Below are 72,089 nucleotides of genomic sequence, written 5' to 3' on the forward strand. Positions count from 1 at the left end.
AATGTTTGGTAAAATTCACATGTGAAGACATCTAGTCCTGGACTTGAGTTGGGAGTTTTTTGATTATGGCTTCAATCTCATTGTTGGTAAGATGTCTGGTCAAATTTTCCATTTTTTTCTAATTCAGTTTTGAGAGGTTTTATGTCTTTCCAGGAATTTATCTATTTCTTCTAGGCTGTCCAGTTTGTTGGCATGCAATTTTTGGTAATATTCTCTTATAATTCTTTGTATTTCTGTGGTATTAGCTGTTATTTCTCTTCTTTCATTTCTGATTTTGCTTATTAAAGTCCTCTCTCTCTTTCTATCTTTTTGATGAGTCTGGCTAAATGTTTATCAAGTTTGTTGATCTTTTCAAAAAACGAGCTCCTGGTTTCATTGATCTGTTCTATTGTTGTTGTTTTTTTTTTCCAATTTATTTATTTTCAGAAAAACAGTATTCATTATTTTTTCACCACACCCAGTGCTCCATACAAGCCGTGCCCTCTATAATACCCACCACCTGGTACCCCAACCTCCCACCCCACCCCCCCCCGCCACTTCAAACCCCTCAGACTGTTTTTCAGAGTCCATAGTCTCTCATGGTTCACCTCCCCTTCCAATTTACCCAAATCTATTGTTGTTTTGTTTTAATTTCTGTTTTGTTTTTGCTCTAATCTTTATTATTTCCTTCATTCACTGGTTTTGGGTTTGGTTTGTTCTTCTTTTTCTAGCTTCTTGAGGTGTAAGGTTAAGTTGTTTATTTGAGATTTTTCTTGCTCCTTAAGTAGACCTGTATTGCTATGAACTTCCCTCTGACAACACTTCTGCTACATCCTAAGGACTGTGGAACATTGTGTTTTCATTTTTTCCGTGCATTTTTTGATTTCCTCTTTGATTTCTTGTTTGGCCCATTAATTGTTTAGTAACATATTATTTAATCTCCATGTATTTGTGCTCATTCCAGATTTTTCTTGTGGATAATTTTTAGTTTCATTTTGTGTGTTCAGAAAAAATGCATGGTGATTACTTCAGTCTTTTTGAATTTGTTGAGACTTATTTCGTGGTCTAATATGTGACCTATTCTGGAAAATATTCCATGTGCACTTAAAAGAAGGTGTACTCTGCTGTTTTAAGATGGAATATTCTGAATATATCTGTTAAATCCATCTGGTCCAATGTATCATTCAAAGCCCCTGTTTCCTTGATGATTTCCTGTTTGGATCATCTCTCATTGATGTAAGTGGGGTGTTAAAGCTCCCTATTATTATTGTATTACTATTGATTAATTCCTTTATGTTTGTTATTAACTACTTTATGTATTTGGGTGCTCCCATGCTGGGTGCATAAATATTTACAATTGTTATATCTTATTATCGGATTTTCCCTTTATGATTATACAGTGTACTTCTTTGTCTCTTGTTACAGTCTGTTTTTGTTGTTGTTGTTGTTTTAAGTAGGCTCCATGCCCAGTGTAGAGTCCAACATAAGGTTTTAATGCACAATTCGAGATCAAGACCCGAGCTGAAATCAGGAGTCAGATACTTAACTCCGATGCCTCTACAGCCTTTGTTTTAAAGTCTATTTTGTCCAGTATAAGTATTGCAAACCCAGGTTTCTTTCACATCCATTTGCATGATAAATGCTTTTCCATTCCTTTACTTTCAATCTGCATGTGTCTAAAGAGGTCTCAAATGAGTCTCTTGTAGACAACATATTGATGGATTGTGCTTTGCTATCCATTCCCTAACTTTATGTCTTTTGATTGGAGCAGTTATTCCATTTAGTAATTATTATTTTTTATTAACATATAATGTATTATTTGCTGCAGGGATACAGTCTGTGAATCATTGTCTTACACAATCACAGCACTCACCATAGCACATACACTTCTCAATGTCCATAACCCATACAACCTATCCCCCTCACAACCCTCAGTTTGGGTCCTGAGATTAAGAATCTCTTATGGTTTGTCTCCCCTCCCAGTCCCATCTTATTTCATTTTTTTCCCTCCCTACCCTTTACAAACACCTACCCTACCTCTCAAATTCCTCATATCAGAGAGATTGTATAATTGCCTTTCTCTGATTGACTTATTTTGCTTAGCATAATACCCACTAGTTTCATCTATGTCATGGAAAATGGCAAAGTTTCATGTTTTTTTTGTTTTGTTTTTTTTTGATGGCTCACAGTGTTCCATTGTGTGTGTGTGTGTGTACCACATCTTATTTTTTTTTAAAGATTTTATTTATTTATTTGAAAAAGAGAGAGATCATAAGTAGGCAGAGGGCAGGCAGAGAGAGGGGGAAACAGGCTCCCTGCTGAGCAGAGAGCCCGAAGCAGAGCTCAATTTCACGACACTGAGACCATGACCTAAGCCGAAGGCAGAGACTTAACCCACTGAGCCACCCAGGCGCCCCTATACAACATCTTCTTTATCCATTTACCTGTTGATGAACATCTAACATCTAATATCAAACATAGTTTGACTATTGTAGACATTGCTACTATAAACATTCGGGTGCACATGCCCTTTCAGATCACTACATTTGTATCTTTAGGGTAAATACCCAATAGTGCAAATGCTGGGATTTAGGGTGGCTCTATTATCAACTCTTTGAGGAACTTCCATACTATTTTCCAGAGTGGCTACACTACCTTCCATTCACACCAACAGTGTAGGAGGGCTCCCTTTTCTCGACATCCTTGCCAACATCTGTCATTTCCTGATTTGTTAATTTTAGCCATTCTGACTGATGTGAGCTAGTATCTCACTGCGGTTTTGATGTGTATTTCCCTGATGCTGAGCGATGTTGAACAGTTTATGTGTCTGTTGGCCATTTGGATGTCTTTGCAGAAATGTCTATTCATGTCTTCTGCCCATTTCTTGACTGGATTATTTGTTCTTTCGCTATTGAGTTTGATAAGTTCTTTATAGATTTTTGGATACAAGACCTTTATCTGATATGTCACTTGCAAATATCTTCTCCCATTCTGTCCATTGTCTTGGTTTTTCTCTTTTCTTTGCTGTGCAAAAGCTTTTTTTTTAACTTAATTTTATTTTTTTCAGTGTTCGAAAATTCATTGTTGTGCACCACACCCAGTGCTCCATGCAATACATGCCTTCCACAATACCTATCATCAGGCTTACCCCACCCCCCACCCACCCTCTCCAAAACCCTCAGTTTGTTACTCAGAGTCCACAGTCTCTCATGTTTTGTCCCCCCCTCTGATTTCCCCAAACTCACTTCTCTACATCTCCTAATGTCCTCCATGTTATTCCTTATGCTCCACAAGTAAATGAAACCATATGATAATTGACTTTCTCTGCTTGGCTTATTTCACTCAACATAATTTCTTCCAGTCCCATCTATGTTGATACAAAAGTTGGGTATTTATCCTTTCTGATGGAGGAATAATACTCCATTGTATATATGGACCATATCTTCTTTATCCATTCATCCCTTGAAGGGCATTTTGGTTCTTTCTACAGATTGGTGACTGTGACCATTGCTGCTATGAATATAGGGGTACAGATGGCCCTATTTTCATTACCTCTGTGGGGAGAAATACCCAGTAGTGCAATTGCAGGGTCATAGGGTAGCTCTATTTTTAATTTCTTGAGGAATCTTCACACTATTTTCCAAAGTGGCTGCACCAACTTGCATTCCCACCAACAGTATATGAGGGTTCCCCTTTTTCTCCACATTCTCTCCAACATCTGTGTTCTGTTGATTTCTGCCATTCTAACTGGTGTAAGCTGGTATCTAAATGTAGTTTGTTTTGATTTGGATCTCCCTGATGGCTAATGATGATCAACATTTTTTCATGTGTCTGTTAGCCATTTGTATGTTGTCTTTAGAGAAGTGTCCGTTCATGTGTTCTACCGATTTTTTAAAATGATTATCTGTTTTGTGTGTGTTGAGTTTGAGGAGTTCTTTATAGATCTTGGATATCAGCTCTTTGTCTGTAGTGTCCTTTGCAAATATCTTTTCCCATTCTGTGGGTTGCCTCTTTGTTTTGTTGACTCTTTCCTTTGCTGTGCAGAAGCTTTTAATCTTGATGAAGTCCCAAAAGTTCATTTTCTTTTGAAACAAAAGGAAACTTTTGTTTCCTTTGCCTTTGGGGACATGTCTTGAAAGAAGTTGCTGTGGCTGATGTCAAAGGGCTTACTGCCTATGTTCTCCCCTGGGATTTTGATAGATTCCTGCTTCACATTGAGGTCTTTTATCTATTTCGAGTTTATTATTGTGTATGGTGCAAGAGAATAGTGGAGTTTCATTCTTCTACACATAGTTGTCCCATTTTCCCAGTACCATTTATGAAGATACTGTCTTTTTTCCATTGGATATTTTTTCCTGCTTTCTTGAAAATTATTGGACCATATTTGGATATGGACATAAACAGTATGTCAGAAAGGGACTTCAGGGTAACAATTATCCAGGCAATGGCTATGTTGGAGAAAACCATTAGTGACAACATATAATTGATTAGGGCAGAAGTGAAAGCCACCAGGGAAGAAGTTAAAAATGCTATCAATGAGATCCAATCTAATATAAACATTCTAACAGCTAGGGTAACTGAAGCAGAAGATAGAATTAGGGATCTAGAGGATAAACTGATAGAGAAAAAAGATCAGGAGGAGGCCTGGAACAAATAGCTGAGAAGCCATGAAAACAGAATTAGGGAAATAAATGATGCCATGAAACGTTCCAGTGTCAGAATTATTGGGATCCCTGAGGGGGAGGAGAAAGGAAGAAGACTAGAAGATATAGTTGAACTAATTCTCCGTGAAAATTTTCCCAATCTGGGGAATGGAGCCAACATTTGTATCCTAGAGGTGGAAAGAGCACCCCCCAAGACGAGTGAATCTAGAAAGACCTTGAGGCACTTGATTACAAGATTTATGAATCATAATTTTAGAAAAGATCTTTTGAGAGTAGTTAGGGGGAAGAGATTCCTTATGTACAGAGGAAGGTCCATCAGAATAACGTCAGACCAGTCCACAGAAACATGACAATCCAGAAAGGGCTGAAAAGACATATTCAGGGCACTAAATAAGAAGAATATGCAGCCAAGAATATCTTATCCAGCAAGACTGACATTCGAAATGGATGGAGAGTAAAGAGCTTCCAAGACTGGGAAGGTTTAAAAGAGTATGTGACTACCAAGCTGGCACTACAAGAAATAAATATTAAGGAGAGTTCTATAAAAGAAGAAAGAACCCAAGAGTGTTATAGAACAGAAATTTACAGAGACAATCTATAGAAACAAAGACTTCACAGGCAACATGATGTCAATAAAAACTTATCTTTCAATAATTACTCTCAATGTGAATGGCCTAAAAGCTCCCATAAAACAGCACAGGGTTGCAGATTGGATAAAATAATAGGACCTGCCTATATTTTGCCTACAAAAGACCCATTTGGGACCCGAGGATACATCCAGACTGAAAGTGAAGGGATGGAGAAACACCTTTCATGCCATAGGGCCTCCAAAGAAAGCTGGGGTAGCGATTCTCATATCAGATAAATTAGATTTTAAACTAAAGAGTATAGTCAGAGATAAAGAAAGACACTACATTATTTTTAAAGGGTCCATTCACCAAGAAGATCTAACAATTGTAAATATTTATGCCCCAATATGGGAGCAGCCAACTACATAAAATAACTGTTAATCAAGATAAAGAGTCATATTGATATGAATACATTAATAGTGGGGAATCTTAACATGTCACTCCAGTAATGTGGCAGGATACAAAATCAATGCACAAAAATCAGTTCCTTTCTTATATACTAACAATGAAAATATAGAGAGGGAAATTAGAAAATCGATTCCATTTACTATAGCACCAAGAACACAAGATACCTGGGAATTAACCTAACCAAAGAGGTCAAGGATCTGTACTTGAAGAACTAGAGAACACTCATGAAAGAAATTGAAGAAGACACAAAAATATGGAAGATATTCCATGCTCATGGATTGGAAGAATAAACATTGTCAAAATGTGTATACTGCCTAGAGCCATCTATGTTTTCATTACCATCCTGATCAAAATTCCACTGGCATTTTTCAAAGAGCTGGAACAAAAAACTCTAAAATTTGTATGGGACCAGACAGAAGAGACCCCAAATTGTTAAGCAAATGTTGAAAAAGAAAAATAAAACTGGGGCCATCATGTTGCCTGATTTCAAGCTTTAGTACAATGCTGTGATCACCAAGACAGCATGATACTAGCACAAAAACAGACACATAGACCAGAGAAACAGAGTAGAGAGCCCAGATATGGACCCTCAACTATATGGTCAAAGATATTGATCTTGATGAAGTCCCAATAGTTCATTTTTGCCCTTATTTTCCTTGCCTTTGGTGATGTTTCTAGGAGGAAATTGCTGTGGCTGAGGTTGAAGAGGTTGATGCCTGTGTGCTCCTCAAGGATTTTGATGGATTCCTGCCTCACATTGAGGTCTTTCATCCATTTTGAGTCTCTTGTGTGTGCGGTGTAAGGAAATGGTCCAGTTTCATTCTTTTGCATGTGGCTGTTCAATTTTACCAACGCCATTTGTTGAAGAGAGTGTCTTTTTCCCTTTGGACATAATTTCCTGCTTTGTCAAAGATTAGTTGACCATAGAGTTGAGGGTCCATTTCTGGGCTCTCTATTCTGTCCCATTGATCTTTGTGTCTGTTTTTGTGCCAGTACCATACTGTCTTAATGATAACAGTTTTGTAATAGAACTTGAAGTCTGGAATTGTAATGCCGCCAACTTTGGTGTTCTTATTCCACATTCTCCTGGCTATCTGGACTCTTTTCTGGCTCCATATAAATTTTAGGATTATTTGTTCAATTTCTTTGGAAAAAAATTGGTGGTATTTTGATAGGTATTGCATTAAGTGTGTAGATTCCTTTAGGGAGCATAGACATTTTTACAATATTTGTTCATCCAGTCCATGAACCTGGAATGTTTTTCTATTTTTTTGTGTGTTCCTCAATTTCTTTTATGAGTACTTTACAGTTTTCTGAGTACAGATTCTTTGCCTCTTTGGTTAGGTTTACTACTAGGCATCTTACAGTTTTAGGTGCAATTGTAAATGGGATTGACTCCTTAGTTTCTCTTTCTTCTGTCTTGCTGTTGGTGTATACAGATGCAACTGATTTCTGTGCATTGATTTTATATCCTGCTACTTTGCTGAATTCCTATATGAGTTCTAGCATATTTGGAGTGGCATCTTTGGGGTTTTCCACATAAAATATCATATCATCTTCAAAAAATGAGTTTGATGTTTTCTATGCCAATTTGGATGACTTTTATTTCTTTTTATTGTCTGATTGCTGAGTTAGGACTTCTAGTACTATGTTGAATAGCAGTGGTGATAGTGGGCAGCTCTGCTGTGTTCCTGACCATGGGGGGAAAGTTCTCAGTTTTTCCCCATTGATAATTATATTTGTGGTGGGTTTTTCGTAGGTGGCTTTGATGATATTGAGGTATGTACCCTCTATCCCTACACTGTGAATAGTTTTGATCAAGAAAGATTCTGTACTTTGTCAAATCCTTTTCAATCATCTATTGAGAGTATCATATGGTTCTTGTTCTTTCTCTTATTAAAGTAGTGTCTCACATTGGTTGATTTGAAGATATTGAACCAAATTTGCCATCCAGGAATAAATCCTACTTGGTTTTAGTGAATTATCCTTTTAATGTACAGTTGGATCCTATTGGCTAGTATTTTGGTGGGAATTTTTGCATCTATGTTCATCACGGATATTGGTCTGTAATTCTCCTTTTTGATAGGGTCTTTTTCTGGTTTTGGGATCAAAGTAATGCTGACCTCATAAAATGAGTTTGGAAGTTTTATTTCCATTTCTATTTTTTGAAACCATTTCAGGTGAATAGGTATTAATTCTTCTTTAAATATTTGGTAGAATACCCCTGGGAAGTTGTCTAGCCCAGAGCTCTTGTTTGTTGGGAGATTTTTGATGACTACTTCAATCTCCTTACTGGTTATGGATCTATTCAGGTTTTCTATTTCTTCCTGGTGCAGTTCTGATAGTTTATATTTCTCTAGAAAGCATCCATTTCCTCCAAATTTTCAAATTTGCTGGTGTACAGTTGCTCATAATATGTTCCTATAATTTTTTGTATTTCTTCAGTGTTGGGCGTGTTCTCTCTTCTTTCATTCATGATTTTATTAATTTTGGTCCTTTCTCTCTTCATTTTGACAGTTCTGGCCAGGGGTTTATCAAACTTATTTATTCTTTCAAAGAACCACCTACTATTTTTGTTGATTTGTTCTACTATTCTTTTAGTTTCTATATCATTGATTTTTGCTCTGATCTTTATTATTTCTCTTCTACTGCTGGATTTAGGTTTTCTTTGATGTTCTTTCTCCAGCTCCTTTAGGTGTAGGGTTATGCTTGTATTGCTATATACTTTTTTCTCAGGATGGCCTTTGCTGTCCCCCAAAGATTTTCAACAGTTGTGTTTTCATTTTCACTTGTTTCCATGAATTTTTAAAATTCTTCTTTAATTTCCTGGTTGACCCATTCATTCTTTAGTAGGTTGCTCTTTAGCCTCCATGCTTTGAGCCCTTTCTAACTTTCCTCTTGTGGTGGAGTCCTAGTTAAAATGCATTCTCATCTGAAAATATGCAGGGAATGATCACAATCTTTTGGGACCAGTTGAGACCTGATTTTGACCCAGGATATGATCTATTATGGAGAATGTTCCATGTGCACTGGAGAAGAATGTGTATTCTGTTGCTTTGGGATGGAATGTTCTAAATATATCTGTGATGTCCATCTGGTCAGGTGTATCATTTAAAGCCTTTATTTCCTTATTGATCTTTTGCTTAGATGATTTGTCTGTTTCAGTGAGGGGGTTGTTAAAGTCCCCTACTATTATTGTATTATTGTCAATGTGTTTCTTTGATTTTGTTATTAATTGGTTTATATAATTGGTTGCTCCATTGTTAGGGGCATAGATATTTAAAATTGTTAGATCTTCTTTTTGGACAGACCCTTTGAGTATGATATAGGTCCTTTCTCATCTCTTATTATAGTCTTTGGCTTAAAATCTATTTTATCTGATATAAGGATTGCCACCCCAGCTTTCTTTTGATGTCCATTATCACAGTAAATTGTTTCATACGCCCTTATTTTAAATATGGAGATGTCTTTGGGTCTAAAATGAGTTTCTTGTAGACACCATACCAACGGGTCTTGTTTTTTATCCATTCTGATACCTTGTGTCTTTTTATTGGGGGTATTTAGCCCATTTATATTCAGGGTAACTTGAAAGATATGAATTTAGTGTCACTGTATTGCCTGTAAGGTGAATGTTACTGTATATTGTCTCTGTTCCTGTCTGGTTTATGTTACTTTTAGGGTCTCTGCTTGGAAGACCCCTTTCAATATTTCCTATAGGGCTGATTTGGTGTTTGCAAATTCTTTTAGTTTTTGTTTGTCCTGGAAGCTTTTTATTTCTCCTTCTATTTTCAATGAAAGCCTGGTAGAATATAGTATTCTTGGCTGCATATATTTCTCTTTTAGTGCTCTGAATATATCATGCCAGTCCTTTCTGGCCTGCCAGGTCTCTGTGGAGAGGCCTACTGCCAATCTAATATTTCTATCATTGTGTTACAGATCTCTTGTCCCAAGCTGCTTTTAGGATATTTTCTTTCTCACTGAGACTTGTTAAGTTTTACTATTAAATGATGGGGTGTTGGCCCATTTTTATTGATTTTGGGGGGTTTCTCTGTGCCTCCTGGATTTTGATGCTTGTTACCTTTGGAAAATTAGAGAAATTCTCTGCTATAATTTGCTCCAATGTACTTCTGCACCCCCTTTCTTCTTCTGGGATTCCAAATATTCTAATATTATTTTATCTTATGGTAGCACTCATCTTCTCGAATTCTCCCCTCATGGTCCAGTAGTTGTTTGTCTCTCTTTTTCTCAGCTTCTTCATTCTCCATCATTTGGCCTTCTATGTCACTAATTTTTCTTCTGCCCCATTTATCTTAGCAGTAAGAGCCTCCATTTTTTATTGCACCTCATTATTTCAACTTGGTTAGAGTTTAGTTCTTTTATTTCTCCAGAAAGGGATTTTATTTCTCCAGAAAGGGATTATCTAGTATATTCCATGCTTTTTTCAAGCCCAGCTAACACCTTGATAATCATCATTCTGAACTCTAGGTCTGACAGATTATTAATGTCCATATTGATTAGGTCCTTAGCCATCGGTACTACATCTTATTCTTTTTGTGTGTGTGTGTTGAGTTCTGGCCTTGTAATTTTACCCATATAAAAACAGATGAATGAGAGAATAAAATAGTAAAGGGGAGCAATGATCCCAGAAATATATGCATTAATCAACTCTGAAGAGACCCTAGAGCAGTGGGAGAAGAAAGGAAAAAAATGTATATATGTATACATATATGTATATATATACACGTATATACATATGTGTGTGTATATGTGTGTGTGTGTGTGTGTGTATAACAGGATGGTGAATAGAAAGGAGCCACACACTTGATTTTGAGTTTATTTTAGTCTGTTAGAAGAAACTCTCTCCCAAAACATTGAAAGAAAGAAAAACTTATATATATACAAAAATAAGAGTAAACACAATGATCAGATGGAATATGACTATAAAGATGAAAATTTAAAAAGATTCTATAAAAGGAGCTGATAAGATAAGAAATTGGCTGAAAGGCTGACAGCCTTCCCACTGAGATCAGGAACATGACAAGGATGCCAATTGTAACCACTGTTGTTCAACATAGTACTAGAAGTCCTAGCAACAGTAATCAGACAACAAAAAGAATAAAGGGATCCAAGTTGGCAAAGAAGAAGTCAAACTCTCCCTCTTCACAGATGACATGATACTTTATATGGAAAAGACTCCACCCCCAAACTACTAGAACTCATACAGCAATTCAGTAATATGGCAGGATGCAAAATCAATGCACAGAAATCAGTTGCTCTCTTGTACACTAACAATAAAAATGCAGAAAGAGAAATTAGAGAATAGATTCCATTTACTATAACACCAAGAACCATAAGATACCTGGGAATAAACCTAACCAAAGTGGTAAAGGATCAGTACTCAAGGAATTACAGAACACTCATGAAAGAAATTGAAGATGACACAAAAAGATGGACAACCATCTCATGCTCATGATCAAGAGAATAAATATTGTCAAAATGTCTATACTGCCCAGAGCTATCTATACTTTCAATGACATCCCAATCAAAATTCCACCAGGATTTTCAAAGTGTTGGAGCAAACAATTTTAAATTTGTATGGAACCAGAAAAGATGCCAAATCACTAAGGAAATGTTGAAAAAGAAAAACAAAACTGGGGCATCACGTTACCTGAATTCAAGCTTTAGTACAATGCTGTGAACACCAAGACAGCATAGTACTGGCACAAAAACAGACACATAGACCAATGGAACAGAGTAGTAGACAGTCCAGATATGTACCCTCAGCTCTATGGTCAAATAATCTTTGACAAAGCAGGAAAAATATCCAATGTAAAAAAGACAGTATCTTCATAAATGGTGCTGGGAAAATGAAACAACTATGTGTAGAAGAATGAAACTCCACTATTCTCTTATACCATACACAAAGACAAACTCAAAACGGATAAAAGACCTCAATGTGAGGCAGGAATCCTTCAAAATCCTAGAGGAGAACATAAGCAGTAAGCTCATCGATATCAGCCACAGCAACTTCTTTCAAGACATGTCCCCAAAGGCAAAGGAAACAAAAGTGAAAATGAACTTTTGGAACTTCATCAAGATCAAAAGCTTCTGCACAGCAAAGGAAATAGTCAACAAAACAAAGAGGCAACCCACAGAATGGGAAAAGATATTCACAAATGACACTACAGACAAAGAGCTGATATCCAAGATCTATAAAGAACTTCTCAAACTCAACACACACAAAACAGATAATCATTTTAAAAAATGGGCAGAACACACGAACAGATGCTTCTCCAAAGAAGACATATAAATGGCTAAAAGACACATGAAAAAATATTGATCGTCATTAGCCATCAGGGAGATCCAAATCAAAACCACATTGAGATACCACCTTACACCAGTTAGAATGGCCAAAATCAACAAGACAGTAAACAACAAATGTTGGAGAGGATGTGGAGAAAGGGGAACCCTTTTACACTGTTAGTGGGAATGCAAGTTGGTGCAGCCACTTTGGAAAATAGTGTGGTGATTCCTTAAGAAATTAAAAATAGAGCTACCCTATGACCCTGCAAATGCATACTGAGTATTTCCCCCAAAGGTACAGATGTAGATCTGTACAGATGAGAAAAAGGGCCATCTGTACCCCAATGTTCATAGGAGCAATGGCCACAATGGCCAAACTGTGGAAAGAGCCAAGATGCCCTTCAACAGATGATTGGAATAAGAAGGTGTGGTCCATATAGATATTGGAATCTTACTCAGTATCAGAGAGGATGAATACCTAACTTTTGTGTCAACATGGACAGGACTGGAAGAGATTATGCTCAGTGAAATAAGTGAAACAGGAAAGTCAACTATCATATGGTTTTGCTTACTTGTGGAGCATAAGGAATAACATGGAGGACATTAGGAGAAAGAAAGGAAAAATACATTGGGGTAAATCGGAGGTGGAGATAAACCATGAGAGACTGTGGACTCTGAGAAACAAACTGAGGGCTTTGGAGGGGAGGAGGTTGGAGGGGTTGGGTGAGCCTAGTGGTGGGTATTATGGAGGGCATGTATTGCAAGAAGCACTGAGTGTGGTGCATAAAAAAGAATGCTGGAACCCTGAAAAGAAATAAAATAAAATGAAAAAAAAAAAAAGAGTTGAGGAAGTATATTGCCTGGAAAAATTTTTAAAAAAAGAAGTTGGTTGAAAAAAAAAAAAAAAGAGGAAAGAATGTTATCAGGCTGGACCCTAGAACAAAGCCATGCACTAGATTTAGGGTATTTTGATTTTGATTTATTTTGATCTATTAGAAGAAACTGTAGCCCAAAATTTTAAAGAAAGAAAAACTTACATGTATGCAAAAAATAAGGTTAAATACAACTAAGGGATAGAATATGACTATAACAATGAAAATTTTAAAAGACTTTTAAAAAGGTATTGATAAGACATTATAAGAACATACTACGAGCAACTCTATGCCAACAAATTTGACAATCTGGAAGAAATGGATGCATTCCTAGAGACATATAAACTACCAAAACCGAACAAGGAAGAAATAGAAAACCTGAACAGACCCATAACCAGTAAGGAGATTGGAACAGTCATCAAAAATCTCCAAACAAACAAAGCCCAGGGCCAGACAGCTTCCCAGTGGATTCTACCAAACATTTAAAGAAGAATTAATTCCTATTCTCCTGAAACTGTTCCAAAAAAATAGAAATAGAAGGAAAACTTCCAAACTCATTTTATGAGGCCAGCATCACCTTGATCCCAAAACCAGACAAGGATTCCATCAAAAAAGAGAATTACAGACCAATATCCTTGATGAACACAGATGTGAAAATTCTCACCAAAATACTAGCCAATAGGATCCAACAAAATATTAAAAGGATTATTCACCATGACCAAGGGGGATTTTTTCCTGGGCTGCAAGTTTGGTTCAACATCCACAAATCAATCAATGTGATACAATACATTAATAAAAGAAAGAACAAGAACCATATGCTACTCTCAATAGATGCTGGAAAAGCATTTGACAAAGTACAGCATCCCTTCCTGATCAAAACTCTTCTAAGTGTAGGGATAGAGGGCACATACCTCAATATTATCAAAGCCATCTATGAAAAACCCACCACAAATATCATTCTCAATGGAGATAAACTGAAAGCTTTTCTGCTAAGGTCAGAAACATGGCAGGGATGTCCATTATTACCACTGCTATTCAACATAGTACTAGAAGTCCTAGCCTCAGCAGTCAGACAATGAAAAGAAATTAAAGGCATCCAAATTGGCAAAGAAGTCAAACTATCACTCTTTGCAGATGATACGATACTATATGTGGAAAACCCAAAAGACTCCACTCCAAAACTGCTAGAACATGTACAGGAATTCAGTAAAGTGGCAGAATATAAAATCAAGGCACAGATATCAGTTGCATTTCTTTACACAAATAACAAGACAGAAGAAAGAGAATTTAAGGAGTCAATCCCATTTACAATTGCACCCCAAACCACAAGATACCTAGGAATAAACCTAACCAAAGAGGCAAAGAATCTACACTCAGAAAACTATAAAGTACTCATGAAAGAAATTGAGGAAGACACAAAGAAGTGGAAAAATGTTCCATGCTCCTGGATTGGAAGAACAAACATTGTGAAAATGTCTATGCTACCTAAAGCACTCTACACATTTAATGCAATCCCTATCAAAATCCCATCCTTTTTTTTTTTTTTCAAAGAAATGGAACAAATAATCCTAAAATTTATATGGAACCAGAAAAGACTTCAGATAGCCAAAGGAATATTGAAAATGAAAGCCAAAGTTGGTGAAATCACAATTCCAGACTTCAAGCTCTATTACAAAGCTGTCATCATTAAGATAGTATGGTACTGGTGCAAAAATAGACACGTAAGTCAATGGAACAGAATAGAGAGCCCAGAAATGGACCCTCAACTCTATAGTCAACTAATCTTCAACAAAGCAGGAAAGAATGTCCAATGGAAAAAAGACAGCCTCTTCAACAAATGGTGTTGGGAAAATTGGACACCACATGCAGAAAAATGAAATGGACAATTTCCTTATAGCATACATGAAAATAGACTCAAAATGGATGAAGGACCTCAATGTAAGACAGGAATCCATCAAAATCCCTGAGAAGAACACAGGCAGCAACCTCTTCAACCTCAGCTGCAGCAACTTCTTCCTAGGAACATCGCCAAAGGCAAGGAAAGCAAGGGCAAAAATGAACTATTGGGATTTCATCAAGATAAAAAGCTTTTGAACAGCAAAGGAAACACTTAACAAAACCAAAAGACAACTGACAAAGTGGGAGAAGATATTTGCAAATGACATATCAGATAAAGGGCTAGTATCCAAAATCTATAAAGAGCTTAACAAACTCAATATCCAAAGAAAAATAATCCAATCAAGAAATGGACAGAGGACATGAACAGACATTTCTGCAAAGAAGACATCCAGATGGCCAACAGACACATGAGAAAATGCTCCACATCACTCCACATCAGGGAAATACAAATCAAAACCACAATGAGATACTACCTCACACCAGTCAGAATGGGTAAAATTTAAAAGTCAGGAAATGACAGATGCTGGTGAGGATGGGGAGAAAGGGGAACCCTCCTATGCTGTTGATGGGAATGCAAGCTGGTGCAACCACTCTGGAAAACAGCATGTAGGTTCCTCAAAAAGTTGAAAGTAGAGCTACTCTATGACCCAGCAATTGCGCTACTGGGTGTTTACCCTAAGGATAAAAACGTAGTGATCCGAAGGGGCATGTGTACCTGAATGTTTATAGCAGCAATGTCCACAGTAGCCAAATTATGGAAAGAACCTAGATGTACATCAACAGAGGAATGGATAAAGAATATTTGGGATACACACACACACACACATACACACACACACACACACACACACACACACACTGGAATACTATGCAGCCATCAAAAGAAATGAAATCTTGCCATTTGCGATGACGTGGTTGGAACTAGAGGGTATTATGCTTAGCAAAATAAGTCAATTGGAGAAAGACAACTATCATATGATCTCCCTGATATGAGGAAGTGGAGATGCAACATGGGGGGTTTGGGGGATAGGAAAAGAATAAATAAAACAAGATGGGATCAGGAGGGAGACAAACCCTAAGAGACTCTTAATCTCACAAAACAATCTGAGGGTTGCTGGGGGGAGGGGGGTTGGGAAAGGGTGGTGGGGTTATGGACATTGGGGAGTGTATGTGCTATGGTGAGTGCTGTGAGGTGTATAAACCTGGCGATTCACAGACCTGTACCCCTGGGGCTAATAATACATTATATGTTTATAAAAATTTTAAAAAAATATTTTAAAAAGGTATTGATAACATAAAATAGTTTAAAAATGTTAAGAGATGCCTGGGTGGCTCAGTGGGTTAAAGCCTCTGTCTTTGGCTCGGGTCATGGTCCCAGGGTCCTGGGACTGAGCCTTGCATCGGGCTCTCTACTCAGCAGGAAGCTGTCTTCCCTTCCTCTCTCTCTGCCTGCCTCTCTGCCTAATTATGATCTCTGTCTGTCAAATAAATAAAAATAAAATCTTAAAAAAATGTTAAAATAGGAAAGGAAATATTAAAAAATAGAACAGGAAAAAAAATAAAATTAAAAAAATTTAACTTTGAAATACAGAAGAATCTTGGGAAAAATGCCATGAATTCTATGTGCTATATTCCTGTAGTTCTGAAGTTTTGCAGTTCTCATTGATCAATGAACTTGGTCTTGGCTAGTTGTTTTTGTTGATTTTCTGAATGAGGGGACTGTTGAATTGATTTTCTGTCTTTGTCCAAGATGAAATTGCACCACCTTTGCTAGGTACAGTTTAAGTAATCTCCTTGGTTTCACTCTTAGGAGCTTTTTTTCTCAACGTTTTCTGTAGAGCTTTGGAGGAGAGTAAAGGTGGTGGTCTCCCAATCTCTGGACCCATAGTAGTTGAGAGCTAGGGACCCCACTCCTCAGTGCACCCTCAGAGAAAAGCAGTCAATCCCTCCCATCTCCCAGGTCTCTAGCTGCACTCCATGCTCACCCGGCCTGTGAGCAAATGTTTCTCTCTCTGGTTCTTGGCTCCATTTGGAGTCTCCAAACCCAGAAGATTCCTGCTACATGCTCCTGTGCAGCTCCTCCTGGAGGAAGAAGGAGAGGGTATCTCCATGTCTGTCACTTATGGGGTCTCTGCTTGAAGGGTGGTGGCCCAACCGTGCCTAGGATCATGGTTTAAGGTAAGCCCAAGCTGAGAGCTCATTCCTTGGCTCCGACTCTGTAGTTGGCTTCCCCATTCTGATACCTGGCAGTTTTGCCACACTCAGACACCCTCAGTCTTTCTGTGACCCTGAGTTCTGAGACCACACTGTCCCTGCGAGTGCTCCACCCCTACTTAGCCTCTGGAGCAACATCTTTCAGTGGAGCAGACTTCTAAAAGTTCTGATTTTGTGCTCCACTGCTCTTCTACTTGCTGGGAGCTGGCCCCTCCCCCTGCGGTCTCTCTTCTCATCCTAACTTCCAGAAAGTGGTCGCTTTTCTGTTCTTAGAATTGCTGCTTTTCTTCTCTTTGATTTCCTGTTGAGTTTGTAGATGTTCAGAATGGTTTGATAACTATCTAGCTGAACTCTTGGGACCTGATGATATTTAGGTCTCTTACTCCTCCACCATCTTCCATTTAGTAATTATTGATAGATATGTGTTTATTTCCAATTTGTTACTTGTTTTATGGTTGTTTTGTAGTTTTTCTCTGATCTTTTTATTTTTTTTTCTTGCTCCCTGTCATGGTTTGGTGGCTTTCTTTAGTGATATATTCCTTTATCTTCATTCTTTGCATATCTATTACTGATTTTTGATTTGTGGTTACCATTTGATTTATAGACAACATCTTCTGCATATAGCAGTCAATATTGTTTTCTCCTCTCCTCTCCCCATTTTGGGATATGGTATCATATATCACATTCTTTTGTTTTGTGAATTCCTTGACTGATTTTTACAGATATACTACTTTTATTACTTCCAACTCCTTATACTCTTACTTACTGTCTTTCTTTTAAAAAAAGGATTAAAAGAATCCCTTTTAATATTTCTTGTAGGGCTGGTTTAGTGGTCAATTAAATCCTTCAGTTTTTGTCTGAGAAACTCCCTATCTCTCCTTCTATTCTGAATGATATCCTTATTGGATAGAACTTTATTGGCTGCAGATTTTTTCCATTTAGCACTTTGAATATTTTATGCCACTTTCTTCTGGCCACTAAAACTTCTGCTGAAAAATCCACTGATAGACTTACAGGGTTTTTCTTGTATGCAACTGACTTCTGCTTCTTTAAAACAAATTTGTTTTATAACTACTCTTTGCCATTTTGATTATTGTGTGTCTTGGCATGGTTCTCCTCGGGTTGATTTTGTTGGGGAGTTTTTGTGCCTCCTGGATCTGGATTTATGTTTCCTTACCCAGATTAGGGAAGTTTTCAGGTATTATTTCTTCAAAAAAAATTTTGGTTCCCTTTTCTGGGTTCCCTATAATGCCAATGTTATTATGCTTGATGGAGTCTCTGAGTTCTGTAAGTCTATTCTCATTTGCTCAGCTTGACTGCTTTTCATTATTCTGTCTTCCAGGTTGTTAATTCATTCCTCTGCTTCCTCTAGCATGCCATTTATTTTATCGAGTGTATTTTTAATTTCATAGTTTTGTTCTTCATCTCTGATTGGTTCTTTTTTGATCTCTTTGTAATGGTCTCACTGAATCCTCCACTCTTTTCTCAATTCCAGGGAGTATCTTATGACATTTACTTTAAATTCTCTATTTAGCATGTTACTTATGACTGTTTCACTTAAGTCTCTTGCTGTGTTTTCATTCTATTCTTTCATCTGGGATATATTCCACTGTCTTCATTTTGTTTATTTCTTTGTTTCTATGTGTTAGGAAAGTCAGCTATTTTTCCTGCCCTTGAAGGTAATGGCTTTGTGAAGAAGAGGTCCTATAGTGCCATGCAGTGCAGTGTCCCCTCTTCCCCAGGACATGATGCTTCAGGGTGTGTCTCCTATGTGTGTTACCTCTGCCCTGCTATTGCATCCTTACCACTTTTTTCTTCAGTTAAGTTGTCTACAGTGGTTCTGTTTGCCTGTTGTAGGCAGTGTTTGGTCCCTAGCCAGGGAGAGTGCATTTTAACAAGGTGTGCACTGGTCTGCTTGGGAAATGATTGTTGTTGGCAGAGTGGAGGTCCCATAAAACACATAGGTCAGGAGATGAGGTATTGGTGGTGTTCTGGGGTAGGAGGCTTGTAGCACCAGAACTGAGGCAGGTGTGATTGGGGAGGGTGGATATGCTGAAGTGATGATCCAGACCTTGGTGTGATCAAGCTAGGTAGTGTATGTTGGTATTGCATTGGTTCATGCAGGTGGAAGGGAAGGAAAATGGCACCTGCCAACTCTTGTTCTTGAAGGGATCTCCCTGTGATCACTGCCTCTCTGGGCCATGCTCTTGGATGAATAACTAACCTTCCTGTCTGCCCTAGACATCTTTCAAACTGTTGCTTCCATGCTGTATCTCTGCTGGCTTTTGTCATGCTGTCTTTTTAAGAGTGAGGACTCCACTTCTTAATGCCATCTCTGTTCTCCCAGAGCAAAGCCCACAAATTTTTATTTCTATTCTTTAAGTCCCACTGGTTGTAAGAACTCATGAGATTTAGCCCCTCTTGTTTTCAGAGCCAAACATTATGGGGATTCATCTTCCCCATGCAGTCTTCCCCAGTGTGATAGTCTATTTTTTACCCTTCTCTGCACCATTGGCTCCCTCCCCACTCTGAATGGCCATGGTCTTTTTGCTCCCAAACCTCATACTTACCCTTCTTACTTTCTTCAATGAGACCTCTTTTCTACCTTTAGCTGTAGAGTTTGTTCTTTCAGTCTGGGTTATTTATGCTGATGTGAGTGTTATCTAGTTCTACCGGTGGGATGAGGTGAGCTTAGGGTCCTCCTCCTGCTTCCTCCATCTCATCTAGTGTATTTTTTATTTTAGTTATTGAGTTCTTCATTTCTGATTGGTTCTTTTATGTTTTTTGTCTCTTTGTTAAGGGTCTCACTGAAGTTCTCCACTCTCTTATCAAGTCCAGTGAGTATCTTTATGGCCTTTACTTTAAATTCTCTATCAGACATATTACTCCTCTCCATTTATTTAAAAATCTTGCTGTGATTTTTGTCCTTTTTGCTGTGATTATTGTTTATTTGGGGCATTTTCTTCTGTCTCCTCATTATGCCTCTCTGTCAATTTCTATATGATAGGAAACTCAGCTATGTGTTCTGCCACATAGTGTCTGCTGTTCACTAGAATGTGGTGTTTCATGGGTGTCTCTGGTGGTGGTGCATGCACCCTACTCTTGTGGCTGAGCTTCTTTTGCCTTCAGTTCTGTTGTCTTCAGTGACTTTCTTTGTTGTGGGCAGAATTTGGTCCCTGTGTTTTCAGTGGACTAGTCTTGGGTTTGAGCTGAGATAGCCCAGGCATTTGCTTAAGATGTAGTAGCACTAAACTAAAGGGTTATTTTCCTATGTTGTGCCCTGGAGAAATTTTGTTAGTGGATGCAGTCTGCAGTCAGACCAGATGTCTGCTCCCAGCCCTGGGTGGGGCCTTAGTCAGACTGGTGTGTGTATGTGGTTATCTCTCCCTCTCCCCATGGGAGGAGTTACTTTGGAGTGGTTCTGGTCCCTTTCAGAGTTGCTTATACCCTGCCAGACTTACAACATCACTTTGGAACAACTCCAGCCAATGGCCTATTGGAGGGACAGGTCTACAGGAGACATGGGGACAAAGCCATGCTAGACAGGACAGGGTGAATGGTGTTAACAATTTAGGTGGATGGTGTTGTTATTTGGCAGGTTCCCATAGTATCTATGTGTCTAGGCTGATGGGGTGGGTAGGTGGGTGGGTGGGTGGAGTTCCTTTCTTCCTGGAGAAAGCACCCAAACACCTTTGCCCCTCTAGCACATATTCTGAGATTAGTGAACAAATTTCCTTCCAGTATACCCCAGGCATTTTTCAAAGTGCTGTTCCTATGCTGTATCTCCATGGGGTTATTTGTTCTGCTGTTTCTTTAAAGGCAGACACTACATTTCCTCTCGCTTTCTCTGCTGTCCCAGAGCTAAGCCTGCTGATTTTTAAAGTTCCAGGTAGTAAATTCCATGGATTATAAGAACTTGTGAAACTCACCTCCCCAGGTTTTCAAAGCCAAATGTTATTAACATTTGTTTTCCTCCCTTCAGGCTCTCCATATTTGAGATGCTTGGGTGTCTCTTTTCCCTCCTCATGTTCGTGGCATCCCTCCTTCCTACAGCTAGCCCCACAGGTCCATTTGTCTCCCAATTATATCTCTGCCCTTCCTGTCCTCTTCCACACGGCCCCTTTTCTACATTTAGCTGTTCTGCCAGTCTTTGGGTTATTTTCTGGGTTCTTTACACTGATGTGAGTGTTATCTAGTTATCTAGTTGTATCTGTGGCTCCCTGCTTGGTGGGTAGCCTGCTTCTCCCTCTCCCACTCCTCCTACTCTGCCATCTTCCCCAGAAGCCTTCTGTATGTATATTAAGAAGCACTTTCAGAAATAACTCCTGGTAGATCTGGGCCTGGTTCTCTCTGGATTGTGATCTTCAACCCTGACTGTAACCCTTATTGTAACAAGTACATAGAATGGTGGATGCTCTAGGTCTACATGAGACTCATCCACTCACAATTTCTAGGCATGAGGCCCTGGTGTTGGTAAGTGAAACCATACCATAATTGACGCTCTCCACTTGACTTATTTCACTCAGCATAAGTACTTTAAAGGAACCTTTGTACACCAGCATGTTTCTGTCACTTGTTTACTGCCAACCTCGTGACAACCATGCAGCTATACTCTCACAGATTACATTACAACTGTGGCTGAATGAGATTTTCTTCCCTTTAACCACTTCTTTATTTCCAATCCTTACCCTGGGAGGAGATGGGAGCCTTGCTAAGAGTAAGAAGTCAGTTGTTAATACGATAATATATTTATGTTTTATTATGAGAGACAGCTAATAATATGAAAATGACTTGTTTGTCCTTACAAATATTCCACTCTGGGACTATCTGGGTGGCTCAGTCATTAAGCGTCTACCTTGGGCCCAGGTCAAGACCCCAGGGTCATGATCCCAGGGTCCTGGGATCAAGCCCCACATCTGGCTCCCTGCTAGGTGGGTAGACTACTTCTCCCTCTCCCACTCCTCCTGCTTATATTCCCTCTCTCGTCTCTCTCTCTCTCTGTCAAATACATAAATAAAATCTTTTAAAAAAACCCCAAATATTCCACTTTGAAGACTCTGAGTTTATTTCTTATGATGGGTTATATGTATATGCCCTCCAGACAACATGGGCATGAATAAAAATACTGAAAATTAATATGGCATAATTGTATAATTATATAAGATTAATAATGGCTAAATGTTTGCAATAATTGCTTCCATTTTTAAACATAATTCTTAAAAATAACTTGTAATCTTTAAAAAATAACTTTAGTAATATATATTCATTGAAAGAAAATAAAATAAATAGAAAAGAAATGAAACTCTTATAATCAAGAAAAAGAATGACTAACATTCTTCCATGTAAATGGCCTTTTAGAAGCATCTTTGTAAAGGTCTATTTGTACACACATTTATTGACAGTTTCTCTGTACTGGGCCTTGACTATTTGCAATCAGATACATTCCTTCTTCTTTCTTTATAAAAGGGATGACCAGTGTGAACAGCGCTTCCTGTTTTCCTGTTACCACATCATCTGGCTTTCATTGAGGTTTAGCAAATGAGAAGCTTTCATGAGTTTGGAGGCAGGAAGAAGGGAGAAGGCAGGGGGTTGTATTCCCTTCTCTCTGCCTTTTGCAATAACTCTTCCAGTTTCTGTGTAGCAGGGCTGTTAATGTCCTAGTTTCTGTCAGCTGACCTTGGCCTTTGGGTTTCACTGTCACCACTTTCCCTTTGTCCTTCTAGCCTGGAGTCTGGGTAGTGGCTTTCCCCTCCTGTGAGTCTGTCATCTCATCCTCCTGTGATTTCTCAACTCTTTCATCTCCCGCATATCCAGTTCTCCGATTTAAGTCTCCCCCATTTTACATGCTAGTGTGGCTCTTGTGCACCTGGGTGGCTGCTGAGGGATGCAGGTTGATAGCGCTATAAATAGAAAATTTATACTCATCAAGGAGGTATCAAAAATGAATTCTGATTTCATCACAACTGGTTGTGTTTGAAGTTGATCGAAGACTATGAATTTTGACCCTTACTGGAACTAACTGACGCCACTGATCAGTGAGCTGTGGCACTTGTTGCCAACAGTTTACAGACAGTGGAGTTGTTCCATCATATCTGAAGGATTAATTTTCTTTCTTTTTTTTTTAAAGATTTTATTTATTTATTTGACAGATAGACAGTGAGAGAGAACACAAGCAGATGAAGCAGGAGAGGGAAAAGCAGGCTTCCCCCCAAGCAGGGAGCCCGATGCTGGGCTTGATCCCAGGACCCCACTGGGATCCTGACCTGAACCAAAGGCAGAAGCTTAACAACTGAGCCATCAAGGTGCTCAATTTTCTTTCTTTCTTTTTTTTTTTTTTTTAAGAGAACTAGTTTTCAATACTTAGTTTTCTACTGTGAACACCAATTTTTTTTTCTTTTAAACACTTAAAACACTTCACTGTCACCCACTAGTACACTATTCAGTGATTTCTTTACTACCTTAGGATCCCTCACAAGGTAAGATTATGGACAATACTTGGGCTTATTTTTGTTTTTGTTTTGTTTTGTTTTTTTCCTTTTAAAGCTCTGGTAGTCTTTGTTTTATTGTTTGACACTAAAATACTATTTTACAACATGCTTTTTATTTTATTCTATATTTTATGACTTGTCAAATATATTTATGTTTCAATGCCATAATTTCTTCAACATTGTTAAACATTTAGTTTGTTTCAAATTTTTTGCTTGCTGTGATTAATTCCTTAACAGTTAAATATCTGAAAATATTTTCAATTATTCAAGTTGTAAATTTTTTGAGCAACTCTTCACTAAAGGTTTCAAATGACTTCTCAGTGATATGCAAGCTGCAAAGAAAATAAAACTGACAGAAAAACTAAGTGGAATATAAATGGTAGTGGTTACCTTCAGAAATGTTTTCATTATTCATCTCCTCCCTCCCCTCTTTATTCAGGTGTCCAACCATGTCTGACTCAGTCCACATGTCTCAGGGGAAGCTGATCCCACCCATGCTCCAGGGTGAAGCTGTGGTTAAGCCTACCTCTCTTCCCCAGGGATTGGTTGAGAAATTGTCATATAACTCAGTCTGTGCCAATAAGCATCAAGGAGAGGTTTGCTGCAGATTATGGGAAAAATGCATCCTCCATAATCTGGGACTTTTCTGTCTTCTTCTCATTTCATTTCCAGTCATTTCATATCCAGCCTCAGTAGGAAGCCCCATTCACCAGAGGGAGAACAACAGGGAGCCAAAGTCATAGAAAATGTCAACTCTAAAACCTTGTCTTCTAGACATCCAGTTATGCAAACCAAGAGACTTTCTACATTTGAAGATAGGTTGAAAGAACTTTTCTGTTATTTTTTGCTCAAAGCATCCTAATTTGTACAGTAAATTAGCAAAATAAGTACTAGAGGGAAGTGTTATGAGTTCTAATGTTTAAAAATAAGAAAGAAAGAAAAAGAAAATGAAGAAAAAAAATCTAAGTGATTATATGTCAGCTAGTTTTAAACATTTTTATACCTGACAAAAAAGACTAGAGTCACATTGATTCAGAATAGATATATCTATTTTTAAGAAGTGTGGTTCTGGCATAAGTATCTGTTGATATTTTTTTATTTATGTTGACAAATAAAATGAAAGTGAAACAGCTTTGAGGTATATTAGAACTTCATTGGTTCATCAAAGAGATGAGAGACTTTTTTGCTGACTTGGGTGATAGGTTGTAGAATACTGGAAGAATATTTCCTCAGTGTGTCTGTGTGTGTCTGTGTGTGTGCTGTATGGTGTAATGTTACATTTTGTTATGATATGCCTTTTAATTTGATGTAAACATTTTATCTATCCTATTGTTAAGTTTAGACCTCAAGTTAACAAACTACAGCCTTAGGGCTCAATTTCACTGCTCCTGTTTTTGCAAATAGTTTTATTGAAACATAGCTGTGTCATTTATTTACTATTGTCTGTGACTGCTTTCTCACTACCATAGTAGTGTTGAATAGCTGTGACAGAGATCGTGACTGCAAAACCTAAAATACTTATCATCTGACCTTTTATAGAAAATGTTTACCAAATCCTGGTATCAATGATCAACAAAAGAATAAATCAAACCCTGATTTACCTAGTAGGTCAGCTGAAGTCAATAGCTACATCTCCTGACTTCCTGGGGGTGTCCTTCCATTGTCCCACACCAGTAGCTTCTCCCTGACATGTTGTCCCTTCCTATGCTGATCAGCTGACACTGGTTAAATCTGGGACTTTAGAGGAAGAAGAGGAAACATTTTGAACTCCAATTTTGTCTGTTTAAAATGCATTTGCTTTAATGTAGGTAGTCCAGTGTTCCAAGTGCTACCTATTTTGCTTTTTTATCTCTATGGTTTCTTACTTTTATAAATAAAATATTTATTGTTAATAAATATTAACAATATTAACAATAAATATATCTCTTTACTGCTTTCTGAATAAATAATTACAAACTTCTTAGTTGTGAGCCATGCTATAGCAGATATGGTCCAACATAAGTTCCAAAGATTTATTATTTAAATAAGAAAGTTATCATGAAACTATATGGAACAAGAGATCTTTGGGCTATTGAAGCCATAGGTACTTGATGCCATGGGAGAGACCATTCAAGACTGAATGATCCAGAGAAAATTCAAGACTGAACTTGGCCTTAATTATCCCAGTATGTCTCACCTGTACAGAATTACCAGGGGAGCTTGTTAAAATGTAGGTTTTTTTTTTTTTTTTAAAGATTCTATGTATTTATTTGACAGAGAAATCACAAGTAGATGGAGAGGCAGGCAGAGAGAGAGAGGGAAGCAGGCTCCCCGTTGAGCAGAGAGCCGGATGCGGGACTCGATCCCAGGACCCTGAGATCACGACCTGAGCTGAAGGCAGCCGCTTAACCCTACTGAGCCACCCTGGCGCCCCTAAAATGTAGGTTTTACAGACAAAATGTATATTTACACAGGCTCACTGAATGAAAGCATGTGGGACATTGGGTTTGTAAACTTCTAGCAGGTATGTTTGATCAAATACTAAGAAATAATTGTGAGCTTCCATGGAACAGTTTTTGGGCCTCATTTGTAAAATGGAGGACTTGGCTTCTATGATTGTATGTTGTATCTTAAGATTGGTTGTTTTCTCATGGTGCAGGAGACTCTAATGTGAAGGAGACGAGAGCAATAATTATGCCTTTATCTCTGATACTTGTTTAAAAATACATGCACACAGGGAACCTGAGTGGCACAGTCAGTTAAGAGGCTAACTCTTGATTTCAGCTCTGGTCATGATCTCAGGGTCCTGGGATCAAGCTCTGGGTTTAGCATGGAGTCTGCTCCAGGATTCTCTCTGCTTCTGTCCCCCCCCCACCTGTTTGTGCTCTCTTTCTCTCTCTCTTTCTTATAAATAAATAAATCTTTTTAAAAAATGCATGTACCCCTTTGTGCTGTAAGCATTCAAACACACGCACTTCTCTTGCCATGTATTTTTGGCAATGGCAGACACTTGTGGCAGGACTACTATTTATACACAGCCTCTTGGGCATCAAATGGGCATCCAGACATGTTCTGAATTAGAGCATTTACCCTGCATCTGGTGCATTAGCTGGTGGAACAGTGGGAACGCTTCATGGGACACCATAAAGATGGAGTGTACTATCTGATGGATGCTGCAGATGTTGTCCTTAAGGTTGTTACATTGAACCATGCAGGTGGGCTGCTTCAGTTGAGTGCACCAGGTGCAGATCCTTACAAAAGATTTCTGCTACCAATGATGAGTCAGATTGGTGACATGGGAAATAAACAACACCAAAACTCTCATTCAAGTTGAGTTTACTGGCCAGTTTCCACTTTTATTTTTTGTACATGAAATCCACAAGTTGCTTGGTGGCCAAAAGCTTGGTAGTTTCTATAAATACTTCAAGATCGGAGAGAGTAGAAAGTTACTACAAATTAATGTCATGGTAGCTAAGAAGCAGAAGTTGAACTACACAGAGACACAACATTATGTTCCCATTGTAATATTTCCAAATAGACAAAATTGCCTCTTTAATATCTTTGTAGTCTAATGTGGGTCATTTTTTCAAGCCATCTTTTATAGAACATTTAATTTACCTGTTTTGCTTTTTTTGCTGCTTAGGCCTGTACAACCTCCTCTTCTGCTGTTTTCCTGGATGTTTTAGCATGAACACCTTAACTCAAATATGACAAAACCTTTGTCTGCCTGCCAATGGAAAATCAGTTGCCACAAGGAAGACATGTGGTAGAGGAAGGCAGAAAAGAACTTGGACTCCTAGGTTGTTCTTAAATTACTGCCAGTTTGCACTCAAACTTTTCCAAGACACAGACTGTGGAAAAGACTTGGTGTGTGTTCTTGCTGATGAGCATTTCACAAAATAGGCTCCATGTACCAAGCCTGCATCCATGTGTATTGAGACAAAGACTGGTGGCCCCAGACTTTGGGGAATGGGTCACCACCTACCTCTCCTCCCCTCACATGAATCCTTCTCAGTGCCCTCTTCATTAAGATTCAGAGAATCCAAGACAAAGGAAGATAGAATGAATCTTGAGATCCTAAAAAAAGAACTTTCCAGAAAGAAAGCACTTTCTAAAAGTAGTGTTAAAATTAGGAACACTTTCTAAATCATAATCTCTAAAACAAACTAGGTACCTTGGTTTGCTTGGGCAGCCATAACAAAATACCACAGACAAATGGCTTAGCAACAAGAATTTTATCACAGTTGTGGAACCCGTGTGTGTAGTCCACGATTGAGGTTTCATGTTCGGTTTCCTGAGGCCTCTCTCCTCAACTTGTAGATGGATGCTTGCCTATGCTCTTTGTCCTCACATGGTCTTTTCTCTGTGTAAGTGCATCCTTGTTCTTTCTCTTTTTGGGTGTCCAAATTCCTCCTCTTATGAGGACACCAGTTAGATGGAATTAGAGCCCAGTCTATCTGCCTCACTCTATTACCTCTTTAAAGGCCCAGTCTCCAAATAGAGTCCCATTTAGAACTAGTACAGGTTAGAGCTTTAACACATAAATTTTGGGGGACACAATTTAGCTCATTACACTAACCCAGATTTACAGAAGTCCATGAAAAGCTTTAGTATAGAGTGATTTTAATTTTCTAATAATACCCATTTTGCTTTTGGTTCTGTTAATGAGCCAAATCTACAGAATCAGAAAAGTAAGCCTGCTAGGAAAAAAAAAAAATTCACTCTGGTGCCATGGTCTGCATTTGTTGACAGACATCACCTTCACCTCCTTGATTCTATGAGTTCCCTTTTTACAGCTTTCCTAAAATAAGTGGAAGTGATGCCCTTGCATCCAGTAAATGTTCTTTTTTTCCCAACTTAGCTGTCCTTTCCTGTGGGCTCCCTTTCACACCACATTCATAATGTGACTTCATCCATATCATGAATGAACACTGCTGAAATCTTGACTCCTCGCATCTACTAGCCTGTTGTAGCCAACCCATTCAGCAATTCTTTGACCCTATGAGATCTTTAGCCCATTGGCCTTATCTCGATAAAAGCCCTCCCTTCTACATCCACCCGTTCTTCTCTTTCTTTCCTGTACAACTTAAGATTCTAAGATCCATCACTAGAATTGCCTTCTTTCCCTTTCTCCCTCCAGGGTTGGCAGAATTATAGTCCTGGTAAAGCCAAGTCCTCTGCTTCCTTCTTCCTTGGCTCCCCAGCAGCCATAGAAAAGTACAATTTTTTTTTCTTACTATTCATAGCATGTGATAGCATGCTATCATAGCATGTGATAGAGTCATAGCATGTGATAGAAAGAATAATCCTTCCCAACAAAGATGCCCATGTCTCAAACCAGATTCACAGAAGGTGATGTAATAACCAAGGTAGAGGCAGAGTAAGAAGTGTGGCAATGGAAGCAGAGGTCAGAGAGAAAAAGACAGATTTGATGCTATACTGCTGGTTTTGAAGGGTAAAGGGTATGGATCACGATCAAAGAATGCAGGCAGCCTCTAGAAGCTGGAAAATGTGAGAAAAAGATTTTCTCCTAGAGCCTCCAGAAGGAATATGGCCTTGCTAACACTTTGATTTTAGCCCAGTGAAATTCATTTCAGAGTTCTGACTTCTAGCATTGAAGACAATAAATTTGTGTTGTCTTAAGCCACCAAATGATTGGTAATTTGTTACAGCAGTAATAAGAAACCCATACAAAGCTCAAATGGCCACTGAACTCTGTGTGACATTTGTACCTTTCAACATGCTTGCTTTCCTGTTCTCCAAAATAGCTCTTCCCTATCTTGGCAGCTAATATAACCTTGTATTTCATTGAGAATCTGACTCCTATTATGATAAACATATGTATTTATGTGCTCAACTACTTATATGTAATAATATACCAACCACATTGCTACTTCCTTGATCCTATCACATGTTTGGCCCCTGGCCATGCCACTATCTTCAAGGAAAAGGGATGAAAGAGGAAGAGAAAAATCAACATCATACTTTTCAATGTTAGCTGAGAATCTGCTTGGGCTATAACGTATCTGTAGTATCTAACCTGAAGCTTCTTCATATTTATACCCAAAGAACAACGCCTGACTTAATATTTAAAACTTGGGTTTTTAAAAAAAAATAAAATTGTAGCCCAAATAACCAGTGGTTTTGCCTAAAAGAATTCCTTCCCGAACAAAGACATTACAAAAAAAAAATGTGGATACAACCTCTTGTCTCCCTTTGGGACCCCACAGAATCTTATAGTGTTGCTATGGGTCACCGCCTTGCTGGTGTTACAAATATTTTAAGAACAAGCCATATCCAAAGTCTCCCATCTGTAGAGATGTCCCTGACGCCCAGATCCACATCTTTGACCCAGGATGGAAGAAGGCAAAAGCAGATGAGTTCCTACACCTTGGCCATATAGTGTTAGATGAATATGAACAACTCTCTTTTGAAGTCCTGGAGACTTCCTCTAACTGTTCCAAAAAGTACACGTAGAGAGGCTGTGGCAAATATGGCTTTCACATCCAAGTATGACTTCACCCCTTCCATGTCATCCATATCAACAAGATTTTGTCCTGTGCTGGAACCAAGGGGCTGCAGACAGGTATGTGGGGTGCCTTCAGAAAGCCCTAGAATACAGTGGCTAGAGTCCATATTGATCAAGCTGCTGAACAAGAAGCATGTGGTTGAAGGGCCAAGTTCAAGCTCTCTGGCCTCCAGAAAATCACATCATTGAGAAGTGGGGCTTTAGTAAGTTTAATGTAGATTAATTTGAAGACATGGTGGTTGAAAAGTAGCTCATCCCAGATGACTGGGGTATCAAATACATCCTTAGCCATGGCCTTCTGGACAAATTGCTGGCACTGCACTCATGAAAACCTTGGCACTGCCCCTTCCTTATTCATGCCCACTGATAAATCCTATTTCCTATAAAAAATATGGATATAACCAAACACCAATCAGTGACTTGAACTCTTTACCATCATGGCAAGCATAAGCCATATTCTACCTATTCCTGTTACCTTAATTTTGGGTTTTGTGATTGCTTTTAAACCTAACCTAAAAATTTATTATGAATTTTTTTTGTGTGTAGAGGAGTATATAAATGCATATTTGTGGTTTAAAAAGCAGATGGACACACACACACACACACACACACACACACACACATATGAGATGTTAATCGGGAGAGAAACTTTGAAGATCCCTGTGTTCCTTCCTCATGGCAACCTCATTTTTGTCCAAATGAAATCACCATCCTGAAATTTGTGTTGTTTTCCTTGCTTTTCTTTATAGTTTTACCACCTGTACAAAATATGACCACACATCCAGTTCATCTAAGACAATCGTGGTTTAAGAATGGTGTCCCTGAGTAATTATTTTTTTTAAGATTTTATTTATTCATTTGACAGACAGAGATCACAACTAGTCAGAGAGGCAGGCAGAGAGAGAGGAGGAAGCAGGCTCCCCGCTGAGCAGAGAGCCCGATGCGGAGCTCGATCCCAGGACCCTGGAATCTTGACCTGAGCCAAAGGCAGAGGCTTTAACCCACTGAGCCACCCAGGCACCCGTCCCTGAGTAATTATTAACAGTATTTCCTTTTCCTCTCAAACGTTCTATTTTGAATGATATAAATGAAATTTGGACACAGACTATATGTATAGATTTTTATACAGTGACTTACTTATTTTTGGAGCTGAGTGGCAAAATGGAAACCTAATTTTGTAAGAAAAGTGCATTATTGCCATAGTTAGATGAAGGCTCCCAGAGAGCCTTGAGGTCATGATTTGGCTTCCATGTGTGTGGAATTTCATAAGGGCTTCTTTTGGAGAAGTCAGTGGACAAAGCAGTGAGTTACTCTTGAGGAGCACAGGGTTCACCATTGTCTAGGCATTTGTTGGGTTACAATATGGGTCAGGTTGTTAACCATATTTTTCAATCCTCTTTTAAAATTTATATTTATTGAGGTGTGATGTGTGTACCATGAAGTACATATATCTTAAGTGTATACCTGAGGAATTTTAATGTACAACATATTGCTGTATCCAACACCCAGATCAAGATATAGAACACTTCTAGCCCCAGAGGACTCCTCATGCCTCTTCCCACTCAAGGATGATAACTATTCTAATATTTATCAGCAGTGATTATTTTATCAGTTTTTGAAATTCATATAAGTGAAAAAGAAGCATTCTCCTTGGTCTAGCTGCCTTTGCGCACTGATTATGTCTGTGATTCATTTATGGGATATCCGTTCACTTTCTTTCTTGCTATGCAATATTCCATTGCATGGCTACACCACAATTTTTTTTTCATCCATTCTACTGTTGAGAGACTTTTATTTTTAGTATCTCCCTGTTCACTCTTATAAATGAATATAAATGAGTACCAGTTTCAGTATATCACTGACAATATACAGGAATTCCAGTTGTTCTGTATCTTCATTTTATTTTGCTTTGTCATTCTTACAATTTTTTCAGTAGTGATATCTCAAAATCCAATGAATTATAAAATTCATAAAAGTAATTCCTTGCAAAAAAAAGAACTCAAATGTCATTAGTTGTATTAGCAGTCATTTAAAACATTTTACCATTTCAGAAATTTTGATCAAAATTTAATGAGAATTATAAAGATATTCACTATAAAGGAAGAGTGAGTTGGCTGAGTTTGAACTCTAATTTATTCTTTTTATAAGGTTATGTTAATCTATGGATGGAGTTGTGTCCCCTCATATACTGAAGCTCTTCAGTGTAGTAGTTTGGAAATGGGACCTTTGAGGGATAATTGGGTTTAAATATGCCTTAAGGGCAGGGCCTTCATGATGAGATTAGTGCTCTTCTAAGAACAGACACCAGAGGGCTGGCTCACCCTCTCTCCTGTGAGAACACAGTGAGAAGGCCGCCATCTGTACCCAGGAAAGCACTCTCATCCGTAACCCTATCTACTAGTACCTTGATCTTGGACTTCCCAGTCTCCAGCACTGTGAGAAATGTCTGTTTTTTAAGTCACCCAATTTGCAGTATTTTGTCATAGCAGTCCAAACTAATATATTAAAAACTGATGTTCTACCAACATGAATTCATATAAAATTTTGCATAGAGAAATGTTTAGGATTTTTCTCATATAACAGGTATAATTATTTCCAAACAACCCATCACTAACAGGATGTAAAGAAGTACTTCTCTTTTCCAGTTTCTTGATTACACTGAATTCTACCTGGACACAGACAAAAGGGTGACTCCATACTATTTAAAAGTGAGCTAAGAGAAAGATAACATTCTTGTGGCAGATCCTTAGCCTGAGGAGTCCATCTCAGGGAAAGAAATGTAAATGATAGTTGACTGTGGAAATATAAACACTAACAGTTTTAGAAAAGAAAAAAGTTGGAGAAAAATTGGGAGACAAGCAGTTTTATGACTGTGTTGCAGAAAAATCATTTAGCAAAGTCTTGAGAGTGAATTTAAGAAAGCTCACAATGGCCGTGAGCCCAATGAGAAGATACTATTTCTGTGTGAGCAGATTAAACTCGTTACTATTTCAGTGCAAATTCTGAAATGGGAAACTAAAAGGATTTCTATTTGAGGCATCAAATGCTGGCAATGGAAGCTGAACTAATCTCAGGAGGAATAACTATAGAAAATCATTCTGAAAAAGGATTTAGTTCCTTGCTGAGAATATGTGCTGAAAGAGAGAACCTGCCTTTGACTAGGGATAGAAAAGGGGAAAATGTAGAGAAAGATACAGGAGATAATTATACTATTTAAATAAGACCACTGTGTTTAATTGACCTAGCTCACATCGATCATCTACCATATGCCAAGTGTTGTGCTATGTAATAGGGTACATGTGTTTAGAATCATGAGATGGTTCTGGTGCTCAAATTTACATGAGCCTATGTACTACATTCCCTGGGAGACCTGCATTCATCCTCAGAGTCAGACATACCTAGACCTATTTGCAATACTTGTGAGGGAATTGATCAGGCACAGATTTACATGAAAGATCAAGTTGTGGAGGTTAGCATCAATTCTCTCAAGGGTACTGCTTCATATGTTTGTTCAAATAAGTAAAACAAGGGTAAAGTACCCTAGAAATGAGATTGACTTCTCACATCCCTTCTCTATGAGCAGTAGTCATGAATGAACACAGGATTTTTACATTGATGGATTATCATAGAGTACATTATTAGCAGGGAGCTGGTGTTGGAAACTGTTATGGTAAGGACCCACAATTATTCTGTTACAGGCTTTTATACTTATTATTCATTAGTAAAATTTAATTATCTATTTCAAATAATTCATGGAGCCAACCCTCACTGAGTCCCTTTTGGTTACTGTGTTTTGAGGGTCAGGGACACAGAGATCCATGAGAGGTGCCATTTCTGGAGGAGATCAGAGTCTAATGGTAGCATTCATATGGGCAGATAATTATTGTATTATGTGATAAATTCTTACAGAAAATAAAAGCAGAAGTGGACCTGCAGAGGAGGAAGTGACCAATTTCCCAGGATGTCAGAAAAGAATTTATATAGGAGGAGATATTTTGGTCTTTAAAGATGAGGAATCTGACTATGTCAATGGAACCACTGAGTTAAAAAGATCACGACATATCCCAAGAACTCTCCGGCATGGAGTTCAAGGAGTGGAAGATGAGTCTGGTCTGAAAACAATTGTCAAAGACACTGGGACTGAGGCTGGGCATATTTAGATGGGCAGGTAGAATATGGTCCTTGGGTTTTTTTTTTTTTTTTAAAGCATCTTTGCTAAAGATAAGCAAAGTCTGTACTCCGAGTTCTCAAATAATGAACATTTTTTTTTTGAAGTGCACTAGTCTACCAACTGTTAGGAGTTAACCAAAATTTGTTGTGAATTTTAGAAAGTGGTTATAAGTTAGTCTGCCTTTCCACTCCTCTTGATTCTTACTTGCTAGATACATAAATACATTTAGGGAAAGAATAGATTATGTTATGGGCACACTTCTAGACTCAGGCAGAATTACATCCACATTTTAAATCAAAATAGGAGAAAGTGTACTTTTAAGTCCGATGCTTGGTTACATTAAAGTTTAATAAGTATGTATCAATTCCCATTGATGTAATTGGGCTATAACACAATTTCTAGTTTGGAATAAAAGAACAGATACAAGATAAGGAGAGCAATGATGGGGACATAAACATTAGGCCATGATGTATAAGTAATGTAAGGTGGGTTATTGGTGGCCATGAGTTGACTGGAAATTATTCTCTCATTTTTTGTTTATCTGAGGGTGTCTTAAAATGTCTCCTTCATTTTTTTTTTTAAAGATTTTATTTATTTATTTGACAGACAGAGATCACAAGTAGGCAGAGAGGCAGGCAGAGAGAGAGAGAGGAGGAAGCAGGCTCCCTGCTGAGCAGAGAGCCCGATGCGGGACTCGATCCCAGGACCCTGAGATCATGACCTGAGCCGAAGGCAGTGGCTTAACCCACTGAGCCACCCAGGCGCCCCGTCTCCTTCATTTCTTAAGACCAGTTGTGAAGGTACAAATTCTTGGTGGACAGGTTCTTTTTTCTTTCAATACTCTGCATATGTCATCTCATTTTTTTCTGGCCTCAATGGTTGTTGATTTGAAGTCAGCTCTTAATCTTGTTGAGAATCCTTGTATATAATGAATCACTTTTCTCTTGCTGCTTTCAGGATTCTCTTTTTGTCTTTTTGGTACTTTGAGTACAATGTGCATAGGGCAGGATCTCTTTGAATTTAATTCTACTTGGATTTGTTGAGATTCTTGGATGTGTATATTGACAGTTTTCATCAAATTTGGACATTTTTGGACTATTATTTCTCCAAGTATTCTTTCTGCCTCTTTTTCCTTTTTCTCTTTCTGGGACTCCCATTATGCATACATTGATACATTTGATAATATCCCCCAGACCTCTGAAGATCTATTCCTCTTTCTTTATCCTTTTTCTTTTCTGTTCATCAGGCGGAATAATCTTATTTATCCTGTCTTACAATTTTCTGATTCTTTGTTTTGTCACTTCAAATGTGCTGTTGAGCCCCTACATGGAATTTTTCATCTTAGCTATTGTACTTTTCAAATCCAGAATTTTTACTTGATTTTTTTCTTTTTCCTTATTCAATATTTGGTAAGATATTGTTCTCATACTTTCCTTCAGTATTTCAGACATGATTTCGTTTAGTTTTTTAAAAAAATATTTATAATAGTAGAATTAAAGTGTTTGTCCAGTAAGTTCCTTGGCTGGGTCTTATAGGGATAGTTTTCATTGACTTTTTCCCCCTGTGTGTTGGCTATAATTTCCTGAAGAGTGTGTGTGTGTGTGTGCTCATTTTATAATTTTTTTGTTGAAAATGGGACACTTAATATGATGTAATGCTAAAAATCAGATTGTTGACCTTTCCTTTTGTTATTGCCATTTGTTTAGTGACTTTCTTAGGTCTGTATTCTTTGTCATGTGTGGCCACTGGAGTCTCTAGTTGATTTTCTTCGTGATGAGCTAAGGATCAGACAGAGATTTCTTAAAGTTCCTTGAATCAGAAGGTCTCTCAGCCTCTGCTGAGGAACTCTCTGTATGTGTTGGGCGTAACTTCAATACTTCAGTAGGCAGTTTGCAACTCTGTCTTCGCTTCACTTCCTGCTTGTGAATAGCCTCAAAATATGTTAGATATGAAAGATTAGAGTCTTCTCAAGTCTTCCCTGGGCATGTATATAGCTCCTGAATGTGGGTCTGGCCTTCTAGAATCTCAGAAATATACAGAAGTTTTTCAAGTCTCTCTGTGGATATCTCATTTCCCAGTTTTTCTTTTCAAATTTTGTGGTCAGCCTCTTGTTATCCCCAAATGGAAATGCTGCCTCAGGAACTGCAATGTTATATAATTGTTGCTGATTGCTTTCATCAAATACTCTAGGGATAGAGCTGCTCTCACAGGCCAAACAAGACCAGCCTTGAGAATGAGGCTTTTCCGTAAGCTTCCATACCAGTCATATCATGACAGTTTTCTGGGGATGGGGCTGTTGAGGAGTTTCAAGTACATTCTTCTCCCTCCAGTGGCTGCTTGGCTGTTGGTACTTAGAGTTGTTGTAAATGCCAACAAGCGACAGCCTAGGCTCTTGTTTTTCAAGGATATCATAGAGCTGGGGAGAGGCAGACAGGATTAGAACAAGTTAAAATGTCACAAAACTCACAGTTCATTCTGAGATTCAGTCATTTTCTTGAATAAAAAACTCCTTGGATTGTTGCAAGTCTTTAGTTAATTTCCAGAGTTCTGAATAGTTTGATTTTAATTTTTTTTTTTTTTGCCAGTGTTCTTGTTGTGTTTATAGAAAAGCAGATTTTTAGGATGTTCTTACGGCACCATTTTGGGAGTCATCCATCAGACAGTAACCTTTAACTAGATTTTACTATGTTTGGATATACTCAAAAGGAAGTTGAGCACACGCAGAAGTGTGCAAATGCTACTGGGTGGGTTGACTTTCAGAACCCACAGATCCAGACTTCGTCTACCAGGAAATCTTACCAGGACTTACATGCTTAGTTCTAATATAAATAGGGCTATTCCCCAGGCTGTTTCCATGTAGCTGGTAATGGCTTGATCCTCATTACCAGGAAGGCAAGGGAATCTGTCTTTTACTTGTTGGTTTATTACAAATAGCCATGAGGCAAAGAACGGGTAAGAAATTTTTGCCCTCACCAAAGTCCAAGACTTTTGTCTCCTGTTCCTGGAACTACTTTTCTCAAGTGATTGACAGTGGGAAATCCACCGCCTTCAAGGAAATGCCCAACTGTACTTGCAGGATGTGGTTGTGGCTTCATATGCTGGCCTCAATAAATTAATCATCTCAGAGCATAATGGTCCGAAATAGGTGTATCTGTCAAAGTCTGGGTTGTCTCATATGAAATAGCACAAGGAGAGCATTAGCAGCTTGTTTCTGCTTGAAACCAATTAGGTTCTGTCAAGTTTCTTTTGAGTCCTTTTTCCAACTTGATTTGAAGGATCTCTTCCCAGTTTTCTGGATTTCAGCTCCTCATCTTGCCTAAGTGCTCAAACAGGAATAAAATTTCTTCATATAAACCAGTAACAATTTGTAGGCAGAGTGCACACTAAATTTCAAAGGAAAACATTTTTTCTCAGCTCCTTTGGCTGTCCAACAAAAAAGCAACGATGTCTGCAGAGACCCCATCCAGCTTATGGTAGCAATCAACTGCTAGTTGGTCATTCATAATGCCAACATAAGGGTTTATGAGGCTTCAGACTTGTCCTCCGTCCCTCCAAAGAGAATCAATTAATTTCTGGCTTTTATTTGTATAGCCAAGTGTGGCAATTCATTTGTAAGAAAAAAGAAATTAGCAAGTCTCAAAAGAGAATTAGTTACTATATCTTGTAAGAGAAAATATTTTTTCAGGTTTTAAATGTCAGTTTTTGGTTTGTTTACAACTTCTACCCCTAAGAATTTCAAAATTCTTGAGGATCTGGTTTTTAAAAGGTCATCTTGTTGCAAGTGCACTATTTTCAAAAAGGTAACCTAAACATATACAAACACAAGAAGCAGGGTAACCCTTGGCTGAAAATAAAATACTGAGGAATCTGTGCTGTCCAAAATCACAAAGACAGCTATTTGCAAAACTGTGATTTAATGAGGGGAGAAAAGAAACCACCATCTCTCTTGCCTCTCTTTGGAGGGAATTTAGTTTCCCTACAATTGTAAATTCTAGGTTTAGTGTTTGATATTGTAAAGACTTAAATACTCAACAGATGGAGACAGAAGTATGAACTACTGCAGTACAAGTTGGAGTCTTGGTATCCAGGCAACTGTCCTACAAGGTTCACTTTAAAAAGAACAGAAAGAATATAATGTTGAACTTGTAGGAGACATGGTAACAATGCATTTGTGTGTCTAATTGTCTAGGTCTGTCTGCTTGTGAGCAAATAGGTGATGTCTCGTTTATAGTAATAAGAAGGGTTACCAGCAAATATTGAACACAGTGTTATTGGCTATGACTCCATCTTCCCCCTGCCCCAAAGATTTAAGCTTTGGAACTTCTTGTCCTGGTTATAGAGAAGCTCCAACAAAAGCATTAAGTAAAAACACAAAAAACCCTAATTTTAGAATTGAAAGAGACCAGTTACATATTTGTTTTACTCTGTAACCTACCTCACATAAATTGAATGGAAAGTTTTGTTCTGATTCTATCAAAAGTGATGAAGTGCTTTGGTTCTGGACTCATCTTCACAGTTTCTGCTGATCCATCTATCATTTCTGGGACCATCACTAAAATTAATTATGGAATGTGAGTGTTCTCAATCACGAAATGGAAATTCATATCTGCTATGTGTGCATTTGAAGATCAAGTAGATAAAACAGATATGCAAGTCTTATAGAAAATAAGTTTCATTTTCTATGATTCTTCAGTTGTCTGAGTTAAGGATACAAAATAGATAGATCATAAATACATAGCATTTCTGACTACAGTTGTCATAGAGATGAAGCCAAGGTAAATACTTAAATATCTGTTGCATGAGTAAGTGGAATAAATATCTTTCTTTCTTTTCTTCTTTCTTTCTTCCTTTCTTTTTTAGATTTTATTTATTTATTTGAGAGAGAGAGAGCACAATCTGGGTGAGGGACAGAGGGAGAAGTAGACTTCCCGCTGAACAGGGAGCTCCATGTGGGACTCAATCCCGGGACCCTGAGATCATGACCTGAGCCTAAGGCAGCTGCTCAACCAACTGAGCCACCCAGATGCCCCAAATCATTGCTTTTTCTTTTTTTTTTTTTTTAAAGATTTTATTTATTTATTTGACAGAGAGAGATCACAGTAGGCAGAGAGGCAGGCAGAGAGGCAGGCAGAGAGAGGGGAAGGGAAGCAGGCCCCCTGCTGAGCAGAGAGCCTGACGTGGGACTCGATCCCAGGACCCTGAGATCACGACCCGAGCCGAAGGCAGCGGCTTAACCCACTGAGCCACCCAGGCGCCCATCATTGCTTTTTCTAAATGCATTTGTAGGGTCACCTGGGTGGCTCAGTGCGTTAAAGCCTCTGCTTTCAGCTCAGGTCATGATCCCAGGGTCCTGGGATCGAGCCCCACATCAGAGCCTGCTCCCCCTCTCTCTGTGCCTGCCTCTCTGCCTACTTGTGATCTCTCTCTATCAAATAAATAAATAAAAATCTTTTTTAAAAAATGCATTTGTAATGCACACCAGATTCAGATATGTCTTTCCTAAAAGAAATAGTCACAAAGTACCCTCAAATCCATGATCCAGAAAAACTCTTGTTTTTGTAATGAATCCTGAGAGTTGGCTATCTACCTATTGTTACTGTGAAAAGTCTCTAGCAAATCAATCTCTTGAGGAATTTTTTTAAAGAATTTACTTTTAGAGCGATATACTCAATTTTCTATGACCAATGACACTGGAAATCTTGTAAGGAATATAACCTGGAGTAAACTTGGGGCAATGAATTTTCTCATCAATTAGGTTATTCGTCTTCTACAGGTTATATAGGGTATGTATATCAGGGTGTACTGGTGGAGGATGTTGGCAGAAGGGCTGATTTACTCCTGCCAGTGAAAACAAGCTGTTACTTTATTTTTTGAGCAATGGCAGCCCGGGATGCTGAGCTTACAGATTTCGTAACTCATAGACAGTTAGGGGCAGTATATAAAGGACTACAAAAAACAAAGAACATTTTTTTTTTTAAAGATTTTATTTATTTATTTGACAGAGAGACCCAGCAAACAGCGAGAAAGGGAACACAGCAGGAGGAGTGGGAGAGGGAGAAGCAGGCTTCCTGCTGAGCAGGGAGCCTGATGCGGGACTCAATCCTAGGACCCTGGGATCATGGCCTAAGCTGAAGGCAGCTGTTTAACAACTGAGCCACCCAGGCACCCCAGAACATTTTTTTAAAAGATCTATTTATTCTCTCTCTCTCTCTTTTTTTTTAAGATTTTATTTATTTATTTGACTGATAGAGATCACAGGTAGGCAGAGAGAAAGAGAGAGAGAGGAAGAAGCAGGCTCCCCGCTGAGCAGAGAGCCCGGTGCGGGGTTTGATCCCAGGACCCTGAGATCATGACCTGAGCCAAAGGCAGAGGCTTTAACCCACTGAGCCACCCAGGCACCCGAGATCTATTTATTCTTTATCTTAAAGTGGGGGAAGGGAAGAGGGTAAGGGAGAGAGAATCTTAAGCAGACTTCCTGCTGAGCATGGAGCCCAGTGGGGCTCAATCTCATGACGCTGAGATCATGACCTGAGTCGAAATCAAGAGTTAGATGCTTAACCGACTGAGCCACAAAGGTACCCCACGAATAGAGAAATTTTATTTGTGAATGCTATAAGAAGTCTTCAGTAATTGGTTGACCTTCTCATTAAGAATTAGCAGTAATAGAATATTGAAAATCTGACAAATTCTATATTGAGTTTTCTTGGCATTTCATATTATCTTTCTCTAGAGACAAAAGGATTAATTAGAATAGGTGAATGTAAAGGGTTGAGAAGGAAAACTCTTGTGTTACTCTCCAAGGTCAATCATCTGTAGGCCTCTTTTTTTTTTTCTTCAAGATTTTATTTATTTATTTGACAGAGAGAGATCACAAGTAGGCAGAGAGGCAGGCAGAGAGAGAGGAGGAAACAGTCTCCCCACTGAGCCCCTGCAGGGCTTGATCCCAGGACCCTGAGATCATGACCTGAGCTGAAGGCAGAGGCTTAACCCACTGAGTCACCCAGGTACCCCACATCTGTAGGCTTCTTAATGATCTTTTCATCCCCACTGCTCTGGCCTTCTAGCTCTTGCGTTTTGATGATCTTTCCTGCCTAGGAGGACTTTGCATATGATTTTATTACCCTTCCTGCCTTTTTTCATGTAGTTTATCACTATTCTTCAGATCTTTTAGGAAAGTCTTTTAAAAAAAAAATTAGTGCCTAAAAGATCTTCAAACACCATTTCCTCTTATCATAGCTTAACTTATATTTGTGAGAGATCATTAAAACCTGACTTGCCATGAGACTTCAGGCTCCATGAGGGGCAGGGATGATATCTGTTTTGACCTCATATTGTCTCCCCAGCATAGTACTTGAAAGTAGTCCTCTACAAAGTCAGAGAGAGAAATGATTAATTCTTCCTGGGCCAGCAAGAGATGAAATAAGCGTGAAGCATAACACAGATAGCATATTACTTTAGCTTGGCAGATGATGATATGCCAGAAAAGGAAGGTATTGAAATTGTGGGAGTCACATAAATAAAGGAATTGACACAAGTCAGTACATGGTATATTCAGAAGTCAGAATATGGATGTAGGGGAGGGAATGCGAAAAGATGAGGTTATAGGGGCAGATTGAGACCAGATTGTTTAAAGCCTTGGGCTTTTAAGGAATTTGGACATTTTCTAGGAAGTGAGGAGCCATTTGAAGACTATTCAGCAGTAGAATAATACAATTCCATCTGTGTTTCTGATATCGCTCTGGCAGCAGTGTGGAAGGCAGTGGAACTAAAAATAGGATTATAAGTAATGTGCTCATTGCTTTTCCCCTATTTGCACAGTAACCCAATTTTTAGCCTTGACATACATCCTGTTTGTACAGGAAAATCCCTAGGCCTGAAGAAGTATCTCCTTATACTATCTTGATGCAAGTTTTGTTATAAAGCCAAAGGGCAACGTGGCCATCAGCCACTGCATTGTGTCTTATGCTCATAAGTGTTTGATAATGAAGACATTTAACAAAAATAATTAACTTAATACATGGAACTATACAATTCAGGCATTGTTCAGACATTCTCAGAAACTGACATTTAAGAAATGGTGCAGAGAAATAGTTAAGGGAATCACTTTTATATATCATCTATCAAAAATCCAGGTCAGCAGGAGAAGTTAACTAATTCCAAGAAAGTGATCAGAAGTACCCTACAGGGGTGCCTGGGTGGCTCAGTGGGTTAAAGCCTCTGCCTTCGGCTCAGGTTATGGTCCCAGGGTCCTGGGATCGAGCCCCACATTGGGGTCTCTGCTCAGCAGGGAGCCTGTTTCCCCCTCTCTCCCTGCCTGCCTCTCTGCCTACTTGTGATCTCTATCTGTCAAATAAATAAATAAAATCTTAAAAAAAAAGAAGTATCCTACAAACAGCAAGTTATGGAAACCCATAATAGAACTTGATATTACCAGGTGTCGTGAAAAATGTCAACATTTAGATGTTAGGGACATAGTGATATTTACTGAGAACTATTATGTGCCAGATGCTGTTCTAACTTGATTAGCTCATATAATCTTCACAAGTTTATGGGACACTGCTAAAGAAGCTCTATTTGACATAGAAAAAAGGGAGACTAAGTGAGGATGAATAACTTGTACAGGGTTTCCTAGGTAGTAAGTGGTGGAGATGGATTCAGGCCAGGGAGTCTCCTGTGCTTCTTACCTCTCACTTGACATACAGAGCTGTGCTCAGCCTTGGAAAGGGCCCTCTCTCCTCTTTATGGTCACACTGTTATATTCTTTACTTCTCTCAACAAAAGAGAAAGCACCAATTTACCATCAATTCTGTCTTTCACTATCTTTCACATAAAATCACATGGAGTTTTGCCTGGTATGTTTTTGTGAACACTTGATTTGTGATCATTAAAAAAAAAAAAAAATGGTTCAGTCTGGTCCTGACTCAGGAGGTAGAAGTATTGGAAATGCAGCTTGTTAGAAATTTAACTCACAAGGTTGTGGAGTCCCATAACTCTAACACAGAACACTAATTTTTTTTTTTTTTTTTTACCTCTGAAGCGTTGTTTTAGAGTTGATTACATCACTAGAAAATTATTTGGGGGGGGCAAGTATATAATTAAGTTACTTTTTCCTAGTACTCTTTTCCTCAAGTTTATGATGTCAAAACCAAATAACTCTACATCTCCTTGTACTTTGCTTTCTCCCATCTTGCAAAACCTCTATAGTAACAGATGTAAACTAGGTGTTTTGCAGTACTCTTTCTTGGTGTTGTATTTGAAAGCATTTTTATAAAAATCCTGATGGCTCTGGGTGACTCTGACATAGTAATGCTCAGAATTATTGTAATATGAGAAAAAACATTTAGAATCCTGAGTAGCATGAGCTTTTTTGATAGAGCCCATATAAGTTCAAGAATGAGAATATTTGAAACAGTTAAATATTATTAACAACAATAATTTCAAAACTTTGTGATATGATGATATTCTCTTGGTCATAATATCCTTCTAATTTCATGCATGCCTTCATTAACTAAAAGGAATAAATGTAAAAAAAGAAAAAAGGAATAAATGTTGTCCAAGAAAATCAATGAGATCTATCACGTAAACTATATTTTTAAGCTATAGAATTCTAAGGCCTCAGGGATAATGTAGTTCAATTCCCTGCCACTTCTTTATCACTGTCCTACACACACACACACACACCCCACTTGCCATCTGGTGTATAGCTACTCCAGGCTATGTAAATTCAAATACCTATAGAGATCAGACCATAATGTAAATGAAGATAGCAGGCCCAGAGATCTCTCCCTCATTTTTCTTAAAACCAGCAGTATTGTCTGCTATCTTATATTTTTCTGCTTTTGATAGAGATATGGCTATGGGAGAAAGGTCTCTACTGTGAAGAAAAACCACAGTGCAATTAAGGTGATAAAAGTCAGTTGTCACTTTGCCTTCAGTTGAGGATTGCCAACCTCCATACTGGAACACTGGGCTCCCTGTTGCCCTCTGCGGGCCCTCTTCTTTTTAATCTTCCTTTTTGGTATCCCATTCTTTTTTTTTAAAATTTTAAATTTCTTTTCAGTGTAACAGTATTTATTGTTTTTGCACCACACACAGTGCTCCATGCAATCCGTGCCCTCCCTAATGCCCACCACCTGATTCCCCCAACCTCCCACCCCCCCCGCCCCTTCAAAACCCTCAGATTGTTTTTCAGAGTCCATAGTCTCTCATGGTTCACCTCCTCTTCCAATTTCCCTCAACTCCCTTCTCCTCTCCATCTCCCCTTGTCCTCCATGCTATTTGTTATGCTCCACAAATAAGTGAAACCATATGATAATTGACTCTCTCTGCTTGATTTATTTCACTCAGCATAATCTCTTCCAGTCCCATCCATGTTGCTACAAAAGTTGGGTATTTGTCCTTTCTGATGGAGGCACAATACTCCATAGTGTATATGGACCACATCTTCCTTATCCATTCATCCGTTGAAGGGCATCTTGGTTCTTTCCACAGTTTGGTGACCGTGGTCATTGCTGCTATAAACATTGGGATACAGATGGCCCTTCTTTTCACTACATCTGTATCTTTGGGGTAAATACCCAGTAGTGCAATGGCAGAGTCATAGGGAAGCTCTATTTTTAATTTCTTTCTTTTTTTTTTTTTTTAGGGATAAAGCATTTAACTTTATTTTTTTTTAAGATTTTATTTATTTACTTGACAGGCAGAGATCACAAGTAGGCAGAGAGGCAGGCAGAGAGAGAGAAGGAAGCAGGCTCCCTGCCCACCTTGGGTTTTCAAGTTATACATATATCATCTGTAATAGAAGCGTCCAACAGAAGTTTTTGTAATGATGGAAATGGTTAATATCTACCTTGTTCAAAAAAGCAGCCACCATATGCCTGTGACTATTAAGCACCTGGAATGTGCCTAGTATGACTGAGGAACTAAATTTCTTTCACTTATAATTACTTAATTTTTTTCCAAAAAACTGTTTGTATTATTAAATCTTGGGGGCGCCTGGATGGCTCCGTAGGTTAAGTGGCTGGCTCTTTTTTTTTTTTTTTCCAATTTATTTATTTTCAGAAAAACAGTATTCATTATTTTTTCACCACACCCAGTGCTCCATGCAAGCTGTGCCCTCTATAATACCCACCACCTGGTACCCCAACCTCCCACCCCCCCGCCACTTCAAACCCCTCAGATTGTTTTTCAGAGTCCATAGTCTCTCATGGTTCATCTCCCCTTCCAATTTACCCAAAAGCACATACCCTCCCCAATGTCCATAACCCTACCCCCCTTCTCCCAACCCCCCTCCCCCCAGCAACCCACAGTTTGTTTCGTGAGATTAAGAGTCACTTATGGTTTGTCTCCCTCCCTATCCCATCTTGTTTCATGGATTCTTCTCCTACCCACTTAAGCCCCCATGTTGCATCACCACTCCCTCATATCAGGGAGATCATATGATAGTTGTCTTTCTCCACTTGACTTATTTCGCTAAGCATGATACGCTCTAGTTCCATCCATTCTATTTTTAATTTCTTGAGGAATCTCCACACTGTTTTCCAAAGTGGCTGCACCAGCTTGCATTCCCACCGACAGTGTAAGAGGGTTCCCTTTCTCTACATCCCCTCCAACACATGTTGTTTCCTGTCTTGCTAATTTTGGCCATTCTAACTGGTGTAAGGTGGTATCTCAATGTGGTTTTAATTTGAATCTCCCTGATGGCTAGTGATGATGAACATTTTTTCATGTGTCTGATAGCCATTTGTATGTCTTCATTGGAGAAGTGTCTGTTCATATCTTCTGCCCATTTTTAAAAATATGATCGTCTGTTTTGTGTGTGTTGAGTTTGAGGAGTTCTTTGTAGATTTTGGATATCAACCTTTTGTCTGTACTGTCATTTGCAAATATCTTCTCCCATTCTGTAGGTTGCCTCTTTGTTTTGTTAACTGTTTCCTTTGCTGTGCAGAAGCTTTTGATCTTGATGAAGTCCCAAAAGTTCATTTTTGCTTTTGTTTCCTTTGCCTTTGGAGACATATCTTGAAAGAAATTGCTGTGGCTGATATTGAAGAGCTTACTGCCTATGTTCTCCTCTAGGTGCTGGGTAAACTGGACAAGTATATGTAGAAGAATGAAACTTGACCATTCTCTCACACCGTACAAAGATAAACTTAAAATGGATAAAAGACCTCAACATGGTATCCCATTCTTAATACCTAACTCTACCAGTTTTGAGTCCTTTGAGTTGGAAATAATAGAGAATATAATTAACCTGACTTAAATAACAAAATTACATGGTTACATGGTTTACAAAACTAAGTATTACATTCTGGAGGTTGATAGGGCTTGAGTGAGGTTTGATCATGGATTTATCTCCCTGTCTCTATTTTGTTTGACTCTGTCCTCCTTCATCTTGACTACATTTTCTGGCTAATTTCTCTTAGGTAATGAAATGGCTGTGGCAGCCTCAGGTATTGCATAGGTCCACCATACTGTCCAGGACAAGAGAGCCCTCAGCTGTTAAATAGAAGTCCTGCACATTCCTGCTGATGGGACCAGTCACTGTGTCTAGGATGATCAGATTACACTTACCAGATTACCCTTTGGGTCCATCTCTGGAGCTGGGGCTCAGGCCAATCGCACCAAACCATGACTAGTGTTTAACTAGGAAAGAGTAAAAGGATGTGGAAGAGCTCTAGGCTTCAAGGTTTTCTCAGGTTACAGCGCTAAAGAGAAGAGAAACAGTCAACAGTTGACTTTACTTGGAGATTGGATCTTGAACCAATCTCAGTTTGGAAGCTGAGGGTTGGCAAGGCTTTGGTCACTTGCTCACTCTTGTGGATACCTGTCAGGAAAGGCCCCATAATTAACATTTCCTTCCATATTACATGGATCAGGGAAGAACATCTTCACAATGGGAAGAGGACAGCTAATGGGTAAAAATAACATATTCAGTCTACCTTATATTTTGGCTTTCTTCCCTTTGTTTCGTAAGCTGCTGATGTCTCCCAGACATGGTATTACATCCCCAGGCATTGATTTTAAGGATAGACTCATAATGTGCACTAGTGTGTTTTTGAAACACTGTGAGAACAACACATGGAATTTATGTCTCAGTGTATCTGGCAATTAATACTGTTTGGATATATTATACACTATAGGCTTGCTGAGTACAATTCATGAATCATTCTGTGTTGTATATGTGCCTTAACATATGTCCAAATTTTAGTTCTTAGCACAATTTTTCATCCCACCCTTTTTTCCTCCACAGCATATAAACAAAGAATTTATCAAAGAAGCTGGGGACAGAAGCTGGCCTCTTTCATTTTATTCTCTTAAGAATTCTCTTTGCTCAGAATGAAAGGTGGGTACCATTCAGACTCTGGCCATTGGTTCATATTAATTCACCCCCAGAGATCCTTATTGAGGGGATTTGTGGTTTTTGAAAAGCTCCCCCAGTAATCTTAATTAGCTATTTTTGGAAACTTCTGAAAAAGGATGCACTGTGTTCTCTTCACCAACATGTTTAGAGTGCAGCATACAGAAGACATAGTGTTAGCTTCTTTGGTCTGAGAAGCCAAGGAGTATTTCATGGAAGACATTTTAAAGAATCCCATTTGGTGGGGAACTATGTTTTTAGTATCACTATGGGACCATTTTTACTTCTAACAGAAATGGATGCCATTGACTGACTTTGGAGTTGGTCTGTCCTTCTCTGGCCAGGTTCTCTGGCTACAGATTAGATCCATGTCAAGGAGGAACACATGTGACTTTGGCAGAATTCCTACCTAAACCTTCCTCTTTCTTTAGGGATCATGCTTTTTTGCTTTTTATGCTTCTAAAAAAAGAAGACTGTCCCACCTTTCTATGTCCCAGCTGATGTAACTGAGTGAAAGGATGTCATAATGGAGCTATAGTTTCTTTCCAATGAAAAGTAATAAAAAAAAGGGTGACAACAATTTCCATCTCCTCACATGGACCATCTCTCAGGAATGTTTGTGTTCATGTAGGTTCATCTACAAGTTGTGTACCGTTCTTTTGCCTTATGTTCCCCAAAAGGAATCTGTAAGTTCTAAAGTTCAGGACTCTGTCATTGAAAGAATCCATCTGTAGAGGCAGGGAAAAGGCAGGAGGAGTGAGTGTTTATCAGTGTTGTCCAACAGATATATATAATGCAAGCCACCAATGTCAGCCACAGCAATTTCAAGTTTTCTAATAACCACATTAAAAAAATAAACATTACTTGGCATTGGTTCCTACGGGGATTAAATGAGAAGTGCAATCTTTTGACTCATCTTTTTCATGATTACTTGCAATTTTTGCTTCACTTTGATGAAATGAAAATATCTGGTTTGGAGAAAGGAGGCAAATCACAGTCTGGCAGATGCTAAGACAGAGCCCTGGTACCTCCTGGTAACCCAGAGAGAAGAGAAATACTGTGGAGGGGAGCAGACTGTATGTTGTTTCTATAGCCTTCAATAAAGGTCGCTATAGGGTGTTGCTAGTGAATTGAAGGGAGTAGAATGGGAAGAAATAAGTTATGCAGATCTGAAAGTTAAGATCCACAAAGATTTATTTTATAAAACCATCTGAGCTATAGGGGGTTAAATAATATTTGGAACATTGTATATTTGTATTATGAGAGCATGGTCAGATTAAAAGAATACTTATTTTCAACTCTAAGTGGCATCAAAGATTATATTTTAAGGATATAAGTCTACACACACAAGGAGAAGCAGCATCCCTTCACAGTTAAGCATAAAAATAGTCTCTTTACTATGACATTATTCTTGTCATACTTTCTTGGGTGGTAAATTGAATGTCTAGGTCTGTATAAATTAGTATACTCAATAAAGATTTGCATGAATTAAACCTCAATTAAAAATGCAGTATTGAGGGAGGGGTAAGATGGTGGAGAAGTAGGAGACCCTGTTTCAACCGGTCCCCTAAAGTGAGCTAATTATCTACCAGAACACTCTGGACACCCATGAAATCAGCCTGAGACATAGGATTATACACATTTGGATCTTTACGGGGTCAGAAGAGGTTAGTGGAGGGATAAAGCATACTGGGAACCATAGGACTGATATTGGAGCATAAACAGAAGGGGGAGAGAGCCACCAGAATCATCTCATTGCTGAGTCTGAATGGCGCTCCCCACCCATGCCTAAGAATGCTCTGTGAGGGTGCCAGCTGGTGGTCTCCAGGACCAGCGGAAAGTCTGAACACTCCCAGCCCTGACTTGAAGGAACTACCCCTGACAGCAGTCCTGGCAAAGGCAGCCACTGAAAGTGGGCTCCCTGGATCAATATCGATTGTGGTTTTGGAATGGGGGTGCAGGGATGGGTAGGCGCTTTAGACGACCCCTGAGACAGTGTCTGGGGTTGTGTACTGCCTATAGGAGGTTAATGGCTCAGCAGAGCTTGCAAGGGGGGAATCTGTGTGCTCTGGACCACCCAGAGGGGAGTGGACTGAGGCTTCTCTCTGAGTCAGAGGTCTGAGTGCAGCTTGCTTTCCACTAAACCTCTGAAAAGCTGCAAAAAGCTGCCAAAGAACAAAAACCTCCAGAAAACAAAAGCCTAAAAAACCGGTTTCCACAGAGCCCAGGCCCTTGATAGGGGGCAGGAGGACTCAACCTAAGCAAGACTGACTGAAAAACAATGCTTCAGGCCCCTCCCCCAGAAAGCCAGACAAAAGAAGGAGAGGACAACCACCACAGGGTTCTCATAAAACTGTAAAACCCCAGGGGAAAATAATATATTAAGCTCCCAGTATTGCCCTAAAACCTGTGTATTTCATAAATAAAACAACTTTAATTTTAAATTTGTTCTCACTATTCTTGTTCTTTTTAATTTTTTTAAAGCCTACTTACCATTACAACTAGAGGTTTAATACAACATATTCCATAATAACCTTTTAACTTGAACTTTTTTCATACATATACTGGGTTTTCTTTTCCTTTTCTATTTTATTTTTTTTAATATACATATAGAAATAAACCTCAAGGTAATCCTCTTTCCCTAATCAATACTACCCCTATATACAAACCAGTTTTAATCTCCATTTATCTCTGGAAAGTTGAGTCCTTTTACAAAGATATCAAGATACACCCAGGAAGAATCACAATAACCTTCCTCACTCGCATCGAAGATTTATAACCACCCTCTCATCTTTTTCTTCTGTCAGTGTTTCTGTGAATTTGTTTTTGTTCTGATATTATATAAATCTCATCCTTGGGGCTCCTCTTCCCTGGGTTCTTTTTTTTTTTTTTTTTTTTTTCTTGTCATTTACTTTTGTCAGTCTTTTTGTTTGTATACCTTATAAATCTTACCTTTGGGGCCCATTCTAGCTGGGTGTTCTGTTTTCTTCTGTCTCTCTTTCTCTCTCTCTCTTTTTCTTTTTTTCTCTTTGGTGGTGACTTCTGATTGCTCAGAAGCATTCCAGGGTGCACCTTGCCTAGATCATGGTTGATATATTCAGCTACACATCCCCTTAACCACCTCTCACTAAAATGACTAGGAGGAGGAACACCCAACAGAGGAAAAATTCAGAGACTGTGCCCTCTCCATCAGAGCTATTGGATATGGACATAAATAGTATGTCAGAAAGGGAATTCAGGGTAACAATTATCCAGGCAATGGCTAGGTTGGAGAAAACCATTAGTGACAACATGAAATCAATTAGGGCAGAAGTGAAAGCTACCTGAACAGAAGTTAAAAATGCTATCAATGAGATCCAATCTAATCTAAATACTCTAACATCTAGGGTAACTAAGGCAGAAGATAGAATTAATGATCTGGAGGACAAGCTGATAGAGAAAAAGGATCAGGAGGAGGCCTGGAACAAACAGCTGAGAAGCCATGAAAACAGAATTAGGGAAATAAATGAAGCCACAAAATGTTCCAGTGTCAGAATTTTTAGGATCCCTGAGGAGAAGGAGAAAGGAAGAAGACTAGAAAATATATTTGAACAAATCCTTCATGAAAATTTTCCCAGTCTGGGGAAGGAAACCCGTGTTCAAGTCCTAGAGGTAGAAAGATCACCCCCAAGATGAATGAATCTAGAAAGACCTTGAGGCACTTGATTGCAGGACTGATGAATCATAATTTTAGATAAGAGCTTTTGAAAGCAGCTAGGGGGAAGAGATTCCTTACATACAGAGGAAGGTCCATCAGAATAACGTCAGACCTATCCACAGAAATCTGGCAAAAGAAAGGGCTAGAAAGACATATTCAGGGAACTAAATGAGAAGAACATGCAGACAAGAATACTTTATCCAGCAAGACTAACATTCAAAATGGATGGAGAGATAAAGAGCTTCCAAGACTGGGAAGGTTTAAAAGAGTATGTGACCCCCAAGCTGGCACTACAAGAAATATTAAGGGGAATTCTATAAAAGAAGAAAGAACCCAAGAGTGTCATAGAACAGAAATTTACAGAGACAATCTACAGAAACAAGGAAATCACAGGCAACATGATGTCAATAAAAACATATCTTTTGATAATCATTCTCAATGTGAACAGCCTAAACACTCCCATAAAGTGGCACAGGGTTGCAGATTGGATAAAATGACAGAACCATCTATATGCTGTCTACTAGAGACCCATTTGGAACCTAAAGACACACCCAGACTGAAAGTGAAGGATGGGAAGCATCTTTCATGCCAATGGGCCTCCAAAGAAAGCTGGGGTAGCAATTCTCATATCAGATAAATAGATTTTAAACTAAAGACTATAGTCAGAGATAAAGAAGGACACTACATCATTCTTAAAGGGTCTACCCACCAAGAAGATCTAACAATTATAAATATTTATGCCCCTAATACTGGAGCAGCCAACTACATAAGACAATTGTTAATCAAGATAGAGTCCCACTGATATGAATACATTAATAGTAGGGGATCTTAACATGCCACTTTCAGCAATATACAGATCATCCAAGCAGAAAATCGATAAAGGAACAAGAGCACTAAATGACACATTGAACCAGATGGACCTCATAGATATATACAGAACATTCCACCTTAAAACAACAGAATACTCATTCTTCTTGAGCCCACATGGAACTTTCTCCAGATAGACCACATATCGAGTCACAAATCAAGGCTCAAACCAACACCAAAAGATTGAGATCATTCCCTGCATATAATGCTTTGAAACTGGAACTCAACCACCAGAAAAAGTTTGGATGGAATTCAAACACTTGGAAGCTAAAGACCACCCTACTTAAGAATGTTTGGATTAACCAGAAAATCAAATGAGAACTTAAACAATTCATGGAAACCAATGAGAATGAAGACATTTCAGTCTAAAACCTTTGGGATACAGCAGCAAAGGCAGTCGTAAGGGGAAATACATTCCCATCCAAGCCTTCCTCAAAATAAAAAAAAAAAAAAAAAAAGAAAGAAAGAAAAAGAAAAATCCAGAATACACCAGCTCTCTTTACACCTTAAAGAGCTAGAGAATCAACAACAAGTGAGGTCAACCCCCCCATACAAGAAGGGAAATAATCAAGATTAGAGCAGAGATCAACGAGATAGAAACTAGTGTTATAGTAGAACACATCAACAAAACTAGAAGCTGTATTTTTTTTAAAGAATCAGTAAGATCATACGCAAGGCACAACCCCCCACCCAAAAAAAAAGAATCAATAAGATCAATAAACAATTAGCCAAACTAATCCAAAAGAAAAGAGAGAGACCCAAATTAATAAAATTATGAATGAAAAGGGAGAGATCATGATTAACACCAAAGAAATAGAAATAATCATCAGAAATTATTGGGGCACCTGCATAACTCAGTGGGTTAAAGCCTCTGCCTTGAGATCAGGTAATGATCCCAGGGTCTTGGGATTGAGTCCCACGTTGGGCTCTCTACTCAGCAGGGAACCTGCTTCCCCCTCCCTCTCTCTCTGCCTGCCTCTCTGCCTACTTGTGATCTCTGTCAAATAAATAAAATCTTAAAAAAAAGAAATTATTATCAACAGTTATATGCCAGTAAGTTAAGCAATCTAGACAAAATGAATGCATTCCCGGAAACCTATAAAATTCCAAAACTGAATCAGGAAGAAACTGACAACCTGAATAGTCCAATATCTAGTAACAAGATTGAAGCAGTAGTCAAAAACCTCCCAAGAAAAAAGAGGTCAGGACCTGATGAATTCCCTGGAGAATTCTACCACACAGTCAAAGAAAAAATAATGCCTATTCATCTGAAGCTGTTTCAAAAGATAGAAATGGAAGGAAAACTTCCAGACTCTTTTTATGAAGCCAGCATCACCCTGATTCCCAAACCAGGCAAAGACCCCCACCAAAAAGGAGAATTTCAGACTAATATCCCTGATGAATACAGATGCCAAGGTTCTCAGTAAGATCCTAGTTAATAGGATCCAACAGTACATTAAAAAGATTATCCACCATGACCAGGTGGGATTTATTCATGGGAGGCAAGGGTGGTTCGAGATTCGCAAATCAATCAAAGTGACAGAACAAATCAATAAGAGAAAAGAGAAGAACCACATGGTCCTTTCAATTGATGCAGAAAAAGCATATGACAAGATACAGCATCCATTCCTGATTAAAACACTTCAAAGTATAGGAATAGAGGGAACATTCCTCAACCTCATAAAATCTATCTATGAAAAACTCACAGTGACTATCATCCTCAGTGGGGAAAAGCTGACAGCCTTCTTTTTGAGGTCAGGAAATGACAAGGATGTCCACTTCTGCCTCTGTTGTTCAACATATTACTAGAAGTTCTAGCAATAGCAATCAGACAACAAAAAGAAATAAAAGGTATTCAAATCAGCAAATAAGAAGTCAAACTCTCCCTCTTTGCAGAAGACATGATACTTTATATGGAAAACTCAAAAGACTCCACCCTCAAACTACTAGAACTCATACAGCAATTCAGTAATGTGGCAGGATACAAAATCAATGTACAGAAATCAGTTGCTTTCTTATACACTAACAATGAAAAAGTAGAAAGGGAAATTGGAGAATCAATTCCATTTACTATAGCACCAAAAACCATAAGATACCTGGGAGTTAACCTAACCAAAGAGGTCAAGGATCTGTACTCGAAGAACTACAGAACACTCATGAAACAAACTGAAGAAAACACAAAAATATGGAAGAGCATTCCATGCTCGTGGATTGGGAGAATAAACATTGTCAAAATCTCTATACTGCCTAGAGCCATATATACTTTCAATGCCATCCCTATCAAAATTCCACTGGCATTTTTCAAAGAGCTGGAACAAACAATCCTAAAATTTGTATGGAACCAGAAAAGATGCCAAATTACTAAGGAAATGTTGCAAAAGAAAAACAAAACTGGGGGCATCACGTTGGCTGAATTCAAGCTTTACTACAAAGCTGTGATCACCAAGACAGCATGGTACTGTCACAAAAACAGACACATAGACGAGAAGAACAGAGTAGAGAGCCCAGATATGGACTGTCAACCCTATTGTCAAATAATCTTCGACAAAGCAGGAAAAAATATACAGTGGAAAAAAGGCAGACTCTTCAAAAAATGGTGCTGGGAAAATTGAACAACTATATATAGAATAATGAAACTCCATTATTCTCTTACACCATACACCAAGATAAACTCAAGATGGATAAGAGACTTCAATGTGAGGCAGGAATCTATCAAAATCCTAGAGGAGAACATAGGCAGTAAGCTCATCGATATCAGCCACAGTAACTTCTTTGAAGACATGTCCTCAAAGGCAAAGGAAACAAAAGCGAAAATGAACTTTTGGGACTTCATCAAGATCAAAAGCTTCTGCACAGCAAAGAAAACAGTCAACAAAACAAAGAGGCAACCCACGGAATGGGAAAAGATATTCACAAATGACACTACAGACAAAGAGCTGATATCCAAGTCTATAAAGAACTCCTCAAACTCAACACACACAAAACAGATAATCATTTTTGAAAAGGGGCAGAAGACAAGAACAGACACTTCTCCAAAGAAGACATACACGTGGCTAACAGACACATGAAAAAATGTTGATCATCATTAGCCATCAGGATGACTCAAATCAAAACCACATTGAGATACCACCTTACACCAGTTACAATGGCCAAAATCAACAGGACAGGAAACAACAAATGTTGGATAGGATGTGGAAAAAGGGGAAAACTCTTATATTGTTGGTGGGAATGCAAGTTGGTGCAGCCACTTTGGAAAATGGTGTGGAGATTCCTTAAGAAATTAAAAAATAGAGCTACCCTATGACCCTGCAATTGCACTACTGGGTATTTACCCCAAAGACACAGATGTCATGAAAAGAAGGACCACCTGTACCCCAATGTTCATAGCAGCAATGGCCACAGTTGCAAAACTGTGGAAAGAACCAAGATGTCCTTCACCTGACGAATGGATAAAGAAGATATGATGTATGTATACAGTAGAGTATTATGCCTCCATCAGAAAGGACAAATATCCAACTTTTGTATCAACATGGATGGGACTGGAAGAGATTATGTTGAGTGAAATAAGTCAAGCAGAGAGAGTCAGTTATCATATGGTTTCACTTATTTGTGGAACATAAGGAATAGCATGGAGGACATTGGGAGATGGAGAGGAAAAGTGAGTTGGGGGAAATTGGAGGGTGAGACAAACTATGAGAGACTGTGGACTCTGAGAGACAAACTGAGTATTTTGGAGGGGGGATGGACGGGTGACCCTGGTGGTGGGTACTGTGGAGGGCACATACTGTATGGAGCACTGGGTGTGGTGCACAAACAATGAATTTTGGAACACTGAAAAAAAATTAAATTAAAAAAATAAAAACAATAAAAAATAAATAAAAATAAATATATAATAATGTAAAAATAATAAAAATAAATAAAATAAAAATAAATAAAATAAAAATAAATTAAAAATTAAAAAAATAAAACAAAAAAAGAATATTTAGGTTATTTAGGTTAAAAGTAAATTTATATGAGCTATATGATTTCTACTTTTGTGAACTTACTGAGCTTTTTTGGTGACCTAATAAATAACCAGTTGTATGAGTTTCATGGGAATACACACAAAAATGTATTCTCTATTGTCAGGGTATTGAGTTTGAGACATATTGATAGGATTTATCATATAATGTACTTGTACATTCATTGGTCTACTTTTTCAAACATGAACTGATGGAATTTATGTGAATTCACCTACAACTATTATGATTTTCCAATAGCATTTTTGCTTTTGTATCTTTGTGGTGTGAGAGGTGGTGAATAAAGATACATGAAAGTTATAGCCTTAAAAAAATTCAGTATTGAGCTCAATACTGATTCAAACACCTAGAAATTGCAATAAACTCAGTTTAGGCAGTGTTGGCTATATTTCCAAATGTCATTAAAGGAACATTACACAATATATCTCTACTGTATCTCTTAAACAAAAATTTCCGAAAAGTGTCTGCCTGTTCAGGGAGAATATGAAAATGGGTTAGGTTCAAAATGTATTGCTAAAGGTACTACAGGATAAAAGGAAATTAAATGCTGAGCCTTAGCATGATTAATTTCCTCACACCTCTTTTGGTTGCTCTCTTATAAAATTGTGTAGTCTGGAAGATTTAGAGAAATAACAAATCTAAAGAAATGGTACATCATTACTTTGGGTTTTCCCAGTGTTCAATGATTAGAGTGCTGGTTGTTGTGAAGGAATTTTTCTTTAAATAAATGCCCATATGGTACTAAATAACATCATCCTTCGATAGCTGTTATTAATTCATCTGCTCAGTTAGTAAACAGGTGCAGACCCTCTGAGGTATCATGCCATTTCCACTCTTTTCTTCTCTAATACCTACATTTGCTGGGACTGAGGTATCAGAGGGTGGATGCTCCTTTCTTATTTCCCATCCCAAACCCTGGTATAGATTGTTATATATATAATACACAGCATTTGCTTTTATTAAGTGGGAATATTTCATTTACTCTTCTCACTCAGAACATTTACTGAGCACCCACTATGGACTAGGAACCATGCGAGGTGCTGGAGGATACAAAAATGAATGATACATCCTACCCTTGAGAAGCTCATTGTCTAGTTGAGGGCAAAACATAGGTAAGATATAATCACAATGTGAGGTGAAAAGTGTAATAGCAAAGGACTTTGGAAACATTTCTTACCAGTCAGCACAAACTACTGCTCCTATTAGAACACATTAAGGTGAAACCATCGTGTTTTTTCAGTAATCCATTCTAAAATGCCATTGTGTATTAATTTATATGAGTTGATAACTAAAAGAAGGAAGTGAACATCATAGGAATTTGTACCCATTTGTGGAGAGGAATAGTTTGGGAGCATCAGGCATCATATAAGGAAGCAGGCTTAGAAGAGGAAATGGTACAGACAGCTCTGGCAGCCAAGTGGTCTTTTTATTTATGTAAACAGAATTTATTTTTTATAGCAGTTTTATGTTCACAGAAATATTGAGCAGAATGTACCAAGATTTCCCATATACTCCCTGCCCCCTCCACGATGTGCAGCCTCCCCCATAATCACCACCCCTCACCAGAGTGGTGCATTTGTTGTAACTGATGAACCTACATTCACATACCATTATCACCCCATCGCCCCAAGTCCTAATTTACATTAGGATTTGTTCTTGGTCTTGTCCGTCAAATGTGTTTTAAAGGAGCTCTAAATGAGGGAGGATAACCAGGTGCAGTGTTAGGCAGAAAGGCAGGGAGATATCTGTTCAAAAACATTAAGACTGGTCACGGCTTCTTTATTTTGTTTGGTTTTCCTCCCACATGCTCCTCTAGTGTAAAAAGAAGCTTAGCAGAGTCAGAAAACAGGTCTTTTAGAGAGCAGTGAGTTCAGTGCCTGCCTGCTCATTAATATTCATGGTCGATGCAAGGATGAAAATGGTGTACTTGGAGTCTTGTAGGTTGACTAAGACCAAGTGGAGCCAGGGCACAGTTCATTACTCTGAAAATTGATAATTAAAGGAAAAGAATTAAGTATTCATGTTGGATTTCTCATATAAACTATTTTTCAGGGCAATCAAATGGTATTGGTGGGTGAGGGAAAGATTTTCTGTACAGGAGAATTTCAGCTAATAAATGCAGAAGGAATAATAGAATTGGAAAAAATTACCATTTTGCAAGCTCTAATGAAACAACTGATGCAGATAATGGTCATCAACAGTTGCAAGAATTATTAGATGAAGTGTTGATGGGGAGTGTTGAATATCCTGATCAATTCTAGCATCACTAAAAGTGAAAACACCAGGTAAGAAGGGACTCTGGTTATGATGCAGGTTAAAATGCATGGCACCAGTTGTGGAGTGCATGTGTCCAAAATTCAAATCTGAGGCTAATTAACATTAATTAGGTTATTGAATTAGGAATCTAACTTTCAACTCATAGGAGATACTGAGGATAGACCCATTAAGAAACATCTGGTGAAGGCCATTAGCCAAAACCAGGGTATGGAATCTTTTCTACATTAACTGACCAATTTCAAGGTTTAAATAGACTTCTTCCATATCATGAACATTTTGAGTAAATTCACTTTAGGAAAGCTGACTCTGCACCTATAGGTATGTGTATTTAAGAAATTGTTAATGGTGGTGTACCAAGGCAAATTCCAAGTTTTACAAGTGGAAATTAGTAAATTGCTGAGTTTAAACTTGTAGGCAGATTCATTTGTTAACAGATCCTGCTCACAAACTGGCTGTTGGATTCCTGGCTTTGGGTCAGAAATCAGTTGGGACAAGGAAGAAATTTGATGCATGTCCTGCATGCATTGGTTATTCTGTCCTTCAACCAGATTTGTCTCTTGTCAATTTATTAACCTAATATTTCTGGTGAAATAAAGAGGCTGAAGTGAACTCCTTAAAAATGGCCAAAAAAATAGTTAAAACAAATATTCAAACTTAATATTTGATCTTGATACTAAAGCTCATGGCCCAGTGGAGTCTATCCATTAGGAAATGTTTGAGCTTTAGTGATTTAGAAAATAGAGTAGTTTAAACACATTTGGTCTGTTTTCCTCTCAGAAATAAGAGTTGTAGAGTTAGGCAACTCAGGACTGGTACAGCAGCCCCCTGGTCATCAACATCCTGGTGTCCTTCTTTTATGTCTCGGTTCGAAAACTTGGGAGTTGCCTGGATGAAATTCGCAACTGGCCTTCATACATGAAAGGCAAGGAGAGACCAGACCATTCCATGTTGATAGTGGCCGTCCTAGTAAGCAAGGGAACTTACGTATAAGGCTTGTGCTGCACAATGAATACATCTTCGCACTTGCCTGCCAGGGCCCTAGAAGTTTATGTAGAGACCTTAACGGACTCAATCATGACTAAAAGACTGTAAATCTGGGGCTCCTGAGTGGCTCAGTGGATTAAGCCTCTGCCTTCGATCACAGGGTCCTGGGATTGAGCCCAGCATCGGGCTCTCTGCTCGGCAGGGAGCCTGCTTTCCCCTCTCTCCCTGCCTGCTGCTCAGCCTACTTGTGATCTCTGTCTGTCAAATAAATAAATAAAATCTTAAAAAAAAAAAAAAGAGCATAAATCTGTTGTGTGTACTATTTGAAATGCTTTTGGGAAGCACTACCGGCCCTTGTTAGTGTATATAATTTTATATGTGTATTACATCCATTTTGAGGACGTCATGGTCCATTATTTTGCTACAAGCTCTTGTGTGATTTTACTGATAAATGTGTTGGATCCTCATTTACTTCACTATTGTTCCTTTCTCATCCTGCCTCCACATATGGCCTATTGGGTCAGAACAATAACATGTATAAGTCAAAGGTTGTGTCATAGCTGAGCAGCACTGTCAGACTTTCTTGTCTAGGAGATCATAATTGAGGCTGGCAAACTGGCAGTGGTCTGATTAGCAGTTTGATTTATTTTTCATCCCTTTATGTCATAGGTCAATTCTCTCAGGAAAGTACATATACAGAGGAGGGTTGGGGGGGACTCTTGGTAGACTTCCAATCTTTGAAATCTTATGTGTAGAGGTCTCTTTAGCCTTACTCTGCCAAACTCCATTTGTGATTGAGATAGCACAGTATTTTAAGTTATCCAAGGGGGCCTCTGTAAGGACAGATTTCTAGGGAACAGAACTATGCAGAGTTCTCCTGTCCCCAAATGCCACATATCACAGGGATGTATTTTGTGAAATTTGGGTTATTATGGCAAAACCTGAGTTATTCTCCTAAGCCAGATTTTTTTAAAAGATTTTTTCTTTATTTATTGGAGATAGAGAGAGACAGAGATAGTGAGAGAGAGAACAAGCAGGCAGGAGAGGGAGAAGAAGGCTCTTAGCAGAGCAGGGAGCCTGATGCAGAGCTCAGTCCCAGGACCCTGGGATCATAACTGGAGCTGAAGCAGATGCTTAGCCAGCTGAGCCACCCAAGTGCCTCCAAACTTTTTTTTAATCATTATTTATACATCATGGCTTTATTTGAAAGAACTGATGGAACCCGTAGGTATGTGCAGTGAAGCACCATCTATGCACATCATCTTATTATATTGAGCAAAGCACAGGCTTTCAAGGTGTGAAGACCAGAGAGACTAAATCTGTCCCCTTCTGGAGTTTGTGACTCTGGGCAGCTGTAATTTCTCTGAGTCTCAGATTGCTCCTTACCAGATTCTGTTTTGAGAGCCAGATATTAACTAGGTGCCAATGGCTGTCTTAAGCATTGAAAGATGGCTATGAACAAGATAAAGGCGATTATGGCCTTCGTCAAAGTTGACGCTGAGGTTGCAAATTCCATTATTGTCACAGGTCAGGCAGGGAACATTGATGCCTAAAGAGGAGGGAAGTAAAATGATCCAGGAGAGATGGGGACTATGGCTGGATTGAGGCTGCAGCTCACCCAAAGGGATTTAGACTCAAAAAAGTTTTGATACCCCTGCAATATGGGCTGATTTTGTTAGTAGACTGTTTTACAACCTTACATTGACTATGGTGGAATACGGCAGTTTGTGTAGTCACTGGTAACTTCCCTGCTTGGGTGCTCTACCCTAATCATCAGGAGCAGGGCTATGGGGGTCACTGTGTTTGGATCCCTACTTTGCTATCTGTCTAGATGTGGTCTTTTCCTCAAGTAAATGACTTGAGCAAGTCACTAATCTCCATGTGTCTCATTTTTCTCCTCTCCAGCATGAGAAAAATAATAGATTTAGTGGCCTTGCAGTTAATTGAGTTAATATGTGTAAAGAGAATATCACCCGCCACATAATACGCACTCAATAAATATTAGGTATTATTATGGGCCTGCATAGGAAAAGGACTCCTTAAAAAAAGCTTTAAAGGGAGAATTAGAAACAGAATGGACAAAACACTGGCAGTTAGTGCCTGCTTTTTGGCTCTCCCATCTCAGGTTTGATGGGAATAGCTAGACGTAAGTCTAAATGGACTATTGAAACATTTCTACTTTTGGTAGAGTAACACTGTGCTGGCTGACTTTATATGTCAACTTGGCTGGGCCACGGTGCCCGGATATGTGGTGAAACATTATTCTAGATGTTTCTGTGAAGGTGACCTTAGATGGTATTTACGTTTAAATCAGCAGACTTTGAGGAAAGCAGATTGCGCTCCACAGCACAAATAGGCCTCCTCCAATCAAGTGAAGGTCTGACGAGAACAGAAGACTGACCTCCTGAGGCCAACAGGGCATTCTGTGCCATTTGCCTTTGGGCTTCGTCAGCAATGGCTCTTTCTGGTTCTATGGCAGACTGCTTTGGGTTTGAACTGCAACTGTCTTCAGAGTCTCCTGCCTGCTGCCTGCTTCCCCTATCACATTTTGGACCTGTCAGACCTCCACAATCACGTGAGTTAATTCCTTAAAATAACTCCCCCCATCTCTCCGTCTTTCTCTCTCTGTACATATACATATCCCTCTCTCTCTCTATATATATATGTATATATATGCATAAATATATGTATATATGTACATATATATGTATGTGTGTATGTTTGAGATATATATATATATATATATATATATATATGCACAAATGCATGCACATCTTACAGGTTTTGTTTCTTTGGAGACTTTGTTTGGTGAGTCCCTATCTCCATAACATGTTACAGTACAGGGCAAGAAGAATTAAGGTTGCAGATAGAATTCAATTTGCTAATTAGCTGACTTTAAGATAGGAAGTTGTGATACTATGATTTATAATAAGAACTATGTATTTGGTCTTTGTTCCTGTTTCTGGCACAGAACTTAAAACTCTTAGAATTCCTTAAGTGCTAAGAGTGGTAAGTGTCCTGATTTTCATCACAAACCCCTTTCAACCACACCTTGGTTTATGGTTAATGAGTGACTTTTGGAATGCGCCTGGTTGCTAGGGGAAACAACCCGGTTGGAACTTTCAGTTCTACCCCCTGACCTCCAGGGACTAGAAAGGAACTGAAGGTTGAATCACTTGCCCATGGCCAATGATTTCATCAATCACGCCTAAGTTATGAAGCCTCCATAAAAACTCAAAAAGGGCAGTGTTTGCGGAGCTTCCGGTTGGTGAACACGTGGACGTCCTAGAGCAGTGGCCCACAAGGAGAGGCCATGGACGTTCCACACCCCTTTCCACATGTCTCCCTCTGTGCATTTCTGCTATCTGGTGGTTTCTGAGTTATATCTTTTGAGAGTAAGTGGGTGATCTAGTCAGCAAAATGTTTCTCTGCATTTTGTGAGCCACTTTAGCAAATTAATGGAACATGAAGAAAGGGTCATTGTGATGTAGAAAAATGTTGGGGTTTGTAGCTGATGACCAAGAAAGAATTCTTGAAACATTTTTGGTGCAAAAAGGTGATTTTATTAAAGCGTGGGGACAGGACCCATGGGCAGAAAGAGCTGCCCTGGCGTTGTGACAGGTGACTGTATACTTTCAAGCTGGAAGGGATTAGGGACAAGCACAAGCCTCGGGTATTTTGGAAATGAGATTCCTGGGATCCTCAGGGGGTAGCTCTTGGAAAAGGTCATTTATTACTATTTAGTAAAAACACAGTCATGAGACCCTTCAGAGGTATAGCAGTGGGCCATGGGCTGGAAGGGTGATCGCTAACATGTGTCTTAGAGGGTAGAGATAAAGGAAGTTGCCGAAGGGATTTTTATATGTTAAAGAAGACTTATAGGATCCTGAGGGTAGGGATACGTTTGCTTATCCCTTAGTAAAGTATTAATATCAAGGCAGCTGAGTTCCTAGAGGAATATCACTGCTTGTTTCAAGGATTTGTCAATGGGCTGTAAGTAGTAAGGAAATTAAATTTTTCGTTTGCCTTTGTTTCCCACGTCAATTAGAAGCTCAGATTGATAGCCAGTGGGTCAGAAAGCACAGTGACATACTGAACTTGAGATTGGAATTTGAAGCTGTGGGGAGGGGAGGGACAGCCTTGGGTAACCAGGCCCTTAACTTGTGGGATATGATGTTATCTCCAGGTAGAGAGTGTCAGAATTAAGTTGAATTGTGGGACACCTACTGGTATCAGAGAATTTCTCGGTGGTGCAGAAACATATTGGAATTTGTGTCAGAACTGGAGGAACTTAATTTGGATTATCAAGATGGGTCCAAAAAAATCACAAGCATTCTTAAAAGTAGAAGAGAGAGACAAAGTCCAGAGTCAGAGGGAGAGATGTGACTAGAGATACAAATCAGGCAGTGACTTGAGTCATGAGGAATGGAGGGCAGGCGTGGTTGGCTCTCACATCCCTCCCTCTCCTCTTCATCCCCATGCTTCTCTTCTGGTTGGGGGAGGGAAAATGATGGGCAGAGACGTTTGTTCTTGTGTGAAGTGAACTTTTTTACATTGATTATGTCTTCTTTTACTTTGTGGTTTGAAATGTTGTGAAGAAAATAGTTCCAATATATTTAGGGAATTAGATGAAGAATTATTGAAAATAGACTCTTTCATCAGGCAAAAATGGCTTGGGAGGTGGCAAAAGGAAGGACATTGTTGCACTGGCATTGGGAGTTCTAAGCTGGTTGCCAGAGCCCACTGAGGACGGATTTGGGGCAGAGGCAAGTGGAAAAAGGTTGGTGTTCCTGGAGTCATAAGAAATGTTAGGGGCACAATAATACTTTGTATGAATACCATCAGATAATGGTTCATACCTGATAAGCCAAGAGTAAGAAGGGGTCTTGGGGCGGGGTCTTTGGTGGAAGGGGTGAATGTATCACTTAGGATACTTTCCGTTACCACAACAAAAAACCTACCAAGCGTGGCTTAAGCAGAGAATATTTATGTATCTCACATAACCAGAAGCCTGGAGGCAGGAAGCACAGAGGAACTATTTCATCCAGTCAGTGGAATCAACATGGCCTGGGTTTTTCTATTCTTTTCTTCGGCCATGTCCAGCTGGACACATTTTTCATCCTTAGGCATCTAGTCTCCTGGTGCAGGGTGATCTCAGGCAGCAGGAAAGTAGTAGTTTTGTGCATTTCTTTCTTTCTTTCTTTCTTTCTTTCTTTCTTTCTTCTTCTTTTGTTTCTAGTACTTAGTACAGTATGTGTACATAGCTGTAGCACAAAGTAGCTGCTCAATAAATACCATTTGAATAAGTGATTATTAATTTGCTTCTAAACATTACTAATTTGCTCCTAATGTGTCATCATCTGCTGGTTTTGTGGTTAACATTGTAAAAGAACCTTACAGCTAGTCAGTAACTGTATCTGATCGCTACTGAGGATATAGAGGTAGAGACGGGGAAAGGGTTTACCTTGTAGAGGACTTGGCTGGGGTAGGACAGGCCACAGCATCTAAACTTTTCTTTCCCCCTGTCTAGAAGTGCTGCTCAGAGTGTGAACAGACTTTCTCTGTGGAGGTGGGGTGGTCTGGCTTTTCTCTAGTCTCCTTCCAATCTTTTGTTATGGCAGGAACTCTGAGCCTCATTTCCTTTAAGGCTCAGCATTTAAGTTTCAAAACACTGGATCTTTCAAAGCACAAGTCTTGGCTGGCACAATCATTGCCTCTCTGTTCCAAGGGAGGAAGGCAACAGTGAAATATGGGAGGCAGGGAGTGACCACGAGTTCTGCACGCATTAGTCAGCTAACTTAGATTTTCTAGCCTTCATCCTATAATGGACTAAATGCATACTAGACTCTATAATCATTTAAGTAAATGAAGGGATGCATACATCAGCAAATCATTGAATTAATCAAAATCCAGAAGAAGAGTTGACAATCTGGCTGACAGCTGTCCCGTCTCACTCGGAAAGTACTGTGAGGTCCGATGTGGTAGTCAGAATAGTGACAGCATTGCTGATGCTGAGTTAAGCCCTGCATTACATAGCCCTGAATTCTGTTTAGAAGTGCAATTCCCAGAAGACAGGCAGGGGCCAAATCTGTTGTCAGGGCAAACATTTGGCTAATATAACCCCTAGGAAATCAGCAATTCCCTCCTTCTGCGGTCTGGAGAGTGTTTCCGTGTCGTTGTGAAGACAGAACGAAAACCAAGCTACTGTGAATTTTCTTACAAGCGTGTGTTGTAGCAGCTGAGCAAGCAGTAGGAAATGAGTCATCTGAGGCCATCCTATCCTGTTAGCTTTTGTCTCTAACAACGTTCTGACTTGCTTACTGTTGAGTGTCTGTTTCAGTTTCTCCCACATGTGTTTCTGAAGCATCCAGAAGGAAAATGGGAAAGTACTCTAATGGAATGAGTCTGCAGATGATAAAAAAATGGGGAGGAATTATGAATAGTTCAGGAGATGTTCTTAAAATACAATTCGATCTTGATAAATGAAGGACATAGCCTGATATCATTAAAAATAATTAGTAAAATAGGCCACCTGGGGAGAAATGAAACTAGAGAGTTCAACAGGGCAAGATGTAGCTTCTGTAATACTGCCACGTAGGCTTGTGAAGATTCCACTATGAATGACATAATCAGGAATCATGGGAGTATGTTACAATGACAGTAGGTATATTGTTTAGTGTCAGTAGAAACATCAGAGATAAAGTTACCTTAGCAAAATCATTTCACTGTACATGAGACAGTCAAGTGGCTACTGTAATTGATGCAAGAATAGTAGATTTGGAAAATAGTCCCCAAACTGTGCATATTGGTGGACTAAATATTCTCTGATGCCCAGAAAGAGGGGTAGGAGGCAATATCGGAATTGAAGATGACACAGCATCTCTCTGCTGTTTACCGAAATGCCTTGAACTGCCTTGTTTGTAAAGACAGAAGACTTTTCTCTTTAGCTTTTGCTTTGGTGTTTGCCACAATCTCCTTTCTTCTGCTTTGACCATTATATTGGAGACAACAGTGGGATCCATGTAAGTATTCTCTGATGATATCAAGATCATTGTAGATCAGTCTCCCTGCTATGCCCACCCTGGGCAATGGACCTCTGGTACACAGACCTAGATTAATCATGAATAAGATTTATGACATCCTCCCAACATAGACCTAGTCATGGATTTTTTAGTATCTAGTTATTTTTATTTTTCACAATGTAGTAAACATCTATGAACCCACCACTTGAAACAGAAGCTGGAAAGGTGTTATATAATCTTCTTCTTAACCCCTTCTTCCCTTCACTCTGCCTTCTTGACCCAAGATGACCATCATCCAAAATACCATGTTCATCATTTTTCCTTTTCTACCTATTTCACAAAGTTTTATTTCATCTGTTTAGAATCCTAAAAAACTACATTTTTAACTTGATAAGAATTATTATAATAGAGGTAGCTGTTTGGGATTTACTTTCCACTCACATTGCCAGGACTATCTATACCGTTGTGCGTTACTGTACTTCACTCATTTTTGCTGCTGTGTGACATTCCATTGTGTGACTATACCACCTTGTATTCATCTTTTCTCCTGTAGGTGGTATTTGGGTTATTTCCAGGTTATTACCACTATGAACAATACTACTTTGAACACTCTAGCATATTTATTCTATTAGAAGGAATATTTTTTCCTGAATTATTTTCACTGTCATTCAAACATGCTTTAGTGCCTCTTATGCTAAATTCACCTGTTCCTACCCTTACCCTACATTCTCTTTCAACTGCTGGAAGATCTCTGTGTTCTCCTTTCCAGCCAAGACTCTTCTAAGAGTGTATACATACAGTCTACTCTGTGTAGTCACTTTTCAAATCAATCTCTTATGGCTTCTGCACCCAGACTATTTTGCTGAGGTTATCAATGATTTTCATATGCCAAATCCAATGGACATTTCCCTGCAGTCTTATTAGAACTATGGTTAGCTGTGTTTGACCCAATTGAGTATTCCCTCCTTGTTAAAATTCTTTCTTTTGGCTTCCATGTCACCACAGTCTCTTTGATTTCTTCTTTCTGTCTATATTTTGTTGTCCACCCCCCCGCTTACTACTTAAAGATATATATTAGAATTCTTCAAGGTCAGCTTGAGGTTTCTTTCTCTTCTCACTCTGTTATTTCCCAGAGGTGGCCCTATTTATGTCTACTGTTGTAGCAAAATTCTTTTTTTAAAAAATTGTTTAAATTGAAGTATAGTTGATACACAATGTTAAATTAGTTTCAAGTGTACACCATATTGATTTGACAAGTTTATATGGTATGGTATGCTCAGCACAAGTGTAGCTACCATCTGTCACTATACAAACTATTACAATATCATTGACTATATTCTCTATGCTGTGCCTTTTATTCCCATGACTTACTCATTTCATATGAAGGGAAGCCTGTATCTCCCACTCCACTTACCCTCTTTGCTCATTCCTCCAACCCTCTCCCCTCTAGCATCTTCAGCAAAATTAATTTATACACTGTTACTCTCAAAAGTGTCCTAGTTTGATGACAAGTTATATATCCTCCTTACGTAGATACCAATGGCTCCTGGTTCATTCATGACTTCTTATTTATTAAACCTTCTACTAATCATCTTTTTTTGGATATTGTGTGGGCACTTTAAACTTAACATGTGTAGGGGTGCCCGGGTAGCTCAGATGGTTAAGCGGCTGATTCTTGATTTCAGCTCAGGTCATGATCGCAGTCCTGAGGCTGAGCCCTGTGTTGGGCTCCCCACTCGGTGGATAGAGCGCTTTGGATTCTGTCTTTCCCTCTCCCTGTGCCCCTTTCCCTAGGCTCACATGCACGAGCACATGCACACTCTCTTTCTCTGTCTCTCTAAAATAAATAAATAAATCTTTAAAAAAAAAAAAAAAACCTCTAAAATTGTTTTTTTCCTTCCAAAACCCATTTCTTTTCCCTTGTGTTCAACTCACAAAATGGCACTTCCACTCACTTAATTACTGAAACTCTAAACTTAGAGACTTTATTGTTTTTTTTTATATAATTCCCCATTTCTCAGACCATTTGTTGCTGAGACCTATCAATTTTTTAAAATTTAAATTCAATGAGCCAACTTATAGTACATCATTAGTTTCAGATGGAGTGTTCAATAATTTATCAGTTGTATATAACACTCAGTGCTCATGATATCACATACCCTACTTAACGCCCATCACCCAATTACCCCATTTCCCCACCCACCTCCCCCCTAGCAACCCTCAGTGTGTTTCCTGTAGTTCAGAGTCCCTCATGGGTCTTCTTCCCTGTGATGACTTCTCATTCTCTTCTCCCTCCCTTCTCCTGCAGTCCCCTGCCCTGTTGCTTATATTGCACATTTGAGTAAAACTATATGGTAATTGCTTTTCTCTATTTGACTTATTTCGCTCAGCATAGTACCCTCCAGTTCCATCCATGTCAATGTAAAAGGTAAGTATTCATCCTTTCTGATGAATGAGTATATAGTGTGTATGTGTATATATATCTATATCTATAGATATATATATAATCTGTATATCTATAGATATATAGATATATCTATATATCTATAGATATATATATTATAATCTGTAATCTATAGATATAGATATATATACACATACACACTATATACTATTTTATGTATATATACTATTGTATATATATGCCACATCTTCTTTATCTATTCATCTGTCAGTGAACATCACAGCTCTTCCTACAGTTGGCTATTGTGGACATTGTTGCTATGAACACTGGGATGCATGTGCTCTTTAAGATCACTACATTTGTGTCTTTGGTGTAAATATCGACCAACGTAATTCCTGGGTCATAGGGTAGCTCTATTTGTAACTTCTTGAGGAACTCCATACTGTTTCCCAGAGTGGCTATACCAGCTTGCATTCCCACCAACAGGTAAGACTGCATCTCTACATCCTCTCCTGTCATTTTCTGTCTTGTTAATTTTAGCCATTCTGACTGTGTGAGGTGGTATCTCACTGTGGTTTTGATTTGTATTTCCTGATGCTAAGTGATATGGAGCATTTTTTTCATGTATCTGTTGGCCATTTGTATGTCTTCCTTGGAGAAATAAAAGACATTCAAATTGGCAAAGAAGAAGTCAAACTCTCACTCTTCATAGGTGACATGATACTTTATGTGGAAAACCCAAAAAACTCCATCCCCAAATTGGTAGAACTCATACAATAATCAGCAATGTGGCAAGATATAAAATCAATGCACAGAAATCAGTTGCATTTCTATACACTAACAATGAGACAGAAGAAGGAGAAATTAAGGAATTGATCCTATGTGCAATTGCACCCAAAACCATAAGAGGCCTAGGAATAAACCTAGCAAAAGAAGTAAAGGATCTGTACTCCAGGAACTATAGAACACTTATGAAAGAAATTGAGAAAGATACAAAGAAATGGAAAAACATTCTATCCTCATGGATTAGAAGAATAAATATTAAAATATCTAGGCCAGAGCAACCTACACATTCAATGCAATCCCTATCAAAATACTATCAACATTTTTCATTGAGCTGGAACAAATCCTAAATTTGTATGGAATCAGAAAAGACCCCAGATAGCCAGAGGAATATGGAAAAAGAAAATCGAAGCTGGTGGTATCACAATGCCAGACAAACCTATAATCATTAAGGCAGTATAGTACTGGAACAAACACAAACACATAGATGAATTGAACCGAATAGAGAACCCAGAAATGGATTCTCAACTCTATAGGGAGTGGAGGAGGAGGGAGGTGCTGCAAAGAACTCCTAACAGATGCCTAGCTTTCCACACGTGCCTAGATCTCTTATTCTCATCCGTTCTTTTACCTACCCTGATATTTTTAAAACATAAATCAGATCATGTCACTGCCTGCTTCAAACCTTTCAGTGACTTGTCACTGCACTCAGAAGAAAAGCACAGTGCTTTTTCTGGCTTCCAAAGATTAGCATTCCCTGTCTTATGACTGCAGGTCTAGTCTCGACCTGGGTCATTCTCCTCGTCATCCACTCTGGCCATGCCATCTCTTAGCTCTACCATTGCAGTCTTGTCCCAAGGCCTTAACACAGGAAAACCCTCCTCTCACTACTACTCCTACCCTGTCTAGTGCTCGTTCATCCATTAGATCTCAGCTTAAGCATCACTTATCCTCGAATGTGGTATCATTAACTACAGGTGTGTGTGATTTTAAAAATGGCATTTTTCAATTCTTAAGTAATATTTTTTGAATTAGAAAATACAGGTAAGTAAAAAAAATAGTCATCATCATCCCTCACTCAAAAATAAACATAGTTAACATCTTGGTATGTATTTTTCTAGACCTTTTCTCTGTCTGCATAGCCTAGGTATCTGTTGTTTACATGGCCCCAAGGCCTATAATTGGGGGGAATCATTTTATCCTATAAATTTAAGATATAATTCACACCAGGACTGCTTTTTTATGTTGGAAAACTCATTATCTTTGCCAGTTTCTCTAGGGAGTCTTGGGTTGGGCAAACATCTCTCTTGGTCACATCTTGCTTCAATTTCCTGCTTCCACTGCTGTTTCCATCTTTCTTGTGTCTAGTTTCTTTGGAGACTCAAATGTGGAACACAGCCCCTTATCCTTGATTCTGTGCTTCTCCTTTCCAGGACAGGGCAGGAACAGTCTGGAAAATGCTACAGAAAAGCACATGCTTAACACATCTCTATTTTTTGGAAAGCCTGCAGCTACCTCATCCTGAAGATGCCTTGCTATTTGCTTTGCTGGGCTGGGGCATTCTCTCTCTTTCAACCCATGCCTCTCCTCACTTAGTCCTCCAACTGTGCCCACTCTTGTGAGTTTCCTAGAGGGAGAAAGTTAATTTTCTGTTTTGATGGTTCTTTCCAGATCTTTTTCTGGAGGGTCTCAGTTTCCAAACTCAAGCCTACTAAGACGTCTTTCCTAAACAACAGGTATTTTAGGCTGGAGAGGAATTATGCCATGCATCTGGTGGGCAAAAACAGCTCTGACCAGTTACTTGAAATAGCAGGTTTTTTTTTCAATAATCTTCTTTGCACATAGGAATGCTCGCCCCCCAACAATGGTACCATACAGTATATATTGGTTAGAAATCTGCATGCTTCATTTAACGGGGGATAGTGAGGTTCTTCTGTATCAAAATAAGCCAAAATAAGTACATGGTGTAGACAGTAAAGCAGAACATTTACTAAACTATGGTAGGTAGGATGCCCTGAAATGTTGTTAGAAATGGAGATTCTCAGGCTCCATGTGGGACCATGCATTCATATCAGTATTTTGATCCCTAGGACATTCATGTGCAAACAAATTTTGAGACACATTGGAGCCCAACATTTATATGGCTTTCGTAAGAGCAAAGTAACAATTCTTATTTTTTCTTCATTGGAAAACCTGTAAAAGGCTATTATGGATATTTATATGGCTATTTAATTTCTGCTTTGATACAGCTAGCTTTACTTATTAAATGTGACATCAATGCCAAAATGCAAAGTGCTTTCCTATACTGTGATGTCTCCAAGAGCTGGCCTTTCCCTCTGGTAACATGAAACATAGAGTCCATGATTTTCACATTATATTGTTATAGAAAACTAAAGTATAATTTACTGCCTTTAAAAAATTAATGTAAAATTTTCTCTTACCTTGTCTTCTAAATTAGTTTTAAAAGCAATTTGCATATATAAGTATAATATATTATATATACATAGTTAAGACAAAATACCTTTTGCTTTTGATTCATTGAGA

At 38.7% G+C, this 72,089-nt stretch overlaps 1 pseudogene; it reads left to right on the forward strand.

The window, feature by feature from the left end:
• Positions 1 to 21,372: 21,372 nt before the first annotated feature.
• Positions 21,373 to 30,292, forward strand: LOC122903469 (annotated as a pseudogene).
• Positions 30,293 to 72,089: the final 41,797 nt, after the last annotated feature.

This window comes from Neovison vison, chromosome 3 (genome assembly GCF_020171115.1).
Source record: "Neovison vison isolate M4711 chromosome 3, ASM_NN_V1, whole genome shotgun sequence".
In the NCBI taxonomy this organism is placed as follows: domain Eukaryota; kingdom Metazoa; phylum Chordata; class Mammalia; order Carnivora; family Mustelidae; genus Neogale; species Neogale vison.